Source organism: Pan troglodytes, chromosome 5 (assembly GCF_028858775.2).
Source record: "Pan troglodytes isolate AG18354 chromosome 5, NHGRI_mPanTro3-v2.0_pri, whole genome shotgun sequence".
NCBI classification, from domain to species: Eukaryota; Metazoa; Chordata; class Mammalia; order Primates; family Hominidae; genus Pan; species Pan troglodytes.
This window is the reverse complement of record NC_072403.2, coordinates 17,481,947-17,538,342: the sequence shown is the minus strand read 5'-3', so window position 1 is coordinate 17,538,342 and position 56,396 is coordinate 17,481,947. Positions and strand designations below refer to the sequence as shown.

Below are 56,396 nucleotides of genomic sequence, written 5' to 3'. Positions count from 1 at the left end.
CTGTAGTCCCAGCTGCTCGAGAGGCTGAGGCAGCAGAATGGCGTGAACCCGGGGGGAGGCGGAGCTTACAGTGAGCGGAGATGGCGTCACTGCACTCCAGCCTGGGCGACAGGTGACAGAGCATGACTCTGTCTCAAAAAAAAAAAAAAGAGCCTCTCCCAGTTAGTGTTCTTTAGAACAGGGGTCCTCAACCCCCAGACTGCAGACAGGTACCATTCTGTTACCTGTTAAGAACCAGGCTGCACAGGCCGGGTGTGGTGGCTCACACCTGTAATCCCAGCACTTTGGGAGGCCGAGACGGGCGGATCACGAGGTCAGGAGATCGAGACCATCCTGGCTAACACGGTGAAACCCTGTCTCTACTAAAAATACAAAAAATTAGCCGGGCATGGGTGGCGGGTGCCTGTAGTCCCAGCTACTCGGGAGGCTGAGGCAGGAGAATGGCGTGAACCCGGGAGGTGGAGCTTGCAGTGAGCAGAGATGGCACCACTGCACTCCAGCCTGGGCGACAGAGCGAGACTCTGTCTCAAAAAAAAAAAAAAAAAAAAAGAACGAGGCCGCACAGCAGGAGGTGAATGGCGGGCCAGCGAGCACTACCCCGTGAGCTCCACTTCATGTCAGATTAGTGGCAGCATTAGAGTCTCGCAGGAGAGCGCAAGCCCTAATGTGAACTGCGGATGCGAGGGATCTAGACTGTGTGCTCCTTGTAAGAATCTAATGCCTGAAGATCTGAGATGGAAGAGTTTCATCTTGAAACCACACCCCACTCTGTGGAAAAATTGTCTTCCACAAAACCAGTTCCTCCTGCCAAAAACGTTGGGGACCGCTGCTTTAGAACACTCTTAATAAATGCTATTTACATTTAGTCTGACCCATTTGTCATTGTGGCTAACAAAGTGGGAAGATTGGAAAATTTGAGAGAGAGGAGAGAGAGAGATCAGGCTTTATTTTGCCAAATTTATTACTGTATTAAAAGCTAGAATTTTTGATAGTTTTGAACAAAAGCTGTTACGAATACCAGACTGGATTAGTAACAGCCAAGGTAATCATAGGATTCTTTGAGATGTGCATCATAAAACTGGAATCCTACCAAATGATTTGAGGCATTTCTCAAGTTGATGTCTGATACTTTCCAGAATTAAAAATACTGAATGGATATGTAAGAATAAACCAATTCTTAGTTATTTTCAGCCTGATCGTCCTCATTTTCTCTTATGAAAAAGCCCTGCTTTCATGACAGAACCTATTTCAAGGGCTTATTTTGTTAACTTTTGGGACAGTTCTTTAAAGAAACACACACACACATTATCTACATTATTCCTGTCTTAATTCTCCACCTACACCACATGTGAAGAAATCCTTTGACACTTGACCACCTCTGCCCCCTTCCAGAGATGGTAAAGACAAAGTTGCATACATTTCAGATAGAAATGCTTTAAAATAGAAAGTGACGCTTGTAAAGTGATACAAGTTTCAACATCAAACAAAAATTATTTTGGGGATATTTGCCAATTTATCTCTACCTCGTCTCTTCCATTGTGTAGGTGACATAAGGTTGAGCTGGTCTTTATTTAAGGACATGATTTTAATCTAACTTTTGGTTCAATCTTTTCAAATAGTTTCCCCAATACAGTCTCTAACATCACACAGATTCTTGATGTCATGAGTAGGGGTGTTTTGACCTAATCCTGATTCGGAGGTTAATCAGCATACTGTTCATTTTTCCCATCACAACCAACAAAACTACTCCTGATATACTTCAGACTCCAGTCTACAGCAGTCTCGAAAACACAGCTTCCCATATCAATAATCCCAAAAGTACTGTTTTCTTTCATCCTTTTTGAACTCAAAATGTCCAGCGGGCCTTCATATTTTGCTTTGATTTGGCAACTTTTTCTGTCCAGATAATTGGTGGTGTGCATTGAACTAGTTAAGGTGGAACAAGAGTCTGAGAAGCATGCTGCTTTATTTGTGACAGAAATAGTCTGCTTAGTTAAAGTAAAAGTTGAAAAATATTAATGAAGCATTGTGGCAGTTGTATTCTATCAGCATTCGAGTGACCTGGGTGTGTAACTCTTATGACTGAAGAGCTCCCTCACAAGGTATTCCTGATAGAAGAAAACAGGACTTAACCCCTCAATAAGATCTCATGTGAACATTTGGGCCTTTGTACGTCTTGTCTCTTAAAAGTCATAAGCCAAAGCATTGTGGCAGGAAAATGAGCTAGTCATGGGTTACCCAGGAAGCAACCAGTTTCCAAGGGGATCCCTTTGGGCCTCTAGGGATTACCTGAGTCCAGGCAATTAGGCTGCTATGGCCACCTCTGTTCTGCTCTTAACATGCACATCTGTTCAAACAGCTGTCCAGGTCTCATAAGAGACCTTTGTTTAACCAAGTAAGTGGCTTTCTTCATTTATTAAAAGCATTTTACCTTTCCCTCAAATAAGAACAGATTGTGAGGACAAAATGACATTATAGATGTGAAAATGGTTTGAGAGTAAAAGTTGAATTCCAACATTATTACAATGATGACCCTATCAGTAATATAGGCTTTACATATATCCTCTAGGCACTTGTAAAAAATGAAAAACAGGCCAGGCACAGTGGCCCATGCCTGTAATCCCAGCACTTTGGGAGGCCAAGGCAGGTGGATCACCTGAGGTCAGGAGTTTGAGACCAGCCTGGCCAACACGGTGAAACCCCATCTCTACTAAAACCACAAAAATTGGCCAGGCATGGTGGTGGGCACCTGTAATCCCAGCTACTTGGGAGGCTGAGGCAGGAGAATCACTTGAACCTGGGAGGCAAGAGGTTGCAGTGAGCCAAGATCGCGCCATTGCATTCCAGCCTGGGCAACAAGAGCGAAACTCTGTCTTAAAAAAAAAAAAAAAGCCAGAAGTTATGTGAAAAGCTGAATTTAGATCAAGACACTGTGTGCGTATATATTCTTGCATGTGCATATATGAACACATATGTTTGTGTATGATGTTGGCCAAGACATGTAACCTGTATGCCTCAGTTTCTGGATCAGCAAAATTGGAATAATACCTCTGCCTTGTTGAATTGCAAAAAAGGGAAAAAAAACAGAAGTTAGAGTTTAGATTTGAAATTTTCTTCCCTTCTCGTTCACCTTGCAAAAAATCCTCTAAGTTAAACAAGTTTCAAATGAATCTGGACGTAGACTAAGGCTCAGAACTACATGGACATGTTAAGTGTCAAACGCTTGGAGCCAAACTGGTCCTGGCCTAGGAAAGTCTGAGAATAACAGGCCTATACTGATGCTGTCCTGTTAAAAGTTTCAACTTCCATTTATGAGAAAGCAAAAAGAGTTGACGTGTTTTCAGGTTTACTGAAGAAGAAATTGGCATAGAGAGATTAAGTCTAATGTGAGGTCTCATAGGCACAAAGGGTCAGAACCTGGGAGAAGACCCAGGTCTCATATCATCCCCTCTCAGGTAACATGCACAGGGCTTTCAAAAGTCACGAGTCTCAAGAAATAGGAATGCTTTTACGCTATTGATGGGAATGTAAATTAGTTCCACCATTGTGGAAGACAGTGTGGTGATTCCTCAAGGACCTAGAACCAGAAATACCATTTGACCCAGCAATCCCAATACTGGGTATATATCCAAAGAAATATAAATCATTCTACTATAAAGACACATGCACATATGTTTACTGCAGCACTATTTACAATAGCAAAGACATGGAACCAACCCAAATGCCTATCAATGATAGACTGGATAAAGAAAATGTGGTACATATACACCATGGAATACTATGCAGCCATAAAAAGGAATGAGATCATGTCCTTTGCAGGGACATGATGAAGCTGGAAGCCATCATTCTCAGCAAACTAACACAGGAACAGAAACCCAAACACCACATGTTCTCACTCATAAGTGGGAGTTGAATAATGAGAACACATGGACACAGGGAGGGGAACGACACACACCAGGGCCTGCTGGTGGGTGGGGGGCAAGGGAAGGGAATCTAGAGGATGAATAAATAGGTGCAGCAAACCACCATGGCACACGTATACCTATGTAACAAACATGCACGTTCTGCACATGTATCCCGGAACTTAAAGAAAAAAAAAAAAGTCACGAGTCTCTCAAAATTGTAGTTTCCTCAACCCTACATCTCCCACTCATCTCTGTACCTTCTCCTATTTTCCACATCAAAGATAGCACAAGCATCTTCTTTTAACACATTTTGGAGTCACCCACCGACACCAATTCCCACGAAAAGTAAGCCAAGTGTAGTTTTTTTTTTTGTTTTTTGTTTTTTTTTGGCAACAGAGTCTCACTCTGTTGCCCAGGCTGGAGTGCAGTGGTACCATCTCAGCTTACTGCAACTTCCACCTCCCGGGTTCAAGCGATTCTCCTTCCTCAGCCTCCCAAGTAGCTGGGATTACATGTGCCCGCCAACATGCCCGGCTAATTTTTTTGTATTTTTAATAGAGAGGGTGTCTCACCATGTTGGCCAGGCTGGTCTCGACCTCCTGACCTCAAGTGATCCGCCTGCCTCGGCCTCCCAAAGTGCTGGGATTACAGGCATGCGCCATCTGTAGTTCAGTCTGAACCTCATGTCTGAAGTTCAGTCCTGATTGAGGACCCTGAGTGCAGGGGCACGTGTGTCCCCATGGCTGCTGTAGGCCACACTGTGGGAAAACAAAACTCGCGCTTTTACAACCAGAACTCTGGAGCTGAAAAGACCAACCCTCCCTCTCTGAGTTTGAACTAAATAGTTTGTCTCTGTAGCATAGTAAACAAAGCAGAGCAGCTCACTAGCAACAGGATCCGCGGTGGTTGGTGACTATGTGCACAGCTGATGGGTAAGTCCCGGCCATCTTTCAGGATTCATTTATGCTGGCCGCCTTGGCTTCCTCATCTTGTACATATTTGGTTTAGAGAATGCGAGGAATTTGCTAGCTGAGCAAGTTTATTCATCCTGCTTTCTAACTAGGCTCTTTCCCACGGAGGTATGTTTCTAAAATTTCCCTCAGCAGGCTTTGCTGCAAAAGCAGTGCGGGGTTCAACGGGACCATTTAAATCTAAAATAAATCCTCCCTAGAAATGCACTGTTCTCTGTCAGGACAGAATCTGGCTCTGTCTTCGAAACAGAAGTGCCTGAACTTATTACCAAAACTTCTAGCAAAGGCTGGAAGGACATCATCCCTCTATGTGCAGACAATACATTGAAAGAGGCCAATGGGACAAAGGTTATTTTGTAAGCACTCACTGCGTGCAACATGAGATGTCATTCCGTTTTACTAATGTGAGAACTGACTGTTGCAGAAGTTAAATGACTTGGACAAGTTCAATTACTAAGTGGTAGAGCAGGAATTTAAAACCCAGTCTCATGACACAAGGCAGATTGCATATGTGTGCATAACCCCAAGTTGACCAACTGTATAACTAAATGTCACTAAGAAAGCATAGACTACTAAATTAGATACTAAGATGTCAAGGCTTGCATCTGTAATACTAGCTATTTGAGAGGCTGAGGCAGGAGGATTGCTTGAGGCTAGGAGTCAGAGACCAGCCTGGGCACCAAACACAGTGTGACTCTCTCTAAATAATAAATAAAATACACTAGGTAAAATAAATAAATTAGATAAAACCATTATGCACTGAGTTGGAATTTAAGAAAAATATATAAATCAAAGTCTAGATTAATGACCTACAAAAATCATAAACTAAAGTGATTTTCTAATTTGCAAACAACCCTGATAGGTTGTTTCTAATTTGCAAACAACCTATCTTAATAATTCTTTGGAAAGTTAAATTGGCTAGTGATGACATGAAGAAACCTTAATTTTTCTCATATTCAATTTTCTGGTGTGCATTTCTTTTGGGAAAAAAAAACATTAAATGTATCATATGGAAATGAATCCAAAAGTAACAATCAGTTAATTTCAGTTCATAGGTAATGTCCAAGGCAAAAGCAAGGAGAAAAATAAAATAGAACCACTGCACCATCTAGTGACGGAACTCTTGCTTTACAAGAAAACCACCTGATACAATTACATTTTGCAAATCAGTCCCCAGAACTTTCTGAGCCTGAAGAATATTCATAAAATTGTCCAAAAGAAGAATGCCTAGTGACAATGAATCATAGAAAATTAAGAGCAGACAGGATAGATTCCTCTCCTAAGTTTCCATTTGGAAGCTAGAGGCAAACCCAATTTTCAGTCCTCAAAGAGTAGGTGCCATGGATCCTGTTTACTTTCCCCTCTGCACCCAGAAGCTTGATGTAGTATTTTATGAGCTAATAAGGGTTTGAAGCCGGGCATGGTGGCACACACCTGTAATCCCAGCTACTCAAGAGGCTAAGGAGAAGGACCGCTTAGGCCCAGGAGTTCGAGACCAACCTGGGCAACACAGTGAGCAATCCACTCTCAAAAACAAAATAATAAAGGTTCAACTGCAAAACACAGATGGTGTAAGGACGTATTCAGTACTGAAATGTTTCTCCACAAGCCTGACTAGGACTCATTCATAATGGTAAACACAAGGCTCAGTTTAAGACTAAAGCGTCTTCCTTCTAATTACCTTCCCCTGTAGTTTTGTCCAATGTAGGTGGTGATAAATCTGAAATTTACTAGCCAGGCATGGTGGTGCACACCTGTATTCCTAGCTACTGGGGAGGCTGAAGAGGGAGGATCACTTGAACCCAGGAGGTCAAGGCTGCAGTGAGCTAATTACACCACTGCACTCCAGGCTGGGCAACAGAGTCAGATCTCATCAATCACTCATTAAATCTGAAATAAGTAAATCTGAAATTTAATGTCTTATTTGAATGCTCAGCAAATAACAAAATGCCCAAAGAAAACTGACTTATTTTTTTAAATTACAAAAATATTACTTCAAGGGCCAAAAAAGATACTAGAACTAAAATAGAAAACTTTTTTGGATCTCAAGATTTATATTTTGTCCAAGATGTTAACATTCATGGCCAGGGAGAAAATGTATTGAATAATTTTATGATTAGTATGAATAAAAAAAATTACCAAGGAAAAAGAAAATACATTTCCACGGAGTAATTATGTGGAATGAGTAGGTCAGTGTATGTGAAAAAACGTTTACTTCCATTATGCTTGCGCAATGTTTAAAGTGAAGCTAGTTTTCATTCCAGCAAGATTTGAAACATCTATAGTGACTGGCTCTGTCAGCTCCAATCTCTTCACAGGCAAGATAGCAGTTGAATCTAGTTGGGTACTTAGCACTTCCCTGAGAAATCCCAAACATTCAAAATATGCATAAATTTGACAATTCAAATCCTCGGTTGATAATTTTTCAAGACCACATAATTTCATCTGGTTTTTGACAGTAATGAGATATTATCTCATTACGGGTAAGAGTTCCCAAAATACTCTGTAGACACCAACACAACATAGTTATGTTGGGGGAAGCAGGTAATAGAGCAAGAAAACCCCAGCCCGGCAATTATTAGCTCTGTGGCCTTGAGCAGATTCCTCCCTTCTCTTAACTTCAAATGCTTCATCTATAAAATGGCGATAAAACATATCACTTGAAGGGTTACCTTAAGTGTTAAAGAATACATAGGAAGTGTCTTTAACAGATAAGAAGCACTCAACAAATGGTAGCTCCTTATTAATAAAATTGATAGCATGTTTCTTTAAACGGTAACTCAGAAGTAGATGCTATGTGGCCCAGGATTGATCCTAGGCAAGTCTATTAACCGGACTTTATGCCTCGCACCTTTTTTTTTTTTTCTGAGACAGAGTCTCACTCTGTCGCCCAGGCTGGAGTGCAGTGGCACGTTTTTGGCTCACTGAAACCTCCGCCTCCCGTGATTTCCCAGGCTCAGCCTCCCAAGTAGCTGGGACTACAGCCACACACCACAGCGTCCAGCTAATTTTTTTGTATTTTTAGTAGAGACGGGTTTCACCACGTTGGCCAAGCTGGTCGCCTCTCAGCTTTTAAGCACTAACTCCTAAATCTGTAGGTAAAACAGGGCCAGAAAAATTGACAAAAAGGCAAGAGAAGACATTTGAGTCCATAGTGAATGAATTGAAAAGATTTATCACCAAGAGTCAAACACCCCATAAAGCTTTCAAAGACAGGTTTATTTATATATAAGTGCATGAAATTGAATACAGAAACTTTATTAAAATACTGTATATTACAAATTTTTAATCCAATAAATTCTGTGTAATGACATTTAAGTGCTGGATTCACTTTTTAACAGTTGTCTTGTGTGTATCAGTAAAGAGTTCACCCTGTATATTACAAAGAGGAGAGCCACATGTGGACCTCAGAAATGGTCCTGTGATTAGACACTGAATGATAGTAATTGTGCATCTTTTCCTTAAAGCAATGAATTGGAACCTAGATCTTATCTTTGTAGACCTACTTTCTATAATTAAAAATAACTTGCATATGTTTATTGCTGCCCTTTGAAGAAAATGAGAATGGTGAAAAATAATTTAAAATAAAGATCAACATCTCTAGGCTAAACTGATGCTTACTGCAATTAAAATTACTTAAACTTCACTGCAAAATTTGTGTTCTCCAGGAAATTATGCTATATACATAATGAGATTTGTACATGAATTGGGAAATAAAAAATTGCTTATATAAAATTAAAAATCAATAATATACAATATTTACAGCTTGTTAGGTATTATATATAAACATAGTTTTTAAAATAATCCTTCAAAATTAAACTGTTTTATGTAAACATGCAGTACACATACTCATACAGTATAGTTTATAGTCTTAACAGAAGGGGAAATTGTGTTCACATAACACAGGGTACTTCATCAAATATGCCTTTGTTTTTGTGTATTACCCCTCCAACATTTATTCTCCTGTCTTTAAGCTTCACAGTACATTTAGTATTTCTATAGTAAAAATAAATCCCTGATGGTAAACATATTTCTAAAGGTTAAAGTGTGTGCCCTGTACTACAGTATAAAACTAACACTGTTCACTAGAATCTCTAGTTTACAACAAAACTAAATTTTAAAGTCTCACACTTAATTTTCTTAACTACATTTTTTTCCATTTCATACTTGGAAAAAGAAAAAATAGAGAAAAATACCACATCATGAAAATATAGTGAAAGTAGCTGTCATCTGTCACAGTCAATGACTAAGTAACTGATTTACATTGAACCATATGAAGTTAGTAGCTACTATTCGTTAGGCTTTCTAAACTTTGAATTCCCAGTCACAGGTGATGTGTACCTAGCCAACTCACTGGTGCCAATCCTGAATCTTGCTAAATCCACTTTGCACAAGTATCTTAACTTTCAAGGCACTAAGGCTTCATTTAGCTTTTAAAATCTGCCTGTGATTTACCAAATGATTCATCAGTGGTCTGAGAGTTAACACAATTTGAAAGTGAGACTTTTAATACCTGTCAGGTAAACTATATTTTTGCTATTTAAATAAAGACATTTTAGCTAGTTAACTTTCAAGATAAAGTTGATTCCCTCATCTCAGAATAACTAGAGTCAGGGGCTAATATTTTTGGTAGAATCCTATGAATTTTGGATGGCTAAAACAAAAAAATACCGTGAATTTCCTATTTGTTCATCTAAATGTGTGCAGCTCAAGTCTGAATGTGTGTATTGGTGAGAGGGCCAAATCTTTTAAAAAAATTCTTCCATTGTAAATGCATTCAACAACAAAAACATTAAGAAAGTGTCAACAGTTAAACTATCAACTCATCTGCTATTAAAAGCAAGTCATTTTTATGATGATTTACTCAACAAGTGCCACTATGTTGCTTTCCATGGAGAAAACTTTAAAATGTTCCATTCCAAAAATACTTAACAATGATGTGTAAATACTTAAAAACAAGAAAAGCTTCATCATCAGTAGTACTCTCGAGTTAACGTTCCTTTAAACAAGGCTCTAACAAAAGTGATTTCTGCTTAATTCAGCAAGACAGAATAAAATTTTTAAAGTGGTGATTTTTAGGAACTACCAATTTATAAGAGAAAAAGTGTTACAGTTACGGGACTCAGACGACTGATTATGCACCGCAATTCCTCTTTCTGTGTATTTGTGTCAAACTGCTTTTCCGTTTCAGTTATCCACCTAAATACATTCCCAAAAAGGGTAGAGTCATGTTACTACCAAGAGTAGATACATGTGGGTGCAGTACATAATCGTAAAAACGTATGTATGAAGTTCATGCTATCCTGACTTGCCTAAAGTATTTACTTTTCAGTAAGATTAGAGCTGCATAACCGTAGGGGTTAAGAATATTCTTTCCTAAACCAGCTCCTTGGATTCTATCAACAAATTGTACATATGTTTAAACTATAACATACGACATCTGTATGGAAAGAGGAGGAAGATTTTTAGGAAATTGCTAAATTCGTTCTCAAAATCAGGGAAGAGTTACTATGTAAGTTCAGTATATGTGCAATAAATGTAAAGAATGTGAAAACAACTTCCCTAAACTCAGGGGAAGAGATGATTATAGTTCATAGCTCAGTTCACTCAGAAATGTGTTTCCACTAATTTAAAAGTATTATCTGATATATCTCCACATTTACTGAAAATACTTCAGATATTAAGCATTATTTCCCCCAAATTCATGGATACATTTTTAGATAATTCAGCAACCTCCCTAACAACACTGTACTGCCTACACAGAACAGAGCTCCTTAAGTGAGAAGAGCAAAACTGTCACCACACACACACACACACACAAAATGCAATACAATTTCAAAATGCACGGTGGTCAGTGAAGCCTCACATATAAAGAAACACAGCATGTGTAAACATGCAGTATACATACTCATCCAGTATAGTTTCTAGTCCTAACAAAACACAGGATGTAGGGCGCTTTGTCAAATATGTTTTTGTTTTTGCGTGTTACCTCTCCAAATGCTATAATTTTTAATCAAATAATATCCTTTTTATCCTGAAGAGTCTTCTTCCAAGATGTTATAACAAGGACGGGAAGTTAAGAAAGATTATGAAACCATTTGATTATTGGTCCGTTTTAACAATTCAGAGTTTCACCCGATTATTAAAAGAAATAGTAATTTACCCAGTTACCCAAAAAGTGTTACCAAATTTCTCTGCAATCGAAATCTGCTAGAATTTCTTCAGTAATTTTCCTCGTCCCTCACATCTTAAAAACAAATAATGACTGCAGAGATTCTGATTGAGACTGAGAGAAAAATCTGTCGTGTCAAGAGTGAAGTGGTTTGAGAATATTTCAGAAATTGCTCCAGGCATCGTTACTCCCTGAATTACATAATGAACATAAATTTAAAATAATAGTATTTAAAGTTAAAAAAAAATAGGCTGGGCACGGCGGCTCACACCTGTAATCCCAGCACTTTGGGAGGCCGAGGTGGGTGGATCCCTTGAGGTCGGGAGTTTGAGACCAGCCTGACCAACATAGAGAAATCTGTCTCTACTAAAAATACAAAATTGGCCAGGCATGGTGGTGCGTGCCTGTAATCCCAGCTACTCGGGAGGCTGAGGAAGGAGAATCGCTTGAACCTGGGAGGCAGAGGTTGCGGTGAGCTGAGATCATGCCATTGCACTGCAGCCTGGGCAACAAGAGCGAAACTCCGTCTCAAAAAATAAATAAATAAAAGAAACAAAATAACAGCTAGGGCTTAAGCACCCTTGGCCTGTGGAAGAAAGGACTTGGTAGACACTGAATATCGTTCTATTTTTCTACAGAATTGGCACTACACTGTAGAGCCAAGGGCCCAGGGCCGGCAGAAGAAACAGACATATAGAAGACTGAAGGGTTATATATCGCTCTTACTTTTCAAGAAGAATAATTAGCAAATAGCAGAAAGTCAATAAATCAACATGGCTGAATGAATCCAAGGGAAGTAAGTGGGAATAGATAAGGGAGTCAAGGCTGACTGCCTCTCTACCCTTTTCCTATTTTAACCAGTGGCCAACACAACTCCTAATTTAATCCTGCTTGCACTGGCCATTTCCACCACCACCAATTCACAAAAGGTTCTTAAAGATCTGCTGATTTTAAAAAGAAAAAGTGAAAAGGAGATGAAGCAAGATTATGAGAGAACGTTTTTAGTTTCTTTCCTAAAGTATATGTAAGGAAAATATAGAAATGAAAGAAAATTGATGAATTTTACAAAACAACATATTCAATTGGTAATGCAATTGCAAAATGTAATTTAAAAAAATTCTAGAGACTATCAGTTGATCATTTACTGTGAAATACATACTGCTTTGCCATTCATAAACAATCTCACGTAATCCTCACAATAACTACATGAGGTATTAGTCACATTTTACGGAGTATGAACTGAGGCTCAGAGAAGTTAAGTGATTTGCTCAAGGTCAAAAAGTTGACAAGTGACAGAGTCTTAATTCAATCTGTGTTGCTGGCTTGGAGTCTCGTATTCTCTTCACTATGTCACAGCCATGATATCTCAGTTATGGAAATTCTATTTAGTGGATGAACCAGGAAAATGAGAATTTGGAGGGATAACAGGCTAACTCTCAACTAAAATCAGGAAGCAAAATGTTGTCCCAAACTTTTTAGGATTTAAAAATCATCTTGCTAGCTCTTGGTGGACTCAAGGTAAAGAATTCCATCTTGGTAATTCTTGTACTTCTTACTAGAGAAAATACTTGGTAGAGCACTTTACATAGTGGATCTGCACAAAGTGTTTACAAAATAGAATTATTTGGTGTATGAGTGGCAGCCTAGGTACATCAATGTGGCAGCCACACTTTCTTCATTAGAGGTTCTTTAAAGACCTTTTCCACAACATTCTATGATTTCAAATTATCCCGTTCCTCATATCACAAATACAAGATATACAGGCCAACTCATTTCTTTATTTCTCTCATTTAAAGTACAAACAAAACCCTTATACTTTTTTGAGCAGTGAAATGTATGCTGCAAATACTAAGAAAGTATATTGGGTAACAAACTGTAACACTGTTTGGTAAACATTAAGATCTAAAGAATAATTCTGCTCCAGGCCCTGAAGATAGCCATCATTTAGGACTTCACTTATCCTAGGCAAGGTAGGCTATTACCTTGGAACTGTCCCATGGGGAAGACTGCTGGTACTCCTTCTTTTAAAGTTTTAAGCATTATTTGCAGTTTATTTGAGGCCTCCTGACTAGCTGTGATCTATGGCATTTTTAATCAGTATGTTCAACTGTAATTAGTTTGGGCATGTAGGAGTTCCTTCTTTGGGGAGCTGATTTCACTATAAACAATATTTTATTAAACATTTTTTAAATAAAGGAGTGTCCACTATAGAGGATCCTCCCTCCCTTCTTGCATTTGTCACGAAGAAAATGTACTGCTAAATCACATATAAATTTTAACAAAGTATATAACCCAAATACATCAGTAAGGACTTTTGTCATGTCCCAAACAAGGGTCTCCAGCTCTATTAAGTGAAGAAAATTTTCCCAAAATTCAAAATTTTCAAACATCCTCAAACCTATTTAAAAGATCATTACACTGAACAAATTTTCCACTAGAACATGCAAGTGTTCACTGAAAAAAAGCTTTCCAAGTAGACTGTATTCATATATAGCAGCTCTCTATATACGTTTATAATGATATATACGTGTGTGTATATATATCATTAAACATTTCTTGTGTCTATAGGAAAGCTACTAACTTTTTAAAAATTTCAGCATATAAATAGCTATAAAGACAATTCATGAACTCAAACTATTCAACTGCATCTCAAAACATCAAAAGAGAGACAGTTGCACAAAATCTCAATGGAAATAACTGAAAACAGCAAAGAAACCAAAAATAACCCCTAAAATTAAAAGTATACACATACACACACAATTGATAACGTAAAGCAACTTGATAATAACTGCAGGACACTCTACAAACTAATTATTAACCGTTCAATTATACTTTCATTCTAGAGTAAAAACAATAGTTTAAATCTCTTTGGTCCACACATTAGTACATTTAATGTATCCAAGTTATTTTCTTGTTAATTTTGGATTATGAATCATGCTCCATATTACTTTACCATAACTTTCTTAAATCATAAAATAACCATATGTTAAAATAAGTATTCATTCTATAGATCTGAAACAATTTCCACATGCTATTGGTAATTCCTCTGGAAGAATACGAATGCTTTAAATTATTGACAGAATAGCCAAAGTAAAAGAAGAACACAATTCAAGTCTGGCAGAAAAGAAAAAATCAGATTGACTTGGAAAAGTTATGCCTAAATTTAATTTGTAAAAACATCAGGAATATAAAGAACACATGAAAACAATTTCAGGCTTGTACATAATAAAAATAATCAATTTTAAGATTTACTTCAAAGATCCATGCATAGTTGCTTATTATTTTTTTAAAACAAATTTCCAAGCCAGTGTTAGTAAATCCCCCAAATTGGCTTCCATACTGAGAAAAGTACTGCCTCTCCAACTTCTCATTGATAAGTTGTGGATATACTCTGCTTCTGAGTAGAGAAAAAGTGGTATGGGTAACAAAGTTCTTAAATTTGAATGTAATATAACAAAGGCCTACTTTTATAGCAAATTGGATTAAACAGCAAGGCTACCAGGTTATTTTTGGATTATCCTTAACTTCATATTCTCTGCAATGTCTCCTTTGAGTTAGCACATTATAATTGTATCTGGTGCCAAAAAAATCTCATTAGGAGACCAGTTCAACCCTACTTCCTATACTCTTACAATTACGTATTGCCAGAACCTCTTAAAATGTTTTATATAAAGGACATTTCCACTTTTGATATATGCTCTCACAGATTCTTCTACTAAACTTAAATCATAACTTCATATCATAAATCAAGAACTGAACAACTGAATTACTCTAATACACGCTCAGTACTGCATTGATATGCTGAGACTAATTGCCAAATTTTAAAATTACCTACTATATTCCCCAATTTTTACTTAGCAAAATTATGATGTTGCCACATGTCCAAAGTAAAATAGTTCATTACTCTTCCTATATAACTTACTTGTTACTTATTTCTACAAATGAGGTCTTTATTTCCAGAGCCTAATTTAGGCCACTCTCTAAAAACAGTTAATACTCCAGAATGAAAGACTGTTTATGTTTTGTCAAAAATCAAGATATATGCAACACGTAATATAATCCCACTGAGATACTAGTTATAAAGATGTTTTGTCCATGAGATACAAGGCAAAAACTTTCTTTAGAAGGGTCAAAGAATGCAACATGCATTTCAGACTTTTTTCTTACAAAAATTCTTAAGAAAATTTTCAAATTACATTTTTATGACGCACAAACTACAATCAATGTGTATGACCCTTCAAGTTTCTGAATTTGTATAAACAGAATATGGATGCATGAGGGAAGCTAATAAAAGGGTGTTATTTAAGTTGGTGAAAAGTATGCACCCTATAGAGCTACTCTGAGTTCTTAAAACAGTTGAGCTAGTCTTCAGTTAAGAAGACTTATCTTCCACATCAATTAAATAACAATAATACCTAAACATATTGAAGCCCTAAATCCCAGAAACGCGCAACATTAAAAACCAAATAATTTCTCTCATGTTAAACAATTCAGTATTTAGCACTCATACGGGATTTAGTGTTACAGAACAAAAATCTTAGTACATTACCTGAATTCATGTCAAATATGTTCACAGCACTCAGCTACATCTACACTTGCAAATTGTCACATGATCAATGTTAACAAAAAGAAAAGAGTTTGGCACATATATCAATACCTCGAAACGTCCCTGTAACTTAACACAACACTGTTAGGAACGATGATTTCAACACCAATGTTAACCTGATAGGCAGCTAAACAAGGTGCTTTTTCTTGTAACTTTACATAGTGTCTTAATGCACCTTGCCTGAGACAGAGGCACATAAGGTGCAGTGCGGTAGTGCAATCACTTGAACACCAGAGGGCAATCCTTCCACACAGCTCAAGGTCTTCCTTATGCTTTGACCTGCTCAGTCCACATTCTTGCACAATTTCATTTCCACTTGTTAACAATGCCGTTTTCAGGGAATCTGTACATCTGTTTCCTTATGTGAAGTAAGACATTCCCACAGAAACCTCAAAGTGTAGCGAGGATCCTTGAAAAGGAGATGATTAATGTCAGTACAGTCTGTCCAACGCCCCATACCAGCGCTTCCAAAGGGGCCATGTTCTTCCCAGCTACTCTGTAAATGCCCGCTACTGCTGCACCTAAGGAGAAACGGGAGAAAAATGAAGGGATACAGTCACTCGTTTTATAACACACTGCATGCTGCACCTTAAGAGCTCTTTTCATTTCATCAAAACATAAGTCATCATTTTTTTCTCATTTTATCCACTTTCTATGAAAAAGTTTCCCTGTGATTGGTGAAAGTTACAACTTACCATAATACGCTTAGCCACTTATTTGAAAAACAGACTTTTCTATTCAACCAAAAGATATATATTTATGGTATATGCTGCATACTTGGTAGCAAATATGTTCATAAACAATGAATAATTCATTATTGCAACCTCTCACCTGGGCATTCAATTAACTAGGCCTCTTTAGCATTTTTGTAAACATACAATATAACATACTGATAATTACAAATGATAATGCAGAAAAATAACAATTTAATGTAATTTCTAAATTATTAATAAATATTTTAATATTAAAGGTATCTTTTCTGAATAATATGAATTCTTAAATATCATGTAAAATATAATACCTGACTAATCCATCTCACAATCTACCATACAAAATAATTCTTGCTTTTTAAATAAACCATCCGACTCTAAGTTATTTGGAGACTAGTATCTTGACGTCTAATAAGAATGGAAAATGAACTTGACATCTATTCTAGTGAGGTTCCTTAGGTAATGTACACTTCTGAGAACGGGAGAATCTCAGTGTATGAGGAACCTCAGTGCTCATCTGATTCAACATCTGATCTTCACAGACCATCCATAATGATGTGGTATCTAAGTGGCTAACTTTAAAAGCACATTTAGGAACCATAAAGGAGGAAACATTTAAATTATAATATGCCATCCCACAGATGGAGATGCCCTGAAAACTATTTTTCTAGAAAAACTGTCTATATATCCTAAAATGATTAGATAAAAGAACATAAGACAAAGACGAGAAGTTATCTGAAAATACTGAATTGACAATTACAATTAAGACGGAAACCTAGTCATGAAAATTAGAATATAATTTTTACTTGTCAACTTAGAAAAAAATTAGCTAAAGATTAATTATTTGTACTTCACTCAAAATCTTCCAAATAAAAGTTATTGTATTGCTCTGTAAGAGATGTAAACAGGAAAAGCAAATTACTAACCTAAGCCAAGGACTTTCATATACATGTTTTAAAATAAAAGGAAATCAAAATAGTGTACTTACCATATACTATGTATTTTGCAGGAACTTTACAAATATTATCATATTTAAATATCATACCACCCCCTCAGTATTATCACCTAATTTAAAGATGAAAAAAACAGAGGTTCAGAGAGGTTCAGTTACTAGCCCCAGGAAATACAGCAAGTACAAGAGCTGGGATTTTTCAATCCAGGTTAGTCTGGCTATAAATCCCGAAATCATTCTATCACTTCATATTTATACTAAGTGAAAATGAGAACGAAGAATTCAGAGAATGGTAAAGTAGCTAATAAGCATCTCGAAACTCCTAGTAGCACCAACATTTACTTAACCAAACAATGAAATCACTTGTATAATTGGTCACATATCCAAATTTTAGAATTAGATGACATTCTTTAAAAATATTAAGTATCCTACACCTTTGTTATCAGAAATTATGTTAAAATAAACTAGAGTAATACTCTTTCTCTTTGGATTCATCCTAGATTTATATGACTATCTTCCATTTTAAAAACCACATCTTGGCCTCCATCCCTCTGATACTAAGTTTTCAATCATGATCCACAACAAGGGGAAAATCGAAGCAGTTACTAGCTCAGGCTGCCTGCGAAATGGCAAACAACTGTGTCAATTCAAACCTTGCATGCTTACATAAGGTGAGGAGCATGGGTTGTAGAGCCAGGCTCCTGGATTAAAATCCAAGCTCCACTACTTAGCAACTGTGTTACACTGGACAATCACAGCCTCCCATGCCTTGCTTCCTCCACTGTAAAATAGGTGGGCACGAAGATTAAGAGATGACACTTGTCAAGTGCTTAAAACAGTGGATGATCCTAGTATGTACTCAACAAATTTTGGCTAGTAGTCGTCATAGTAGTAAAGGATAAAGATAATTCCAATCAGTGATTCACCATTCAATAAATGGTGTTGGAACGACTGGTAGCCATTTCAAAAAAATAAATTTAGGTCCCTGCTTCACACCATTCCCCAAAATAAATTTCAGATGGATTAAATAACTAAATGTTAAAAACAAAAGTACATATCTAAACTTTAAAATGTAAGAGAATTAGGTTTATGATCCTAGGAAAAGAGATCTTAAGACCACAAAAAAAGGGTAAAACCCATAAAGGTTTCACATCAATGAACAGACTGGAAAAATATTTGCTATATGCAAAACAAACTGATGATTAATATTTAGAATATAAACACACATATATACATGCATAAACACACACAATCAATACAGCATTTCTGTAATCAAACAAAAACAAAACAAATGTCCACCATCAGTTGGAGATAAACTATATGAAGTCCATACCATGAACCCATACAATTTCAAAAGGAAAATACAGATTTGTATGAACTGAAATAAAAATAACTTAGATATATCATTTAGGTAACAAAGAAAATAAAACATAAAACAATACATATTCTCTACTAGTACATACATACATATGTATGTGTGTATGTATGCGTGTATGTATGTAAATATGTATGAATGAATGTAATGCATCAACAAATATCTGGCGGATACATACCAAACTGAAAATAGGGCTTACTTCTGAGAAGAGCACTAGTTTGAGAGTGTTGGTCAAAAGGGGCTTTGCTCTATCTATAATGTTTTGAGTTTTACATAATGAATATAATCATATATTACTCACGTAATAAAATTTTTAAACTCTAACTTAACTTCTATACCTAACTTGCCGAAAACGTCCCTAAAATTCCAAGAAACTTTCATCTTAAATGTCAGGATATGAAAGATATTTCATTTTAAATGCCAGGATATCTTTCAATCCTATTTATCAAATAAAAATATTGGTATACAATGAAAAAGTTAAATAAACTCTTGATTTAAAATAGCAGGGCATAAATATATTATGGAATATAGTAGGAAATAACTATATTCCTTGTATGCAGCTATAACTTATTCATTTTCACTGCCATACAGAATTCCAAGTATGAATATACCACAATTTATTTATCCATTCTATGGCCAACAACATTTCTTTGTTTTCAGTCCTTTACAATCCCAAACACTGCTCCTGTGAATGTTCTTGTCTATGACCCCTAGCACACACATGCAGTCAAGAGTTTCTCCATGACCCACGGGTAAAACCAGAACTGCTCAGCCCTATGGTATGGGCCTTTTCAACTTGACTAGATAGTGCCAAATTATTTTTCTAAATTAGCTGTACCAATGTGTATTTCAGTTACTCCATATCCTCAGAGGCAGGTGACATCCTTTTTTGTTTTTTAATTTTTTTTGCCAGTCTAGTGGGTAAGAGATATTATCTATCTGATTAATTTACAAATCCTTGGCAATTAATGTGATTGAGTTTCTCTTCACATATTATTAGCCATTAGGGTTTCTACTTCTATGAAATGCTTAAGTCCTTTATTCACTTTTCTACTGGGTTGTCTTTTTATAACTTGAGTCACAGGGTTTTTAAAAAATATATAGTCTAGATATTAATCTTTTTACAATTATATGATGTTATATATTATTTTAACAAATATCTTACCCCAGGTTGTTCTTTAGTTTTCACTCTCCTTAGGGTGTCTTGCTGAACAACAGCTAGTTGAAAGAGTACATTAAGATCTTTATTTTCTTGGTGATTTATGAGGCTAATATATGCAGACATGCAGAGAAGTGGGATAGGGTTCTTGAAATAAATAACACATGTGGATCTGCCACTGTCAACAGTGGCAAACATGATCAATTAGAAATAAGGAAAGATCCCAAATGAAGTGGAGAAAGCAATACTGCCAAGATGATCTGAAGGTGAGTAAAATACACAAAACTACAAGAACGAAGGGGAACAGAAGAGTCATCAGCAGACAGAAAACATTGATACACAACATCAAGTGCCTGCAGATGGGCATTCCAATGAAAAGTGATGTGATCTGCCCTGTGTATTTCCTGACAGAAAGCAAATGATAGCCTGTGGTCCTAGCGACTCAGGAGGCTGAGTTGGGAGGATCACTGGAGCTCAGAAGTTCAAGGGTACAGTAAGGTATGAGTGTGTCACTGCATTCCAGCCTGGGCAGCAGAGCCAGACTCTATCTCTAAAATGGAAAAAGAAAAAAAAAAAGCAAGCATATGATAAAGGTTAAGGGTGAAGAGGCACAAAGAGCTATGGATGGAAAAACAGAAAAAAAAATAGAACAAGGTTAAGGCAAGAATTAGTTTTAATAATGTGTTGATTCTATCAGTTTGCATAGTTAGATCGAGGTTGGCAAACTACAATCCATAAATCTGGCCCACCGACCTATTTTGTACAGCATGCAGGCTAAGAATAGTTTTCACATTTTTAAAGTGATTTTTTAAAATCCAGAGATTAAGATTTCATGATACATGAAAATTATATGAAATTCTGATTTTAGTGTCCATCAATAATGTTTTCTTGAAATACAGCTGCACTCATTTCTGATATTGAATTATCTTTGCATTCCAAGAATAGCAATTCCTAAGGTTCTGGTGTAGCCCTCATCTTGTTTAGCAACAAGATTACACTGTGCACAGCTGTGCACAGCTTTTATTCTTTCTATTTTCTGCAGTAACTTGGATCAAATATGAACTAGTTGTTCTTGAAAGTTTGGTAGAATTCTCCTGTAAACCCCTTTGGGCCTGGAGTTTTTTGGAAGAAGGGTCTTTAATATTGCAATTGGCAAAAATAATTATTTTCCTATTCATATGTTCTATTTCCCCTTATGTCAAATTTTGACATTTTATATTTAGGTATAGCTGTTCATAAAACTATTTTATTTTTGTAATTCTCTATCTTTATTATTGAGATTTAGTATTTCTTCTATTATGCTCTGTATTTTACTCTTCTGCCTTAACCCTTTTTTCTTAGTTTGCCAGCAGTCTATTCATCTTCTCTCTCCAAAGAACCAGTTTTTTGTTAATCTTTCATATACCTGACTTACAAAGCTTAATAGTATTTCTCCACACCAATAAAACTAAACAATGTAATCAAAAGATATCCATGCACAATAGCCATAACAGGAGTTTAGGAATTAACTTCATAAAAAGTATACAAACTTCCTATTGAGAAAGCATTTTTAAACTCTAATAAAAGACGTAAAAGATGATCTCAATAAATAGAGATACACTACATGTTCTTGGGTGATATAATATGCCAATTCTTCCCAAATTATCCTGTATATTCAGTTAAATCCTAATAAAAATCATTATCATACTTTTTGAGCGATCCAGTAGACACAGTCTAAAATTTACATGAAAGAATAAAGGCCCATCAACAGCTGTTAACTTTGAGAAAGGAAAGTAACAAGAGGGACCTATTCCTGACAGATATTAAGATATACCACAAAACCACTGGGATTAAAAAGAAAAAAAAGTGACCTTTCTACAAGAATAGATAAAAAGACCAATGAATCAGAATAGAGTTCAGAGACAGATCCCTGTACTTTAAGAATGTAATATACAATAAAGGTGGCACTACAAATTAACAAGGAAATGATGAATTTTTTAGTGTTTGGCATGATAAAAACTGATTTACTATATGGCAGTGGGGGAAAAAAACACATAGAATCCTATCTAATACCTCAAACAAAGGTAGACTCTATATGGAGGATAAATTATGGCCTGAATGCCCGATGCCTCTGTTGTAAATAGAAATAACGTTTTCCTGAAACAGGCCATGCGCATTCATTTACATATGTCTATGGCTGCTTTTGCACTACCTTGGCAGAACTGAATAATGTGACAGAGACCACTAGCCTGCGAAATCTAAAATATTTATTACTTGGCCCTTTACAAAAATGTTTGCCACTTCCTGCTACAGGTGAATTAAAGACCTTAATGCAAAAGGGAAAACTGTAAAATTAATAGAAGAAAATATATCAGAATATCTTTTGGCACTGGAATGGAGGATAACTTCTTTAATAAAATCTTTCAGTATAAATCATAAGACAAAAACCCTTTCAGCTGATCATGTCGAAACTAAGGATTTCTGCTCCGTAAATGATATCATGGATGAAGGTAACTGATAAAAGACTGAGATAAATTATTTGCAAAGTCCAAAACCAACAAGAGGTCAATATCTCTAATATAGAAAAATATCTGTAATTTAATAAAAAGGAAACAAGAATACCAAAAGAAAACCACAGAATTTAAAGAAGCAATCTGTAAAAAAGAAAACCTAAATATATAATAAACATAGGAAGAGATGCTCAAATTCATTAATAATCACAGAAATGCAAATTAAACCAACAATGAGAACTTACTTCACACTTTTAGACTGGCTAAAATTAAACAGCTAAAATTAGACATTATATAGAAACCAGTTTCTCCCAATTCTGGTATTAACTAAAAACACTATATGAAAAATCACTCTAGTTTCAAAATAAAATCTAAGAAGTAGCAAAATATAATGAATATGTAACTATATTCAGTCAGCATCTTACTGAATATAGGTATTTAGCAATCAATAACTGAACTGAAGATACAGCTATGAGTGCACTAGTATTCACAACTTGTATTAAGAAAATAAATATCACTATTCACATTGGCTAGTTTTCCTAATTCACCTGTTTGCAGGTCAGATAATTAGCCAGAAAAAAATTGAATGTTTTATTGCTAATATGGACACAAATTTTTACTTGAAATTGTGTCAGACTTATATTTTTAAGGATTTAAAAATATAACACTGCAGTTTCTAAAATCACTGGCTTACTTTATTCTTGACTGAATTGAAAATGGGTTATATATACACACATCATCAGAGATAAATGGAAGAATTCCATTTCTCATGCTCTCTTTAAACTTTTGCAATAATATATGCAAATAAATACATACATATATACACATACCACTTAAACTTCCGAACAAGCTGCTCCTTCTTCCTTCCTCCTCTGTTCATGGTTGCACAATTACAACAGTGGCCACGTCAAAAACTACTGGCAGCCCCTTTCATATCTCTTTGTATGCCACCACAATGAATAACTAATTTAGATTTTTTGTCCTTTGTATAGTTCTTACATTAACTCCTTCCTTCCCAACCTACGGCCATTACTCTAGTTCAGAACCTGGCCTCAAGTTTAGATTAGAGTTAATGCCTCTTAATTCCTCTTCCTTCCTCTTGATTCTCTCTCCCTATCCCCTCTTCTTTCTTTCCTTTCCTCCCTCTCTTCCTTTCTCACTCCTATCCATCCAACCTATATGTTTTGCACATCAATTATGTTCTAGGTACTGTTTTATTTTTGGGGATCGAGCAGTGATGAAGACAGACCAGGTCTCTGCTCTTTCAGGGATTTCTCTTGCTTCTTTACATTAATTCTATATTCAACTATAAAACAAAATTTCCCACTGAACTGCTTGTCCCTTGCCAACTGCATTCAAAAATATCCATTTGTTTTCCATGGCCGGCAGAATAAAGCCCAAACTTCCCAGATAGCTTTCCAAGGCCCTCTGGAATCTGGCTCAGTTCTATCTTTCCTACTGAATCTGGCACTACTCCTATTAAGCAGACCATGTGCTTTAGCTAAACCTGAGTACCTGTTTAAAACCCTGTCTATGACAAAGCATATGAGGTACCATCCACATCATCAAATTGTAGGTTGAGTGCAGAAACAACAAAAGCAACTATAAAAACTTAACACAAGATAACAAAAAATAGCAACTGAAGGATAAGAAAACAGACTCCTCCCCATTTCCCACAAGTATTTTATGGTTGTCTTATTAGTGCCATAGGACATACCCAGGGACATGGGAGTAGGGCTTTCCTCTCAAGACAAAGGATGTCAATCACTCTGGAAAGGGTAAAGAAGGGAATCCCTTGCATCATAAAGACAAGGTTGCCTTCTTATCTCTGAGGCAAGAATCAACTAGAAAGGAAGAAGAAACTGTCAGAGTCCCAAAACAGATCCAGTGGTAGCAGTGAGCTGCCCCTGACATATGGGAATAGGCCAGACGTGAAGGGCAACAGACACATGTACTCTGCATTGGCAGTCACAGAATCAACAGCAGCTCAGAGAGGCACCTGGTTCCTGGCTAAACCACACTAAGCAAGTAGATGTGGCACACTCCAGTCTCAACAGGGTACACACCTAAGCTCTGCTCAACCAGTGGCTGCAGAAATTGTTACAATAGGTAGGTTGTCAGGAGTGGGGCAGGAGAGGGCTGCCCCCACCCACCAGGAATGTCGGGTGACCATCAGGTGATGGTCCGGCAGTTGTCACACTAAAATGATAACTGGTCACAGGCACCAGGGAGAGGCAATTTCCCAATGGATAAAAACACTTGAAATTGGTAACCAGTAGCTTCCAATAAAATCTCAGGAAATGCGTAAGTGGGCTCAAGCATGTGCATTAAAACAAAATGGTGGAGTATGACCTTTGGGGGCATTCCACTGGAAAAGGGAAGAAAGCCTCAGATGAGCATGAATACAACTTCTTAAACACACTGCGCATGCTCGCCTCCCAAGTGTAAAGAGGACTCCGCGCATGCGGGTGGCTCACCCTAAAGGAAGAATGAAGGAAAAGGGGTGCAAGACACTGGAAATGGGCCAGCAAGTCATAGGACCAAGGTTAAATGGGGCACTTGACCTCCAAAGTGCCCATTTGTGTCTCTTCCAAGTGTACTTTCCTTTCTTTCCTGCTCTAAAGCTTTTAAATTCCACTCCTGCTCTGAAGCTTGCCTTGGTGTCTTTTTCTGTCTTACACCCCTCAGTCGAATTATTTCTTCTGAGGAGGTAAGAACTGAGGCTGCTGCAGACCTGTATGGATTTGCTGCTGGTAACTTGGATACCTTCTGCTGATAACAAAACCATAAACTAATTCTTTGAAGTCAAGGCTGGAGTTTGGGCCTAAGTACAGTGTTAAACAGAGAAGTCCAGAGGGAATGAACCTGAAAACTTGTCTGAAAAAGCTCATGAGGCAGCACAGCAGGAAACCTGCAAAGCACTAGAGGACACTCTAGCACAGCTCATTTCTAGTAGGCCATAATAATGTGTATATAAGAAGAAAGTGCAATTTTATTTTGTAGTCACAGGCAGATGACATTAAGGACCTCAGGGCTATACTTTTGCTTATGATAATTACCACTGACATATTTTTATGCCTTTCTTTTTTCCTAGAAAATGAGCAACTTGAAAGCAGAAACTATAATCACTGTGAATTTTCCCATTGACCTGCCTTGCCTCTTGCCAATCTTTATGAATTTTTCTATTTCCCTCAAAACCTTGTAAAAGGACTCTTCACATAGCAGAATTACAACGACTTATCTGTTCAATGAATAAATCAGCTCATCTTTATCTTCTAGATGGAGTGTGTTAAGTGTTGAAAAATAATCTACATAAAAGATCTCACTAATGTTACATGTATAATAAGAACACAGCTACCAAAATGGTAAGTGTATACAAACTTACATCCTCAGACAAAAGAAAATCAACTTACTGGTAATCATCGCTCCAGTTACAGAAGCCAGAAATCCAATGCTGACTGCAATGACAGAGATGACTCTTCCCTGCCTATGCCTCTGCAGCATCACAAACATCAACACTCCTGCAGCACCATGGACAAACAGAGAAGAGAAGAGAGCCCAGAGGAAGATCCAGTACCACATCTCTGAAAGGAAAAGCAAAGTATTAATCACCTGTTGAAACACAACTTAGAAAATTCAATTTAACAAATAGTGAGCACCTATGGTTTGGGAGGTTAAATAAATGACATAATACATAGAAAAATGCTTCACACAGTGCCTGACACAAGTAGCACTGAATACATTATAAGTTTTATCATTATCGCTGATGCCTGATGGGGAAATAATTCCTTCCATGGCTTCAAAAGGTTAACACCATACTCTAATTTCTTCTAAATGCCCCTATTATATAGCTATCATCCATCAATTTTATATTAAACCCGATATATCTGTAAACTTCTTAGAATTATAAAATTACTGTTTGAAATAGAATCTTTTATTTTCTACCCTAAATAGCAGTGTTAAGAGTGTTTTTAACTACCTTGTAATTCTAATTCAAATCATTCCAGAAATCAGTCAATGATTTTTACCTTTTATCTTTAAGAATTTCAGTCATTTTCTCCTTGTGGCCCTGAACTTGGTATACTAAAAAATCAGTCAGATAAATTATTTGCCTCTAGTCATCTTAGTGTTCCTTATCCAGAACTTTTCAAGCTCCAATATTATCTCCCCACTGTGACCTCAATCGACTGTTCACTGACATCTCAGCTTAAGAGAGAGTGGACAAGCACACTCTTCATTCTCTCTCTCACATTCATTCCCTTTCCTTCTGGCCACCCGACTGCCTCCCAGTCACTCCATATAGTTCCCACAGATGTCCTTGCACTGACTCCTTCTCCCTGACCATACTGTAGTGAGGGTGGAAAGAAAGGCAATCGATCCAAGCTGGGCCAATCGTTCCCTTCCCCTGGGACTTCTGGATTGGGACCAACTGAGTGTCCTTGCTCTTTGGGTAGCTGAAGCAGAAAGGCTCAAGATTTGTGAAGCTACTTCATCGTCGCATGATGAAAGCCACAGTACAAGAAGGAAAAAGATCCATCAAAGACAAGAGAGAATCAAGTCCCTTAATGACTTATTTCTAACGCCTGACTCATTACCATCCTTAGATTCAATGTCACATCCCAGTTCCCGTTTAATAAAATCCCTCTTTTTACTTAAACTATTCAGATAAGGATTCTCTCACTTATACCTGAAAGAGCTGACTCTAAAATATTTAGATGTCACCTTGAGGATCATCCTTGATATGGAAACATTCTATAATACAAAGTATCTCATCTGTGATTTGGGCTAGGTAGTCACTATCAATCGTAAAAGAAAAGTCAATAAAATAGTCATTAAAGAATTAAAATGGATGAATCAAAACCTATGTATCCAAATATCATTAAACATAGATATTTACTATTGGTAGGAATGTAAAATGATGCAGCTGCTGTGGAAAATAGTATGGAGGCTCCTCAAGAAGTTAAAAACAAAACTACCATATGATCCAACAATTCCACTTTCTGGTATACCCAAAAGAACTAAAAGCAGAATCTCAAAGAGATATTGGCACACCCATGTTTATCAGTATTATTCACAATAGCCAAGAGGTGATAGCAACTCAAGAGTCCCTGAATGGATAAATAAAACATGGTACACATACAATGGAAAAATTACTCAGTTTTAAAAGGGAAGGAAGGAAATCTTATCACATGCTACAACAGGAATGAACCTTGTGGACATTATGCTAAGTGAAATAAATCATCACAAATGAATACCATATGTTTTTTTTTTTTTTTTTAAGGCAGAGTCTTGCTCCACCACCCAGGCTGGAGTGCAGTGGCGTGACCATAGCTCACTGCAGCCTCCATCTCCTGGGATCAAGTGATCCTCCTGCCTCAGTCTTCCCAGTAGCTACAACAACACATGTGGGCCACCACGCCTGGCTAGTTTTTAAAAAATATTTTTTGTAGAGACAGGATGTGCCTGTGCTGCCCAGACTGGTCTAGAACTCCCAGCCTCAAGTAATTCTCCTGCCTCAACTTCCCAAAGTGCTGGGATTACAGGCGAGAACCACCACGCCTGGCCTCAAGTTGTAACCTTTAAAATCAACCAGTAACCATAACCAGTGAAGTGTTTCCTTGAGTTCTATGAGCTGTTCTAGCAAATGATGAAACCTGAGGAGGGGTCAATGGGAACCCCCGACTTACAGTCAGTCACAAATATGGGAAGCCCAGACTTTCTACTGGTGTCTAAATGGGAGTCGTTTCTGGGACTGTGCCTTTAACCTGCGGGACTGGATGCTAACACCAGGTAAATGTCAGAACTGAACTGAACTGTAGGACACCCAGTTGGTATCCTAGAGAATTGCTTGGTGTGGGAAAAAAACCACACATCACTTGTCACAGAAGTGATCTGTGTGAGGGAGGAGAAAACAGTGAGTGCCTTTTCTTGGCGGGGAGGGGGGCCTGGTGTGGAGTAACCTCAGCTCACTGCAACCTCCACCTCCCAGGTTCAAGCGATTCTCCTGCCTCAGCCTCCCAAGTAGCTGGGATTACAGGTGCCCGTCACCATGCCTGGCTAATTTTTGTATTTTTAGTAGAGATGGGGTTTCTCTGTGTTGGTCAGGCTGTCTCAAACTCCCGACCTGAGGTGATCTGCCCACCTTGGCCTCCCAAAGTGCTAGGATTACAGGCGTGAGCCACTGCCCCCAGTCAACAGCGAGTGTGCTTCATCAGTTATGTTTTTACCAATTTTTTTAAAAAAGTAAAAAATTTAAAAGCATGATATAAATTTGAAAAATACTTAGGTCAAGACCATAAATGACTAAGAATTTTAAAACGAAACAAAAACTCCTTAAAAAGGAAGGAGGGTATGGTTATTAAAAAGCAACATGAGCGATCTTTGTGGTAATGGATTTCTTCTTTGACTATAGTGGTGGATATACATGTAAGTGATACAATTGTATAGAACTAAATACACAATAGAGAAGAGTACAAGTGTAGAAGAAATACTAGCAAAATCTGGATAAGGTTGGTGGATTGCATCAATGTCAATATCCTGGTTGATATATTATACTGTGGATTTCTGAGACGTTCCTATTGGGTAAACTGGATAGAAGGTACATAAGCTCTCTATGTATTGGTTCTTACAACTGTGATTCTTATAATCTCAAAATAAAAGTTTAATTTTAAAAAACGAAAGAATAGAAAGATTTTTTTTTTAAATCAGCTTTACCCTGCCAAATTCTTAAGAACTGGCACGTAGAATGGACTCATGCAATTTGAAATTATTTCAAAGAAGAGACATCTGATATATTTTACAGTGTGTGTTAAACTACCATGCGTGCTTCTCAATGGCATACGAGATAGATGCTAGTGATTACGGAAATATAGACAAAACTTGCCTTTTAGAAGCTTTTCTCTTCCAGCATTCAGGGAAACAGTATTTCAGATCATTACTCTCAAACAAATGGCTTCAATTTATAATAAATACATTAAAATTTAAAAACCCCAACTTGCTCAGCAGATATTTGCATATTGAAAGATACAGTTTTCCTAAGTGAACCTAATAAAGTGAGAATATAAGGGAGTAGAATATGGGGGTGTATATTTTCATCAAGGGAGCTCTTTTCTCAACTTACCCTGAGACAAGGAAAGGCTCTGCAACAACCACAGACTCTTCAATACAAAAGTCAACAATCCACCTTGTACCTCAAGCCCATTTAAAAAAGTTCTTATAATACAATTAGAGGAAATAATTTATTTATTGACTATATTTAACACTATGAACAGGAGATTATCTGACATTATAAAAAAGTAGTGTTGTTTGACTACTGAATATGTAGCTATGATCTCAACAATAAATCTACCTAATAGAAGGCAAAGTAAAATTTCAGTTTAATGTTTTATAAAAACCAAAGGTATCAAAATAATCATAAAATTAAAATAGAATCTCAAATGGTCCTCCAATGACCAGTCCAGGATTATTCCTTCATCGGACTGAACATGAACAAAGTACCCTAATGTCAGATTTACTTTTATATTTCTTTCTCTCTTTTAAAAAATCATACTCTTTATGATGGAAAAAATGATAGAAAACATAACCTAACAGTTATGTTAGGTTTTGTGTTATTACTATTATTTTGAATTACCTGACAGATCAACATAACCTCATGAGTGAACAGGGACTCTAAAGATTTTGATCAACTCTGGATAAGCAAGACTTAAAGTCTAAGGCCCAATCACTATCGGCAAATACATGAAACCTACTGGATTAGTTCAGGTGAAGAGAACCGCAGGATCCTAAGGACTAGAGCAAAAGCAGATGCCCAAGGTCCTAGGAAGAACACCTAGTAAAGAGACAGGAGTGGAATATCACAGCCTTTTCTTAAACTGTCTATGCTAAAGTGAACACCCAGAGGCTCACAGTTTTCTCTCTCCACTCATACCCCACCTCATCCAAGCTTCTAGCAATTGGGTAACAATGAAGGGAGGAAGCCAGAGAGACTTTGCTAGTGCTGAAAAAATACAAAACAAACATTTAAAAAATGTAATACAAAAAACAACAGAAACTTTGAAGCATCTCATGCCTATAATCACCATAATTCTCTGGAAGGGAATATCCCTTCTTCCAGAACGTATCTCAGAAATTCCTTTGGTAACATTTCCCCACTCAAGACTGTCTATAATCCTCACCTTAATTTTGCCTGGATTGTTGCGGTGTGTTACTTTTTGGTGGGGTAAAAGGCAGCAGAGTTATGATCTGTTCCAGCCTCCAAACAATACTAGAAATAGCTCTGCTCCCAATCTGTAACTTTCATCAGCTCTGGTTGCCAAGCCACTAAAAAATTATCTTCTGTGCTTTTGTTTTTAATCCTTCAACAACATTATTTATGAGAAATGAATTTCTCTAGATGTCTAAAAAATACTGAGTAAAAACAAGTCAAAGAATGGTACATATTGTATAATCCTATTTGTTTAAAAAAGTACATTTTCATATCTGTATAGAAAACATATAACCAAATGGAAGAAGACCTAACAATGGCTATCTTTTAGAGATAAGATATGAGATGAATGATATCATTTTATACATTCTTTACTATTTTAAACAACTGGTCTGAAATATTTTACACACATTTTTACTGCAAATATAATATTTTTAGAAATTCGTTTTTCATTCTTTTTTTTTTTTTTAAGAGACAGCAGTCTTGCTATGCTGCCCAGGCTGGACTCAAACTCCTGGGCTCAAATGATTCTCCTGCCTCAGTCTCCTGAGTAGCTGCTACTACAGGCATGTACAACTATGCCTGGCTCTCATTCTATTCTTTATCAAAGGAGAAGATTTGGGAGGCTGAGGCAGGCGGATCACGAGGTCAGGAGATCGAGACCATCCTGGCTAACATGGCGAAACCCCATCTCTACTAAACACTAAAAAAAAAAATAGCCGGGCGTGGTGGCGGGCACCTGTAGTCCCAGCTACTCGGAAGGCTGAGGCAGGAGAATGTGTGAACCCAGGAGGTGGAGCTTGCAGTGAGCAAAGACCACGCCACTGCACTCCAGCCTGGGCGACACAGCAAGACTGTCTCAAAAAATAAAAAATAAAAAATAAATAAATAAAAATAAAGGAGAAGATGCTCTGCTAGATCAATGGTTCTCAACTTGAGCTGCTCATGAAAATTACTGCATACTGGGTAGGCAGTAGAGACAGAAATCACTACTCTAGGATAAAGTTACATAAGAGGTATTTATTTAAAACTCCAAAAGTCATTAAAACAACAAAACCTATCTCATTAGACTATTTTTTTAATCCTCAAAAATACAGAGAATCCAACCTCTCTATTAAAAGTCATTAGCAAGTCAATACTGAAAACTTACTATGCACTAAACATTCTAGAAATCAAGCTGAAAATACCATTTATATATTGTATATATGTATTTTTTCTTTCTTTATACCATCACCTTCTTTATAGAAATGGTCCATATTACATATTTAAATAATCTGTGTCCAAATTGGGTTATTTCAAGCTTTTTGTTATACCAACAAATCTGAAGTGTAGAACTTGCTCCCATTTTCTAACAGCAATGACTTCTGAATTTGGGGACATGTCCCACATAGGGGACTTACTAGACTCTCAGAGAGATGATACATTTATAATTTGGAAAAGTGCTATATAGATCAAGGGTCGGCAAAATATAGCCCATGAGTCACATCTAGTTTACCACCTGTCTCTGTATAGTCTTCGTGAATGGTTTTTAGATTTTGAAATGATTTTTTAAAATCAAGAAGCTGGGCAGATTACAGCTCATGCCTGTAATCCCAGCAGTTTGGGAGACTGACTCAGGGGGACTGTTTGAGCCCAGGAGTTCAAGACCAGCATGAGGCCCTGTCTCTACAAAAAATTAAAAAATTAGCCAGGCATGGTTGTGCATTCCTGTGGTCCCTCACTACCCAGGAGGCTGAGACGGGAGAATCACTTGAGCCCAGGAGGTCAAGGCTGCAGCAGTGACCCATGATCATGCTACCACACCCCAGCCTGGGTGACAGAGTGAAACCCCGTCTCAAGAAAAAAGAAAAGAAAAGAAAAGAAAAAAATATATAAAGAACAATAATTTGTGACATGTAAAAATCATAGGAAACTCAAATTTCAGTGTTCATAAAGTTTTATTGGAACAAACTCATTCATAGTAGTCTATGACTACTTTCAAGCTACAATGGCAGAGCTGAGTAATTGAGACAGAGATTATATGGCCCATGAAGCCAAAAATATTAATATTTACTACATTTTCTATTTAAGTAAAATAAAATACTATTGCTAAAAGTAGAATACTGTATTTACAGAAAATGTCTGCTGACTTCTGGGCTGGGCTTGGCTGTCCCATCCCCCATTGAAAATTACAGTCAAGGTAGTTTCACATATTATCAAGAGTTGGCACTTTGAGTGTTCAATTAATGGCATTTCAATTACATATGTTCTAATTCCTCAGTTTCTGCAGAGTACAGTATGTACGTGATGCTATGGGGTACACAGCCCTGTGCAAGGGTGTGGGTTGTCAAGAAAGGTCCCAAGAAGAGTCATCGCCACACGTGAATTTTTAAAAAATTAACAAGATTTAAACAAATTAGATAATCATGTTGGAGGTGCGATAAGAGTGGGGAGTGGGAGGTGGGACTTGGCTGTATGCTGGAGTCACCTGGGAGAGCCTAGAATAAATGATGATGCCTTGATACCACCCCCAGACATTCTGATTTAATTGGTTTAGGATGTAGCTTGGGCACTGGAATTTTTTAAAGTTGCCCAAATTTAAACGTTTCTTATGTTCCCATACAGCCAAGAATGAGAAACCACTGCTCTAAAACACAATGTTCAAATCATGAAATTGTATGTAATAGAGAATATGAAATTGCAAGAATTCTGGGTTTGACTAAAATCAAAAAATATGGTAAGATGAGGCTGTAAATTACAGTGGTATGTTAGAGTAATTTTTGGTGAAGAAAGGGGAGAGGCTTATAGACCATATAGAATGAAGAATTTTTGTGAAAATTGAAGATTATGGGGACCCAATAAAAACTTTAAATAAAGAAGTTATAGAATCATATCTCCTTTTAAAAAGATTACTGTGGTAGATATGGAAAAGTGGGACTGGATGGAGATGAGAGACTATAAGAATATTTCAAGAGTACAAAGAGATTAGCCAGGTGTGGTGGCATAAGCCCATAGTCCCAGCTACTCAGGAGGCTGAGGCAGGAGGATCGCTTGAGCCCAGCAGTTTGAGGCTGCAGTGAGCTATGATTGTGCCACTGCACTCCAGCCTGGGCAACGGAGTGAGACCCTGTCACTTTAAAAAAAATAGTAATGATAATAAATGAATAAATAATAACCATTTTAAAGAGTACAAAGATAAATTAAGGCCTGGATTTTTGTACTGGCTTTGTGATTGAAAATAATTTCAGAAATATTTAGGAGAACTTGCGGATGGCCTGGATGATAGAGATGAGCCAGGTGTGATGTCTGGCCTCCCAGATTTCTGGTGTGAACAACTGGATAAATGATAATTCCATTAGGTTTGGGAGTATAAAAAAGTATGTTTAGTCCATCTACCATACTGTTCAAACACTGGTGAGAAGCGAGCAGTAAAGAAACTAAAAGTAGGAAAATACCAAGTACAAAAATGTGAAGATTACCTGCACAATTATATTACTGACCATGTTCTAAAAATATCTAAATTTCTTTTTTTAAATTATTTTATTTCCTTTTTTTTAATTTCTGGGGTGCATGTGCAGGATGTGCATGTTTGCTACATAGGTAAATGTGTGCCATGGTGGTTTGCTACACCTAACAACCCATCACCTAGGTATTAAGCCCAGCATGCATTCATTTCAGGTTTGTAGTGTCCCCAATGTTTTCCTAAATGCATGATTTTGTAGAATTTAAAATCTATGATTACTAAAACAGTTCAGTTATTCTATTTAAATTTCAATATAAAAATTTGCAAAAAATGTCACTCCCATCCAATGAGAAAAAGATAAAATTATACAATCGTAACTTTTCCTTAGCTCATTAGTGAGGTGAGGATGCAAAGCAAGGAGTGGGGGACATGTGTTACCTGGTAAAGCACAAGAGCAGGCAGTGGGCAACATACAAGTGGGTAAGAAGAAATCAGCTACAATTTTTACAGATTGTTAAAGACCAAGCATGGGTTAACAAATCAACCTTGAGTAAATGACACAAGTGACAGACACAAATGCACACTCGCTTGCAAGTGCTTTTCCACAGGTCTCTACTGAGTGCTCCCTGGAAAGACTGGATCATAGGCCGGAGACTGGAGAGAGCCACCACTGGTGGTGTAGGCCTGTGGGAGGTGACTGCTAGGGAAACACAGAAATCTTGTTTCTTGCGACCCTTCTCTTATTCAAGGCAAAACCCTTAGCCATTAGGGGAGGGCAGCAAATCCTGTCACCCTAAAGGGACAGGCAAAGCTCTAGTAGAACTCCAGTTTAGGGAAGGGTAGAAGAATAAAACCTCTATTCCTGGGAGAGAAGCAGAAAACCATACAGGACCCAGGACCCAATTCCAAGCAGAGGTCTGTTACTGCCGATGGAAGGATGAGAAACTCCTAAGAACAATCACAAATGTAAGAAGAGTTTGGCCACCATGGTTCAGAAAGGCAGGAATGCTGACAAAGCCCCACCTCCTGAGATCCCCATACACAGAGCATGCCTAACACAGAAACAGGACAGCTCCCCTCAGGAGCCTAGCAACAAGTAACAAGCATCAGCATTCCACCACTGGGGGGAGGCTAGTGTGTGGAGAGAGACCCCTTCTGAGGCATAGTTGTGAAGAAATGGCTAAAAGCTACAATGGAGCATTGCCACTGAGAATAAACCTGCAGTACAGAGCTCCCACCCTAAGCACAAGGCAACAACAGCAACCTTACAGAATGTGAAGCGTGCGGTGCACTGAAGGTAACCACAACAAAATTCAAATTCAGCTCAACTCCTAAGTAGATTAAATCAATTCTCACTATTGGTCTAACGGAAGCAACAGACCATCTCCAGACATAAACACGATGTACCTCAGTCTTTAGTGAGACTTTTTCAATCAAAAAATTATAAGCAGCACTCAAAAACAGGAAAAACAACTCACTGTTGAGAGATAAAGCAATCTACAGAACCAGAGTCAGAGATGGCGCAGTTTGTAGAATAACCAGACGGAGACTTTATAATAATTATTGTTAATATGTTAAAGTCTCTAGTGGAAGAAGCAGACAACACACATGAACAGATTGGGAATTTCAGTAGAGATGGAAATTCTAAGAGCCAAATGAAAGTGCTAGAAGTTTAGAAAAAAAAGATATGGCACAATTTCAAATGGTTTAACATATATGTAATTGGAGTCCAGAATAAGAAAGAGACAATGGAGAAGAAAAGATATTTGAAGGGAAAGTTGCTGAAAATTTTTCAAAAATAATAAAAGTCATCAAACCACAAATCCAAGACTCTCACAGAATCCTAAGATAAATACCTCCCACTTACAAGAACCAAAAAAACAACAAAACAAAAATAAACCACGCACACACATACCTAGACACATCATAGTGAAATGCGTGAAAACCAAAGATAAAGGGAAAATACTGAGGGTAGTCAGAGGTTAAAAGACATATTACAAACAGTGGAACAAATATAAAAAGTAAAGGAAACTTCTTATCAGAAATTTCCGAGCCAGAAGACAATAGAGTGACATCTTTAAAATACTGAAAGGGGAAAAAAAACTATAAAGACAGAAATCTATATTCAACAGAAATGTCTTTCAAAACTAAAGGTGAAATGAACATTTATTTGTCAGAAAGAAAAAAGCTCAGAGAATCAACTGCCAGAAGATCTATGCTACAAAATATATTGAAGGAAGCTCCTTAGACAGGATTATGATACCAGATGCAAACTTTACACCAAGAAATAATCAACAAAGGAGGCTAAAATGAAGGTAAACATAAAAGACATTTTCTTATTTTTAATCACGCTAACATTTCAACCAGACTTAAAAATAAATTGTATTTATCAACTGGCAACCACATTTAATACATAAGTTAAAGCTACTGTAGATACTTAATAGTTTTCTACTTTTGCCTCTTAAGAGAGAGCAGAAACATTATCTTTTAAACTTAATTGTGACACCTTCAAGAGCTGCTTTAACATAGTGCCCATCTTAAAATTCATGGCAATACTGTTTATTACCCACTTAAACCAAATTACCCTTTTGCTTGCTAATTATATAATTTCAAACTGTAAATAACAATACCCATAATTAAACAGAAGACAATTCTTAGAAAAACAGGTTTTTAATTAAAACCAATCAAAATATCATTTGCTTTAAAGAAATCAGGTTAAGGCTATTTAAAATAGTTCAAAAATTGCTCTATATTTAAGCCACAGCACTGTCTTCCTAAAAGATGCCATTCAATTTGTTCTTCCCCATAACTGATTAACTGAGTAATTAATCAATTATAATTCCAGTGATTTTTACTCAGATAAAAAGTGTAAGGATTAAATGTCAAAATCTGAATCTAGTATGAAATTATAACAGTAACTATACAATGGTTTTAATTGTTATTGTGTGCCCTCAAGTATCTTAAATTGTATGTATCATACAAAAAAACATTTTTTGATTCATGTTTGTTTGAATCACCAACCTAAAAAAACCTTCTCAATGAAGAAGGATAAAACGTTTTACAATCTCATAATATAACATTTCGATGGGATATTTATACTAAATACTGAAAATTAAACTTTTTACACCAATGAGCATAACTTGTAATGAAATTCTCAATATAATACATTCCTGAAACTAAATATAAATAGGTAACCAAAGGAATGACCGATCAGGAAATACAAGCATAACCAGGAAAACTGCAAATAATGCAAAGTCAAGTCACGGTAATCACACCTTAAATAGCATTCAGACTAACTGTAAGGAAGTAATTATGCTGTACTGGGATTAAAAGAGAGAGAGAGAGAGAATTTCATAACTGGAAGGAATCTTTAAATACTGAATCAAGTTTCCTAAACCAAATTTCAAGAAGGCCTAAGTCTAAGAGGTCAGAGGTGTGCAGAGAGCAAAGATTTTCTTGGTTCTAAACCTTACTCTACAAATAAGTATATTAAAAGTCTGAAGAAGTCCCACTTGAAAAAGAAAGTTGCTTAACTTGAAAGATTAAAGAAACAAGTTTATGTGCAAATGCATACATTTTTTCTTAACTCCTAGTAAAACCTCTAAACTTTTCTTAACTCATAAAATTTCTAGATCAGCTCTCCCTTAATCAATATGAAAACTATTTACATTAGATAGTATTATAAGTGAGGAAACAGGCCTGGGAAATACGTGACTTGTCTAAAGTAAAAAAAACTAGCTAGTAGAAGTTGAGGCTAAAAAATTTCTTGACTCATACATTCAAGGATCCTATTACTTCTTTCAAATCTTTATTTTTAGAAAAAAATTTAGCAGAACCCCAATTATCCAAGAAGGGAGGTGGAAATTCCAATAGCTGCTCACCTAACACATTTACATAAACATTTTTAATGTTTGATTCTCCTATATACTTCAGATTTAATATAATTAAAATGTTTAGAATTTTTAAGATACAGTAGACCCTTGAACAATGCAGGTTTGCAGTGCACGGGTCCACATACATGTGGATTTTTTTTTTTCAATTAAACATGGAGCAAAAATATTCTAAGGATGCAAAACCCGCCTACAGGGAGGTTCGACTTTTCACATACATGGGTTCTGCAGGGCCACTGCAGGATTTTGGTATATGCAGCAGTCCTAGAATCAATCCCCCATATATACTTTGAGATCAAAATAGACACCTCTTTATCAACTAAGACCGAAACTAAGATTAAGGAAGCAAAGTTACCTACAGGTCAAGGGTTCAGGGCCCAGGTGGCATAGCGAATTTCTAAAGTCCTATGGCTCTAAACTCCCTGACAATAGGAGCTATCAGACCACCCCTTACTGATTTACAACCCAGACCACAACTCTGATTAGACACAGGACCAGCCTTATAAACATTCTTTTCTGATAAGCAATTGTAGACCTTAAGCCAGTCTCTACCAGTTATACTATACCATAGAGACTGTGCACAGACTGCCTTTGCGTCCCATAGTTCACCTTCTGACATAGTCAAATTCTACCTCATTTTAATGCTAAAACCTTGCCCCAAAGTAAACAGAGAATATATGTTACCCATGTTTACCCACTGAGCATGCACTCAGCTCCTCTCATAAATATGTATAGCTTTTCCCCCAAACCTGCTGAATATGTATGACTCTATTGTGTAATACAAACTCTGAGAGGCAATAAAACCCAACCTCAACTTCCCTTCTATGAAGAGACAGTGCTTTCTGCACATGCACATGGCAGAGACTGTCTCTTCCTGGTTTGCAAATTGATATTGCTGATAAAACTATCCTTTCTACTATTTAGCCAGCCTAGTGGTCTTTTGGATGACAACACTCAGGGATAACTGTATTATAATTTAGTAAGGATAATTTTCTATGGCTAATACTGCATACAAATGAAGAAAACATTCTCAAAAGATAAATTTAATATAATCTGTTAAAAGACAAGTCACTTTAAAAAAAATCTGGGTTATCATATGCTCTTGGAAATAAGTGAGTCATTTATACTGAAATTTTAATAAGTCTAAATCTCCCATATTAACTATTATACATCGTTAAGATAGCTATAAATTGATCACAAAAAATAATTTTTAAAAAACCGGGTGTTCCCAACCACTAAGCTCTCAATAACAAAATCTCCTGAAGAGTTGGTTTACAAGGCAGCATCCTAGGCGTTGTTCTAAGATCCTAATTCCACATATATCGACTGGAGCCATGGATCTGTATGAACAGTTCCAGGTGATTCTGATACGTAGGCCTGGAAACCATGACAGATTCACGTAATTCATGGTAGGGAGTGACAGAAGGAAAAAACTGTATAATGAAAATCCAGTTTCACATTACTGATGAAAACATCTTTGCTTTCCAAGGCACCCAAGAGCAGCAACATAATCATGTCCTGGTAGTACCAACCCATAGGCAGTTCACCTCTCCTGCCTCTCTACCCTCCCATGAACAGGTTCCTGCTCCACTCTCTACCTCTTCTTGTGCTGTCTTCACAGTTCCATTGCCTGGTTCTTCCTGAACTCAACAAGCCACAAAAGAACTACTTAATCTAAAGGTTAGCTTCTCTAGATCACTGAGCTCCTTATGGATAATGACTGACATTTTCACTTTTGTTCATCAGTGTTTACCACAGAGACTGGCACATAACTTATAATCAAGAAATATCAGGATTAATCCTTGAAAATGCTAGACTGCTATTTAAACATGATTTTACATATTGAGACAGCTTTCTGCTTTTTCTAATCACCTTGTTTTTACAGACACTTCATTCCCTCACCTGCTATGATGCCCCTAGTCTTCCCTTAGCCTCATTTCTTTCTCCCCATACCCACCTTTAAGACTGTCTTAGCCAGCATCCAGCAGGCCTCCAAGAGTCCCTACCACACCCTTGTGCAGACTGCTCGCACAATGTTCCAGAGCTGGTCTGTGTATGACCAATAGAATACAGCAGACATGATGGTATATCGCTTCCAAGATTAGGCTATCAAAGACTGTGGCTTCTGTTTTGGTTTCTCTTACTGTGTGTTTGCGTCTATGTGTGTGTGATCTCTCACTCTGAAAAAACCAGTTGTGAGTAGCCCTATGGAGAAGGCCTCCCACCACCTGCCAAGAGCCACATGAATGCCCCTGGGAGCTGAACCCCCAGCCCTAGACAAGTCTGCAGAGAATGCAGTAGTCCTGGCTGACAGCTTGACTGGATACTGTAAGACCCTGAGCCAGAACCAGCATTCCTGACCATCAGAGACTGTATGAGAAAATAAATGTGTCTTGTGTCAAGCTGCTAAATTTGGGGGTAATGTCATTCAGCAATAGATAACTAATACAAAGATGTATAAGTTAATACTCAAGAATATAAGCTTCTTGAAAATAGTCGCTATGTATTTATCTTTGTATCTCTGACAGCACCATGTCCACGGTAAAGTTACTCAAATGTGTGCTCAACTCAACTGCAGTTGAGTGGTAATTTTTCAAGTCATGGCTTAGACACTCTGTAAGCAAGGGCAAAATAATCTCTGCCTGTTTCCTCACTTTTACAAACTGAATTAATAATGGTGTCTACCTTGTGGGATTATTGTGAGGCTCAAATGAAATAATACATGTAACATTCTTAGAACAATGCCCAGCACATTAAAAGGTGTTAAAGAAATGTTAACTACTAAAAGTAAAATTTCTAAGAAGGAAATACATCACTTTCCTTCCTTAGTACCGAAACCCTGGGTATACATTTTTTAATATAAGAATCATACAGTCTGTCAGGGTAAAGCGTTGGTTAAAAAAAAAAAAATTGGCTGGGCACAGTGGCTCATGCCTGTAATCCCAGGACTTTGGGAGGCTGAGGCGGGTGGATCACCTGAGGTCAGGAGTTCAAGACCAGCCTGACCAACATGGTGAAACCCCATCTCTACTAAATAAAAAAAATTAGCTGGGCGTGGTGGTGGGCACCTGTATAATCCCAGCTACTTGGGGGCGGAAGCAAGAGAATCACTTGAACTCGGGAGGCACAGGTTGCAGTGAGCCAAGATTGCGCCACAGCACTCCAGTCTGGGTGACAAAGTGAGACTCTGCTTCAAAAAAAAAAAAATTATATAAGCCACGACAGGATTATGAAAAAAATTAGAGGCAGGACACAGTGGCTCGTGCCTGTAATCCTAGCATTTTGGGAGGCCAAGGCGGGCAGACTGCTTGAGTCCAGGAGTTTGAGACCAGCCTGGGCAACACAGCGAGACCCCGTCTTTATTTATAAAAAGTTAGAAAAATTGATGTACACGTTAAGTATATGGGATAACATACCAAATGAAGGGGAGTAATGGAGTATGTTAATAAGCTAATGTTAATTGATCTAGTAACCTACATTCCTCAAAGCTATTTTCATTTTTTTCAAGTCCTACTACAAGTAGATACATGCTGTTAGATTATATTCCATGATTATCATAACACAAGCAACTGGACTCCAGTAAGAAATTGTGTTCTTCCTATTTGCATAAAGTTTGGTGAAAAAAATCTTTTTCTTTCAATGCTTAATCTACTTAGCCAAAGTCATGAGATGGAATGTGACAATCTAATGAGGCCTCTTTTTTCTTTTTTTTTTTTTTTGAGACGGAGTCTCGCTCTGTCGCCCAGGCTGGAGTGCAGTGGCGTCATCTCGGCTCACTGCAAGCTCCGCCTCCAGGGTTCATGCCATTCTCCTGCCTCAGCCTCCCGAGTAGCTGGGACTACAGGCGCCCGCCACTACGCCTGGCTAACTTTTTGTATTTTTAGTAGAGACGCGGTTTCACCATGTTAGCCAGGATGGTCTCGATCTCCTGACCTCGTGATCCACCCGCTTCTGCCTCCCAAAGTGCTGGGATTACAGGCGTGAGCCACCGTGCCTGGCCTGAGGCTTCTTTTAAATGTGTTGGTACTGCCACTGTTTATTCTATGATTATTTTACTGTTCATGTAGTCATTTAAAATAAAAAATTAACCTATCACACCTGATATCACATATTTTAAATAAATTTATATGCTCACTTTATAGAAAATGAGATGCATGCAAAATGCTTTATATAGGGTCTGATACACAGTGAGGGTTCAATAAATATAGCCATCAGTAGACTTATTCATCTGATACTACAATAAGTTCAACATGCTACACTCTCTGGGCTCTCCTCTTACCTCTGACCACTCTTTTTATTATTATTATTATTATACTTTAAGTTCTAGGGTACATGTGCACAACGTGCAGGTTTGTTACATATGTATACATATGCCATGTTGGTGTGCTGCACCCATTAACTCGTCATTTACATTAGGTATATCTCCTAATGCTATCCCTCCCCCTTCCCTCCACCCCATGACAGACCCCAGTGTGTGATGTTCTCCACCCTATGTCCAAGTGTTTTCGTTGTTCCAATTCCCACCTATGAGTGAGAGCATGCGATCTTTGGTTTTCTGTCCTTGCGACAGTTTGCTCAGAATGATGGTTTCCAGCTTCATCCATGTCCCTACAAAGGACATGAACTCATCCTTTTTTATGGCTGCATAGTATTCCATGGTGTGTATGTGCCACATTTTCTTAATCCAGTCTATCATTGATGGACATGTGGGTTGGTTCCAAGTCTTTGCTATTATGAATAGTGCCACAATAAACATACGTGTGCATGTCTCTTTATAGCAGCATGATTTATAATCCTTTGGATATATACCCAGTAATGGGATGGCTGGGTCAAATGGTATTTCTAGTTCTAGATCCTTGAGGAATCGCCACACTGTCTTCCACAATGGTTGAACTAGTTTACAGTCCCACCAACAGTGTAAAAGTGTTCCTATTTCTCCACATCCTCTCCAGCACCTGTTGTTTCCTGACTTTTTAATGATCGCCATTCTAACTGGTGTGGGATGGTATCTCATTGTGGTTTTGATTTGCATTTCTCTGATGGCCAGCGATGATGAGCACTTTTTCATGTGTCTGTTGGCTGCATAAATGTCTTCTTTCGAGAAGTGTCTGTTCATATCCTTTGCCCACTTTTTGATGGGTTTTTTTCTTGTAAATTTGTTTAAGTTCTTTGCAGATTCTAGATATTAGCCCTTTGTCAGATGGGTAGATTGCAAAAATTCTCTCCCATTCTGTAGGTTGCCTGTTCAGTCTGATGGTAGTTTCTTTTGCTGTGCAGAAGCTCTTTAGTTTAATTAGAGATCCCATTTCTCAATTTTGGCTTTTGTTGCCAATTTCCTTCCTTAGTTTCAATTCCTTGTCCCCATCCCTACCTCCTCTCTCTTCTGTTTAGGTTTCTTTTCTACAGAAAACATATCCCTAGAAATTGTGACTCCTCTTCATGAACTATCTTACTTTCTTAGACCTTTCTTTCAATCACTAAACAAAGATAAATACATTTTATTATCATAGTTAATATTAAAGAATCAAAATTATAACTCAAGCAGTCCCAAGACATATCCAGAAAATGGTTCAGATCGAAGAAATGTCATCTGGACCTTGGACTTGGTATTGCTAGAGGATATGAATTTATGATTCAAAAATAATGAGACAGAAATTAAGAAAATAAAAACTTAATGACAAATGGTAAAAACAAAAAAAATCCCTAATGACAATTTCGGTTTTTAAAAATTATAGCATTTTCATTCTCAATAAGATGTACAGGTAAGCCTCCTAAGAAGTTAAATCCTATGAAGGCCATATCATACTGGCACTTATTAATGGACTCTGTACCTATCAAGGGTAAGGACTTTTTACATTTTTTAAAAAAGTAAAATGGAGGTCTGACACAAATACTGAAAAGTAGCATATATCTTTAGGGCACATTTACAAAACATAAATAACTCTAAGTAGACATTTGAAGTAATTTTTTCTACTTAAGCTCACCTCCTATAATACAGCATTTAGGAAGAGGAACTTAACCTAATGGTAAGCTAGAATACAGAGTAACCCCAAGAGAAGCATGCCTTCTTGGGAACGCTACTGAAGGAAGGTGCTGACTATACCAGTATGAATGTGAACAATTCCAAATATATATACTATTCACTTTCTTTTATTTTTTCTTTGACTGACACTAAATATTGAAACAAAAATGGCTTAGCAACTATAATGCCTAAAAGGGAACTATGATGTAGTATGTACATGTGCATGTGTATACATATCCTAAATATACATATATACAATACTCTTCGTTTATCTGCAGTTTCACTTTCTGCAATTACAGTTACCCACTATCGAATATTGTCTGAACATAGATAAGTATAGTACAATACAATATTTTGAGAGCGAGAGACCGCATTCATATAACTTTTACTACAGTATTTGTTGTTGTTAATCTCTGACTGTGCCTAAGTTCTAAGTTAAACTTTATCACAGGTATGCATGTGTAGGAAAAAAACATAGTACAGGCATGTGTTGCCTAATGACGGGGATACATTCTGAGAAATGTGTCATTTGGCCATTTCATTATTGTGCAAATATTATACAGTGTACTTACACAAACCTAGATGGTATAAGCTAACATATATTCCATTTAGGCTATATGGTATAGCCTATTGCTCCTAGGCAACAAACCTGTATAGCATGTTACTTTACTGAATACTGCAGGCAACTGTAACACAATGGGAAGTATTTGTGTCTCTAAACATAAAAAAGTTCAGTAAAAATACAGCATAAAAGGTTAAAAAATGGATATCTGTATGGGGAAGTTATCATGAATACAGCTTGCAGGCCTGGAAGTTGCTCCAGGTGAAATTGTGAGTGAATGTGAAGGCCTCAGACATTACTGTACACTGCTGTAGACTTTATAAACACTATACACAGGCTACACTAAATTTATTTTTTAAATATTTTTTGTTCTTCAATAATTAACCTTAGCTTACTGTAACTTTTTTACTTTATAAACTTTTAAGTTTTAACTTTTTAACTATTTTCTAATAACATTTAGCTTAAAACACAAATACATTGTACAGCTGTATGAAAAATACTTTATATTCTTAATTTTATAAACTTTTTCTACTTCTAAAATTAAAAAAAAATTGTTAAAAACTAAGACCCAAACATACATATTAGCCTAGGCCTACACAGGGTCAGGATCATCAATATCACTGTCTTCCACCTCCACACTTTGTCCCATGGAAAGTCTTCAGGGGCAATGACAGGCAGGGAGCGGGCATCTCCTAAGGTAACAATGTCTTCTTCTGGAATGGCTCCTGAAGAATCTGCCTGAGGCTGTTTTACAGCTTGCCTTTTTTTTTTTTTTTTAAAGACGGAGTCTCGCTCTGTTGCCCAGGCTGGAGTGCAGTGGTGCGATCTCGGCTCACTGCAAGCTCCGCCTCCCAGGTTCATGCCATTCTCCTGCCTCAGCCTCCCAAGTAGCTGGGACTACAGGTGCATACCACCACGCCCAGCTAATTTTTTGTATTTTTTTTTTTAGTAGACACGGGGTTTCACCATGTTAGCCAGGATGGTCTCGATCTCCTGACCTCGTGATCTGCCTGCCTCGGCCTCCCAAAGTGCTGCGATTCAGCTTTTTTTTTAAACAAGTAAGGGTACGTTCTAAAATAATGATAAAAAATCTAGTACAGTAAATACATAAACCAGTAACACAGTTGTTTGTTATCAAGTATTATGTACTGTACATAACTATATATGCTCTACTTTTATACAACAGGCAGTACAGTAGGTCTGTTGACACCAGCATCACCATAAACACGTGAGTAACGTGTTGCGCTATGACATTAGGACGGCCATGATCTCAGTAGGTGACAGAATTTTTTTAGCTCCATTATAATCTTATGGGACCATCATCATATGAGGTCCTTCTTTGACTGGAAAGTTACCTGGCACATGACTGTATATATGGGGTTCAGAAATATCCATGGTTTCAGGCACCCACTGGGGGTTTTGGAACATATTGCCCTTGAATAAACGGGACTACTACTACTACTACTACTACTACTACTACTACTACTACTTACTACTAGTACTACACACACACACACAGAGAGAGAGAGAGAGAGAGAGAAGCCTTTTAACCTTCATTCCAGGTTGAATTCCCAGCCTCCCAATGCTTATTACCAATAAAAAGAAGGGAACACCTGCCCCTACATTTGCTGCTGACACAGAGAGACCAGCCTGAAGCAGCCCTCATCTTTTTCCCAGGGACCAATTATCCCTTTCCTAACACCAGCCAAGTTTTGCATTTATACTGGGATTTACAGACCCTGCCCTTTTCTAAATAAAAATTCTTCTCTAAACTCTTAGCAACCAAATTTGGGTCAGAACACTAAGATGGAAGCCAAAATAGTTAAAGAAAATAAAAGTGAAGCCAAAAAAAAAAAAAAAAACCATTTAATTGTAGATTTTTTAAAAGTCAAGTTCCCTAAAAAACTGTATATACAATATTGACTCTCATTTTAGATTGGGGTTGGGAATTTAGAATATATTCAAAGAAAGAAAATCTATTTGAAAAAGAAAGGAAGCTATTTATCTCTCTACTTCAGAAGCATATAACTGACACAGTTAAACAATTTAGGAATCCTGTGAAAAACACACTTAAAGAAGTGATATGTACAGAAAGAGAATTTTGGCAATGGTTATTAAGTGACAGATACGGGGTTTCGAGGGATTAATACGCTCTGCATGGAATCCCCATACAAGTGTCTTCCAAGGTAGGGGAAATAAATAGCAGGCTGAACTTGGTAGGAGTTCTAAAACTGGCTAGATAATAAATATGGATCACTAGCTTTTACAAGGGCAATGGCAACTTAAAATGTTAGAAAGCCTAATATATTACATTTTCCAGTATATTTTATTTTCTGGACAAATTAGTTCCATTCATACATCTTCAGGCTCACTGATGCAAATACTTACCAGGGTACTCTTAAGTACAGGTTGAATATCCCTTGTCTGAAATGCTTGAGACCGGAAGGATTTCAGACTTCAGATTTTGGAATATTTTCATGCTATTTACTGACTCAGCATCCTTAACCTGAAAATCCGAAATCTGAAATGTTCTAGTATTTCCTTTGAGTGTCATGTTGCTCAAAAAGTTTAGGATTTTGGAGCATTTTGAATTTCAAAATTTCAGATTAGGAATTTTCAACCTGTACCGTAATATTTATTCTCTCTCAACCTGCCTGAGTTAACAAGCTATGTAGGAGAAAAAGGAAAGGCAGAGAACAAAGGGCCAGGAAACTCTGGTTCCAGTCCTGCCTCTGTCATTAAATAACTGATCTCAGCCATGTCACTTCACTGATGGAGTGATATTTCAATATTTCTAAAATTAAGTCGTTCTGGCTGTAAAATGTTAAGATGTTTGTAGTTCTCATTATTACTTTTTAAGAATTTATTTTTATCAAAGTAATATATAAACAAGACTACCTTCTAGAGGTCAGTCTCTAAGATAAAAAGGTCAGTATATTTTCCCACTTCACCTATTGGGATAATACACAAAGTGAAAAATCACATCACATCTCTTTGTACATGGGAAAAAAACACTAGTGACAGCATATTTCCCTTTCATTTGGTATCCAATTAATCAGAATGCCTATTAAGCAAATTTGTGCAAATCCTTCACACGGTTATTTCTTAAATCCAAGTAGTACTGGTTCTAGACTATGCTCCTATTAGTTTCATTTCCAAGTTTATGATGACGAAAAAATGCCTTCTGAGTTAACATATGTGTTATCATATTATGAAAAAAGATAATGACTTTTTCACTATTAGCTATCAGATCTAAGCAAGTTACTCTTTGCTTCAGTATCTGAATCTGTAAAATAAGAACAATAATCTCTCTCAGGATTGCCAAAAAGATTAAACAAAATATATGAAAGCATTATACCCAACACAGAAAACTACTCTCAATAAGCATTTGCATGTTTTAAAGGTATGTATAAAAATGATTTATATGAGTTGCTTAAACACTTCATTCCTCTTTAACAGCATATTCACTCCAAGAGATGCAGCTGAGAAACAATGCAATATAGAATGTTTAAATCAAGCAACTGTTAAAATTTTTAAAATTCACCTCAATAAACATATATTTATCATTTACTATGTGCCAGGTACTATAATGCTAGGGTATAAGAATTCAAAGGTGAGGCAATGGACTGACCCTCAAAAAGCTCACAGTCTAGAAGAGATAAATACAAATTATAACGTAATTGAAAAACATAATAAAAATATGTACAAAGAGCAGAAGTAGCAAGATGAAGCAAGAAATTAATTTTGCTTGAAGAAAGTAAGGAGGAAGTAGCTGAAGTGGCATGGTAAAGAAGAAAGAGGAGTCTAGAGGCAAAGACTTGGGTCTAAAGCCCAGCTCAGTCATATACTAGCTATAAGATTTGGGACAATTTAATTTACCTGAGTTTCCTTTCAAATGTACTTTGAACAGTTATTCTGAAGATTAGAAATAATATATGTAAAGTGCCTAACACACAGCGGCCATTCAACAAATGACAGATGTTTCAGAAGTTGTGTTTACTCGCCTCTTTTGAGCAGACAAAGTTGTAAATGGCACTGTAGGTAGCATCTGTTAACTAATGATTAAGATACACACCGAATCACTAAGGTCACTGGCATGGAGAAGGCCACAATGAATCCCATCAGAATATTATCACTTATAGACTGCCACTGTTGAGAAGAGATGTGGTTCCTAACGTGGTACACTCAACCACTAGTGAAACATATTTCTAATCTGTTTCTTTCTGCATTTTTACCCTGACGCCTAGAATTTCACATATTCAGACAGTAGGTATTTCCTAGTAGAGGTTCCCATGGTCCTCAGTCCCACCTCAGTCCTAGTTTGGGATGTTTGGCATATCCTTTATGAAATGGCAAGGTCCAATGAGCAACTGGCAAGTTTTAAGATCATATTGAAAGACATATTGGAGCTAACCCTAGATGAATAACTACTATGATCAGCTTAATGGTTGACTTGTGGAACTGGAGGCAATTATAATCATTAGAATCTTACTTATTTAAAAATATTGTTGAAGCTGGCCAGGAGTTAAGTTACATTTACATTTACTCTATGGCTCCCAAAGCTAACTTTCTCTAAAAACCCTTTGATGAGCTAATCCAGTGATTAATATCTACAGGCATACCTTGTTTTATTGTACTTCACTTTATTTTGGCTTTTACAAATGGTAAGTTTGAGGCAACTCTGTGTCAAGCAAGTCTATCAGTACCATTTTTCCAACAGCATGTGCTCACTTTGTGTCACATTTTGGTAATTCTCACAGTATTTCAAATTTTATTATCTTATTATTATTTTATTATTGTATTTTATTATTATAGTGATCTGTGATAAGTGATCTCTGATGTTACTATTTTACTCGATAATTTACTTGATAAATCTTGTGTGTTCTCACTGCTCCACCAACCAGCCATTCCTCAGTCTCTCTCCCTCTCCTCGGGTTTCCCTATTCCCTGAGATACAACAATATTGAAATCAGGCCAACTAATAGCCCTACATTGGCCTCTGAGTGTTCAAGTGAAAAAAAGAGTCAGATATCTCACTTTAAATCAAGTGCTAGAGATGATAAAGCTTAGTGAGGAAGGCACGTTCAAAGATGAGTTAGGCTGAAAGCTAGGCCTCTTGTACCAAACAGCCAAGTTGCAAATGCAAAGAAAAATTCTTAAAGGAAATTAAAAGTGTTACACTAGTGAACACACAAATCATAAGAAAGCAAAACAGACTGCTCTCTGATATGAAGAAAGTTTGAGTGGTCTAAATAGAAGACGAAACCAGCTACAACACTCCCCTAAGCCAAAGCCTAATCCAGAGAAAGACCCCAACTCTCTTCAATTCCATGCAGGCTGGGATGTGAGAAAGCTGCAAAAGAAAGTTTGATACTAGCAGATGTCAGTTCTTTAGGTTTAACAAAAGACACCTCTATAACATAAAAGTGCAAGGTGAAGCAGCAAATGCTGATGTAGAAGCACAAATTATCCAGAAGATCTAGCTAACTGATGAAGGTGGCTACCCCAAACAACAGATATTCCATGTAGATTAAACAGCCTTATATCAGAAGAAGATGCCATTTAGGACTTGCACAGCTAGAGAGAAGTCAATCCCTGACTTCGAAGCTTCAAAGGACAGGCTGACTCTCTTAGGAGCTAATGCAGCTGGTGACTTTATATTAAAGCCAATGCTCATTTACCATTCTGGCGCCCTTGAGAATTATGCTGAATCTACCCTGGCTGTGCTCTATAAATGAAACAAAAAAGCCTGGATGACAGTACATCAGTTTACAGCACGGCCTACTGAATATGTGAAGCCCACTGTTGAGAACTGCTCAGAAAAAAAAAAGATTCCTTTCATTTTAATGAGTATTTTCTTCAATGACAATGTACCTGGTCAACCAAGAGCTGTGATGGAGATGTCCAAGTAGATCAATGTTGTTTTCATGACTGCTAACACAACATCCATTCTGCAGACCATGGATCAAAGAGTAATTTTGACTTTCTAGTCTTATTATTTAAGAAATACACTGCGTAAGAAGGCTAAAACTGCCAGAGATAGTGATTCCTCTGATGGACCTGGGCAAAGGAAATTGAAAACCTTCTGGAAAGGAGTCACCATTCTAGATGCCCTTAAGAACAATCGTGACTCATGAGAAGAGGTCCAAATATCAACTTTCATAGGAGTTGGAAAGCAATTGACTCCATTCCTCATGGATGACTTTGAGGGCATCAACACTTCAGTGGAGGAAGTAACCATAGGTGTGGTCGAAATAGCAAGAGAACTAGAATTAGAAGTGGAGCCTGAAGATGTGACTGAATTGCTGCAATCTCGTGATAAAGTTTGAATGGATGAGGAGTTGCTTCTTATGGATGAGTAAAGAAAGTGGTTTCTTGAGATGCGATCTACTCCTGGTGAAGATTATGTGAACACCGTGGAAATGACAACAAAGGATTTAGACTATTACATAAACTCAGTTGATAAAGCCGCAGCAGGGTTTGAAAGGACTGACTCCAATTTTGAAAGTTCTACTGTGGATAAAATGCTACCCAACAGCATCCCATGCTGCAGAGAAATCTTTCATGAAAGGAAGAGTCTATTGCTCTTCCTTAGTGGCAAACTTCATTGCTGTTTTAAGAAAACTGCCGTCATCCCAATCTCCAGCAATCATCACCTTGATCAGTCAGCAGTCATCAACACAAAGACAAGACCCTCTACCAGAAAAAAGATAACGTCCTTGCTGAAGGCTCAGATGATCGTTAGCAATTTTTCAGCAATAAAGTATTTTTAAATTAACGTCTGTACTTTTTTTTCAGACATAATGCTATTTCACATTTAAAGACTACAGGTAAAATGTAACTTTTACATGCACTAGGAAAACAAAAAATTCATTTGACTCACTTTATTGCAATATTTGCTTTATTGTGGTGTTCTGGAACCAAACCTGCAATCTTTCCAAGGTATGCCTGCACAAATATATGTTAAGTCCCTACTTTTCATTTCACTTAAACAAAAACTGGTACAGTTCAAATACCAAACAGTGGATAAATGCAAGCAAAATCATAAATAAGATAAAGCAGTCTACCTCTAAATTCAACTGAATCATGAGATGGTCTTTATGTCCATTTAGTTTTCCAGAATTATAACAATATATTCCTTACCGGCAATCATCATGTAAAGTCAGTCTGTTTCAAGTTAAATAACCACAGCTTAAAAGTGAGGATAGCATGAAGCAATCCAGAATCTACTTTAACTGTACAGTTTCCATTCGAAGAAACCAGTGTCCTTAAAGTTGTCTTTTGTGGTATATAATTCCATAAAATTTTCTTCTATGAATGTATTCTATACCATGCCAGACTTTATATATATGTTATATATATGAACCCAGGTTATATTTGTAAAATACTCACAACACTCTTAACCAGTTTGATAAAATGCATTTTGAAATACTAATGTTCTACTGAAATTAACTGCCTTACACATTTTCAAGAATTAAATTCTGAGTATTTTTTTAAGATTTTTTTTCCTCTGAAAAGCAGGCACTGAGGAGTCACCAAATCGCAAATGAATCTCTTTCTCGTAAATTCTACTTCAGAGAATAATTTTTAAATTCGGAACTCAAAGTATAACGTAAGCATTTCCACATAACAAAACCAGAAGTTTCTTCACAAAGCAAATCTACAGACTGAATAAAAATATTGTGTTTTATCACTCACTTTTACAAATAGAAATTGATGTTATAAGGCCAATTACTGACAGCCTTAATAAATGAAGGGAAATACACAAAATTATCAAATGTCTCAGAAGCAGCAGCTGGAGGCCTGAGGGAAAGAGACAGACAGACAAAAGGAAATGGGAGGGGAAGGAGATATATGAAGCTAACACGCTTAGACCGCACTAGACCTTAGCTCAGCCCCTGACCCACTATAATTTACTCAGTTATCTACATCGCCCAAAAAATTAGCGGTTGAAAAAGTAAATCGACCATTGTGGGCAATGATTTTAGGTTCTACATTTGGCTTGAGATTTGCCAGAAAGAAAAAGAACTAAATCAGAAAAAGATGTAAATAGCAAGAAGCGATGTGTGTGGAAGGGGGAGGGGAGGAGGGTAATGGAATAAAAGCGAAATGCGCTCAAGTCTCAGCACTGAAGCTACTCCGCGCGTACTACAGAGGCCGGGCCGCCACCGGGAGCTCTCCCCGTGCGGGGCAGGAGCGGGGGTCGCTGATGCTCCCCTGGCCACTCAGGGAAGGGGGTGGCGGGAGCCGGCGCCCCCGGGACACGCGCAGAGTGGCTCCGATTAACACCTTCCTCGCCGGGACCTGGAGCTCCGAGTGGGGCGCGCACGGGGGTGGGGCGGCGAGGAGCGTGTCCCCTCCCGAGGAGGGAGAAGACAGGAGAGGGGCGGACCGCATCCCCGTCCCTAGCCCAGGCGCGTCAATTACCCGTGAGGTTCCTCAGCACCGTCCCGTGGGCCCAGAGGCTCAGGACCTGCTGCACCGACAGGTTGATCATGGAGTGGTCGCCCCCCTCCGCCTTCATCTTCCCCGAGGGGCGCCCGCCGCCCTCTCCTCGGGTGCCGGGCGGCGGCGGCGGCTGCGAGGCTCGGGGGGCGGCGGCGGGTGCGCGGCTCCTCCAGGCCGCCGCCGCTGGTGGAGGCTGCGGGACGCCGGGCCGGGCGCTGCTGCTGCTGCAGCCGGAGGGCCTCCGTAGGGGGGCCGCTCAGCGTGTCTCCCAGGCAGCCCCCTCCCCGCCGGGGAGACATTGAGGACGGCGGACGGAGGAAGGAGGGGAGGGGGCCGGGCGCCGTCCCCGCGCGGCCCCCGAGCGAGGACTCGGGGCGGAGGAGGCCGCCGCCGCTCCCTCTCAGGGGCAGCGCCGCGCCGCGGGGACTGGACACGCGAGGAGGCCGAGGTCACGCCAGGAGGCCGGTGCTGACGGGCAGCCGGCAGGTGCAGCCCCCGACAGGGCCCAGCTCATCGCCGCCGGAGGACGGAGACGCGGGACCGGTCGGAGGCTGCGGCGGCACCTGCCGCCCGCCTGCCCGCCCTCGGGTCGCCGACACTCGAGGAACCGCCCCCTCCACCCGCAGCCGCCGGCGGGCCACTCGTGCACGCGCGCGCGCGCGCCTCTCAGCGCCGGCCCCTCCTCCCCTGCGCTCCCCGGGGCCGCTGCGCATGCTCACTCCCCCGCTCCCCGCGACCCGCCGCCCTCCGACAGCCGGTCGGCCCCAAAGCCCTCCTTCTCGCTCTCCCCTCGCGCTGCAGCGCGCGTGGCTGACGGCGCCGAGCGTCGGCCCGCAGTGGGGCGGAGGGAAGCGCGGTCTACGTCACTGGCGCCACCGCCGGGCTTTACTGCTGATTGGGCGCTCCAAGGGAACCGCCTCCACGCCCCCCACCCCCGGACCCCGGGCGCGCGCCCTGAGAGATCTGGAGACCTGGATCCCTCGCCCTGGCCCGGCTGGATGCGCGCGGTGCGGGCGGCGTGGGCGGTGCGGGCATTTCGGGGGCCCGCGCTCCAGGGGCAGCCCTGACCCAAGGTGGGGCTGCTGAACTCGGTGAGGTGGATACTGTGACAGTTCAGATTTTTGCCTTAAAATGTAATGCTTTTTGATAAAGATGCTTATGTATAACTTTTTTTAAAAGGTGTCACTATCTCAGCATTTAGATATATTAATTTGCGGGGTTTTATTTCTGAGCCTGAATCGAATGACCTGGATAGGTCACTTAATTGCAGAATGCATGTTAAAACCCCTAAAACACAAACAGACCTGCGTTATCATTCTGCTAATCCCTCTTCCCGCAGCAAGAACTTGGGCCTCCCAGGGTTCCAGGACCTGCCTGACATTACCTGTTTACTCCAGGCTCGGCAGGTGTCCTAATCCTCAAGGCCATCGCCGGCTCTAGCCCCCCCTTTTTTTGATGGTAGTATTCTTTTATCTAAGTTGCGTCTGTTATTTTTTTCCCTCGAACTTAAACTAGATCTCTCTCCCCACGCTTTGCTGTCTTTCTTCATGTCCAGCGTTAGCCAGAGGAGCATCTAAAATCCAACTACAAGTTAAACTCCTCGAAATTGGAAACCTTCTAACTTTAAAAAATAAAAATTTAAGTTTTAGCAATAACATAAATATGCAGTAGCCAGCCCCTCCCCCCACCTTTTTTCAACCCCTCTGCCATCTGGATAAAGAAAAATTTACAAAGAGAAGTGAAGAAATACTGCTGTAGCTAAATCATGAAGTATATTTGACAAAGCACTGAAGGGTCGAATTACCTGTCAAATGGTGCTCTTGGTGACCACTTTAAAATAATATTTACATACACACATTTATTTGTTTATTTGTATTTTCTTTTTGATGTCACAACATAAGAGAAATTTTTGCACCATTAATAGGAATTGAGCCAAAACTCTTAATGTAGAGTTTATCTTCCTCCTAGAATTTAGACTTAATTAGATCTATTAACAAGATTACAGAATATCAAACCTAAAAGAGCGCTTTAACATTTTTCTAATTTTATTTTACAGGTAGGGAAACAGATTCTGTGAATTAAGTGACTTGACAGAGATGACAGCACTTCACAGCCCAGTTTCTGAATTCCTGGTCTATTATTCTTTCTAGCAACCACATTATCTTTCTTAACCCACTGTTAACTCCCTCACTTTAAGATTCTCGATGGGGAAGTGCAGGTTACCTAATGATATTCTTAAGGGACTTGGCATTACATAATTAGTGATGTTAGGGAATGTGACCACATTCAGTGAAGGGTTCACAGCAAACTCCCTGAGCAGGGGCTCATTAAACTCTCATATCAGAAACCTTTAGTTAGTTTACGTTCTTAGGATTGCACACTATTATTTAAAACACAGTAGCACGCAGTGAAAATATTCAGAACCTGGGACAGTGCCTGGCACATGCACCACAAATATTTGTTGAATGAATCACTGAATGATCTTCATAGAATTCTAAGTCAGCATTGTTCTTGTTCTGAATAAATATTTTTTACAGAATCCAAGTGTTCATGTCAGGAAATGAGAAAGACACAGCAATGAAGTCTCAAGCCAGTAATGTTATTTGCTGCCCAACAACTTCACCCGTGCTGTTCAGTTCAATTTAATTGGCATCTATATTTATTTGGCATCTACTATCTGTAATGTTCTGTGCAAGGTGTTATCTGTAACATTTGAAGATAAGATCTCTACTCTCTAGGCTACTTAGGTTTTCCTTGATAAAAGTAATGATCTTGACTGTGTTGGAAGCTTATATCCTTAAGAGAATTAGACATTTTCCCAACAACCAGAGTTATGAAACCCAAAACTGAGTTAATACAAATGAAAGTTTTGGAATTTCTTTCCTACAGATTGTTTATTTTGAATTAATACACCAATTCAGGAAGAGTTTAGTCACGTTCCTGTCAGAAATCAGGGACCACCCCAAGTGAATCCAAAAATTTCCTTTCAACTCTGTGCCCTTCAGCGTGAAACAATTCACAAACGTAATTCATAAACCAAAATTCTTGGTTTATTTCTCTCATGTAAGTGAGGGAACACCCATTAGCCTTAGTCATTTTTAAAACTGTCCAGAGACAACCTAGAGGAAAGCTTTTAAAATCAATTAAAATATAAAATGATATTGATCTTTTGAGAAAAACATTTTCAGGTATCTTTTCAGCAGCACCCCACTCTACTGGTATCAACTTACCGTATTAGTCCATTTTCACGCTGCAGATAAAGACATACCCAAAACTGGGCAATTTATAAAGAAAGAGGTTTAATTGGACTTACAGTTCCATGTGACTGGGGAAGCCTCACAATCATGGTGGAAGGCAAGGAGGAGCAAGTCCCGTCTTACATGGGTGGCAGCAGGCAACGAGAGAATGAGGAAGACGCAAAAGTGGAAACCCTTGATAAAACCATACAGAGCCAAATTATATCATTCCTCCCCTGGCCCCTGCCAACTCT

General features: G+C 38.1%; 1 protein-coding gene across 1 annotated transcript; it reads right to left on the bottom strand.

Annotated features, from left to right (window-relative positions):
- Window positions 1-8,076: 8,076 nt before the first annotated feature.
- Window positions 8,077-53,018, bottom strand: TMEM170B (transmembrane protein 170B). Its single transcript, XM_001175087.8, has 3 exons — window positions 52,886-53,018; window positions 25,753-25,923; window positions 8,077-16,175 (listed from the first exon to the last, which is right to left on the bottom strand). Exons 1-3 carry the CDS (start codon window positions 52,980-52,982, stop codon window positions 16,045-16,047), a joined length of 399 nt encoding a protein of 132 aa, XP_001175087.2. The 5' UTR covers window positions 52,983-53,018; the 3' UTR covers window positions 8,077-16,044.
- Window positions 53,019-56,396: the final 3,378 nt, after the last annotated feature.

What these genes read in the sequence shown, in the direction of transcription:
- TMEM170B (XM_001175087.8), bottom strand. Translation starts at nt 52,982, where the DNA reads ATGAAGGCGGAGGGGGGCGACCACTCCATGATCAACCTGTCGGTGCAG. An exon ending in GGTGCTGAGGAACCTCACGG is followed by an intron (nt 25,924 to 52,885) that starts GTAATTGACGCG and finishes TTTTCCTTTCAG; the next exon opens with AGATGTGGTACTGGATCTTC. An exon ending in AACTGGAGCGATGATTACCA is followed by an intron (nt 16,176 to 25,752) that starts GTAAGTTGATTT and finishes GTTTCTCCTTAG; the next exon opens with GTGCAGCAGTAGCGGGCATT.